General features: G+C 36.7%; 2 protein-coding genes and 1 pseudogene across 2 annotated transcripts; all 3 read left to right on the forward strand.

Moving 5' to 3' along the window:
• Nucleotides 1-16,556: 16,556 nt before the first annotated feature.
• Nucleotides 16,557-24,369, forward strand: LOC126717727 (uncharacterized). The gene is made up of 7 exons (XM_050419580.1): nucleotides 16,557-17,324; nucleotides 19,028-19,114; nucleotides 19,242-19,286; nucleotides 19,364-19,459; nucleotides 19,568-19,669; nucleotides 23,687-23,841; nucleotides 23,928-24,369. Exons 1-7 carry the CDS (start codon nucleotides 16,755-16,757, stop codon nucleotides 24,007-24,009), a joined length of 1,137 nt encoding a protein of 378 aa, XP_050275537.1. The 5' UTR covers nucleotides 16,557-16,754; the 3' UTR covers nucleotides 24,010-24,369.
• Nucleotides 24,370-28,567: 4,198 nt separating this feature from the next.
• LOC126719486 (probable RNA-dependent RNA polymerase 1) lies at nucleotides 28,568-33,715 on the forward strand. The gene is made up of 4 exons (XM_050422035.1): nucleotides 28,568-28,795; nucleotides 28,905-30,748; nucleotides 31,736-31,886; nucleotides 32,720-33,715. The coding sequence occupies exons 1-4, from the start codon at nucleotides 28,568-28,570 to the stop codon at nucleotides 33,512-33,514; spliced, it is 3,018 nt and encodes a 1,005-aa protein (XP_050277992.1). The 3' UTR covers nucleotides 33,515-33,715.
• A 10,323-nt stretch (nucleotides 33,716-44,038) lies between these two features.
• Nucleotides 44,039-51,534, forward strand: LOC126719487 (RNA-dependent RNA polymerase 1-like; annotated as a pseudogene).
• The last annotated feature ends 20,555 nt before the right edge of the window (nucleotides 51,535-72,089 follow it).

Below are 72,089 nucleotides of genomic sequence, written 5' to 3' on the forward strand. Positions count from 1 at the left end.
CAGTCATCAAAACCATCAGCAAAGGAACCCCCAAGCTCCTTCAAGAGGGTATTGGAGTTATGGTACTTTCGCACCGCTTCCTTCTTAGCCTGTTGGAGGTGACGCTACGCCTTCGAGGTCTCTGCCTCCTTTTCCATCAAGATCTTCTTTAGCACCTCTACCTACACATCCAACTCCTTCAAGAGCTGCTTGGTCAAATCAAGCTTATTAACTTGAACTTCCTTCCAAGCCTTCAGCTCCTTCAACTCTGCATCCCTCGCCTCAACTTTCTCCCTCAGACGGGTGATCATCTCATGGGATGTACATCGATCCATAAGACCTTTCATCATAACAACCCCCTACAAGATTCAAAAGCGGAAGTTAGAATGAGACAACGGTTGGATGAAACAAAGGTAAGGAGGACAGTTAGACATACTTGTACCAAACTAAAAAGACTCATCTCCCCCATGGCCTTGGTGGCATGGTTTCCTAAGTCTTCATAATCGTCGCCCTTGATGATGGATGACAATTGCTTGAGGGCATACCCCGAGTCTTCATGAAGGAGAACGGGGTGCTTTTTCGCGACGTGGTCAGCACCCTTTATTAGGCCTCTCCCAATTCCCGGGCCAAGCTTTGGGGGCAACTTGGCTAGAGCCTCAATGGAGTTAGGCACCGTCACCACCTTTGGCTTCTTTGGTGGACGGTAACCTTCTTTGACGACTTCCTTTTGGTTGACGGATGAGCCTGACCCGTTGCCTTAAGAGGTAGGCTCATCTTTTACTTTTTCTTGGCAGCTTACTGCTTGATGTAAACCCTTCTCCTGCTCTCTTCCATTTATGCACAAAGGTGGATGGATAAAAGGAGTTAGATAACTTGAAAAGCAAGAAAGGAAATTGAGGGGTTGGATAACGGACTTACATTGGTGAATTTGTGTATCGTAACCACGGGTAGCCGTAGTTGGTTTGGGACCGTCACAGTACCAATGAAGGGTGTCCAAGGTAACAAGCTTGGTCCACAACCTCTCGAATAGCTTGGTGGTTGTGAAAATATGCCCCCATTCCTCAAGTGTGACTTGTGGACGGTTTCGAGTTGCAATAGGAGACGGTTAGAATATAAAAAAAAATTAAAGTACGAACCTCATAAAGATGGATGCATACCGGATGGGGGCATAATGCCCCAGGTTTTGTCCACGGACATGTATTCTTGGTCACCAAGGTGACACATCCATTTGTCACCTTGGATAAAGAAATAGCGACTCTTCCAGTTCCTGTTGGAGTCGGGGGTGTTGCACACTAGCCTAAGCAATGAGCTCCTCGGCACAAAACTGTACATGCCTCTTGATTGTGTGATTACAGACGAACAGTAGCAATGGAAGAACTCTTCCACCATCATCCTACGTGCCCCATCAGTCATCACTCCGTATAGCACTTCTGCCCCCAAAAATATTCTCTAGGCGTTTAGAGAGATTTGGGTGATGGCTAGTTCGAGATACTGGAGAAGACAACGGTGAAGAGCACTTAAAGGGAACCTAAGCCCCAGTTTTAGCATTTGCTCATATACACTGACGTCTTTTACACCCTTGTAGTAACATTTTTCCCGTTTAAGGGGTAGACGCATTGGAATGTTGACAAGTATCTGGTACTTCTTCCTAAGTGTGTTGAAGTGATGTTGTTTGATGGACGAGTTGAAATCATTTATCGTGCACAACGGGAGCATAATGAACTCCTTGAATCCATCAAGGCCTATGGTGGACTGGACGGGGGGCTCATCGTTTCCTATGTCTTCATTTGAATCACTTTCTGATCCGTCTCCGTCCAAATCATCATCCTCCGTGGAAGGTGAGTTGGCGGACGGGACCCTTTCTTCAGAAGAGGTGCCGGGGTTGTCCTGACCTAATGGATATGCCTCATCGTAGCCCGCTCTCTCGTGGACACACAACTGCTCACTTGACACACTAGACATCAATCACCTACACGTGACGAACAAACTCTAAGACTCTGACGGTCTACATAAATGACGGGTTGGCGAAATTTAAATAAATGACAAAGGAAATTTAACCTAAAGTAAAGGATACTCACTGAGTGAGCAAAATGGAGAAGGCAATAGAAAAAGGTATGGATGACAAAACACCAAGTAGACGATAGTGCCAAGAAGACGATATGCCGGTTTGGTGAAGAGGACGGTAGCGCTCTGGTTGTAAATTTATTGCAAAAAGTGAAAATGAAAGATAAAGGAGCATGTATATATAGAGGTAATGGCATGAAAGATGAAGGGACGCTTCGATTTGAGCAATTAACCATTAAAAATGCATCGCGTGTACCTACGACATTTATAACTCTAGGCTAGCTTGTCAATCAAGATGCATCTCCTGAAGTTAAAATTAGATTGCCACTCCACGAATCTGTCCTAACATTATGGGATAGACTCGTAAAGTGAGGGGGTAACTGAAGAGGGTGAAATAGATGTAGACGGTCTCATTCTACTGAATCAGTCATGAGCGATGATACATTTAGCTTGTGATCAAGGTGATGGAAGAAGACAGGGAGCTTGTACAGAAAAGGACGGATGAGGAAGTGGACAGTAGCAAGGTCACATGACATCCACATGGTTTAAGTAGTTCTCAAGAAACTTCAAAAGGAAATATCTTGCGCCTCACGATTAACCCTAATCAACAAAATCGTTATATGGATAAGATCTCATAAAATAAGTGGTTTTATGAGGATCTTCCTTATAAGGAAAAGTTCCCCTTTCCCAAAGAAAGAAAAAAAATCGGTTTTACACTACTATAAAAACCCCAAAGCCCTTACAAATCAAGGTACGTATAATCTTCCCAGCTCTGGCACTCTAGAGTTGTGAACATTCTCTAACTTAACTTTTGGAGGGTCTTTAGCCGGTATCACATCGGTACTCTCTTAAGGTCTTTTTGTTCTGTGTTGTGCAGGTGTTGTCTTGAGTACGTAAGGACTGTGCGACTAATTGACGATTTTTGGCTTCATCAGATTCTAATTTTTTTGCATAAGAAATTGTTCCAAAATTGAGACAAGATCATAGTGCTCACATTGATTAGCTCTGGGACATCATTAAAGGAAAGTATGATCATGAGCTTTTTTACTATAAGGTATGGGATGCGAAACCAAAGACAGTTGTGAAGATATTTAGGGATTAGGAACAACCTTATCAAAAGTTGTGAAAGTTGTTGTTGGCATACTTGGATCAAGATCCGGGTACCTAGTACTTCTATCACATCATACCTAAGAGCGTACCTAGTACTACATCACTGCGTTATGTATTTTAGGCATTCACTCTATGCATTAATGGATTTAGATATTGCAAGCTAGTGATCAATATTGATGGGACCCATTTGTATGGTAAATATCGAGGGGTGTTGTTGATTACAATGGCAACTGATGCTAACAACAAGGTTTTTCCTCTCGCCTTTGTCGTTGTGAATAAGGAGTCAGGGCCTAGTTGGGGGTGGTTTTATAGTGCCTCAGGGTTTTGATAGGGCATGTGATACCTGATGAGGGCATTTGCATTATTTTTGATTGGCATGCTAGTATCAAAAGCGCCATTGCAATGTGGTGTAGAGGTGATGACGGAAGATTACGGGTATTTCATCGATATTGCATTCGGCATGTTGCTAGCAACTTTAATGCACAGTTTCAAGACTTGATTCTAAAGGCATTGGCCTTGAAAGCTGGAAATGCTACTCAAGAAGCTAAATTTGAGTCCATAATGCAAACCATTAAGAAAGTTGAGATTAATGCCCTTAGGAGGAATGCGATGATACAAACGAAGAAAGGCGATCCTGTACACTATATGCCTTGGGGATCTATGGCTCAAATATGCGCAAAGCTTCAGGACACTTTATGAGGGCATTTAATCATGAAGCTGGTATACACCAAGTAGTCACCCCATACAACAACTATAGTGGTGGAGGGGGAAACTACAGTCATGAAATAAACATAGTGGCTAGAACATGTGGTTGTGGAAAGTGGCAAAACATTAAGATCCCTTGTTCACATGCAATTAGATTTTTTTTTAGTATCTGCGAATTGATTCGACTAGCTATATTGACCCATGTTACAGTTTGGACAATGTCATTCACACATATTCACATTAATTTATGGTCCCAAAGTCAGAGTCATTGTGGAAGGAAGTTAACATCCTATGGTGGGTGCCTAACCCAAATCTGTTGCGGACTAAAGGTTGACTTGTGAAATCAAGAATAAGGAATGAAATGGATGGGGTATGGCGAGAACTGGGAAGATGGAGGGAAGAGTCAGATTTGAGGGAGATTCAACCAAGGCAGCGATGCAGATTGTGTCATGAAGCGGGGCATAACTGTAGAAGATGTCCCAATTCCTATGGGGCTTCAACAAGCGGTGATGTTACAAACTAGGTAAGTGTTGTTTCTATATAATATGCTCAGATTGTACAAAGTAGCTGAGATGTAAAGATTGGATTGTATAAAGTAGCTAACTTGCATAGAATGTCATCTGCTTTTTGTACTTCGCATTTGAGAACTAACGACCATAAATGTTTTTCAACGGAGACTCGATTTTGGAATGGCATTGTAGTTGGAAGTTTTGGTTATCTTCAGTATGGACAAGTGCACTTATCAAACTAGGCTATGTTGTATCAACACAATTATTATTTTGTTTATCGCTGAATGTATTTGTAATCGAACTATTCTCTACCCATTGTACTTGTTGGATTAGTTGCGTTGTGCATCTTTTTAATGCAACTGACTTCAAAACTTATATATATATATATATATATATATTGTGTGGGACTGCTGTGCTCTGTTTTCTCTGTTTCTATTGTTTACTTTTATTTCTGGTTGTTTGTTGTTTTTGTGTGTTTTTGGTTATATCTGGCTATTTGTTGCCTGTATGTGAAAAAAAAAAAAAAAAATTCCCGGCACAAATCTAGTCTTTAAAACTCGATTTATGGTTCCATTGAGGGTTTTTTTTTCTTGTTAAAGGTGTAACCGTCTACTTGGATACTTGATTTTCCTAAACTCGAGTACTAAATAGAACTCGAGTTTTATATACTCAAGTTCCATTGAATTTATTTTTTTCTAGTAAAACAAGGCATAGCTCCCTGTGTGAATTAAAAAAAAAAAAAAAATCCATTTCAACAAAAATCCATTCTATAAATTTTTGTAGAAGGATTTAATTGGATTCAAAGTTTCAATACGTTGTAGTGGATTTCATCCCATTCCAGTAAAAAAAAAAAAAAAAACCATCCTAGTCAAATTCTATTTTTTAATGTTTTTAAATAAAAAAAAATTATAAATGAAAACTATTTTGTTTTGATTTGATTCTTATTATTTAATTGATTATTAATACATATGAGAATTAAATATGTAACTGTGCTCATATATATATATATATATATATACACACATACATATATATATATATATATATATATATTAGCAGTGATCTCATAATGATACACTGGAATTGATGCATGTCGAAATATCCCATTTCAATAAGCAAATTAGAACAAACAAAAATAGAATTAACAACATTGTTCAAGTATACTGGACTTGTTTTGGTCGCATTATCATATTGATGGATCCAATGCAATATCACATTGGATTCAAACTTTGCCCTTAGTAGAATATCAAATTTAAGTGGCCAAGAGCCCTATAGTACCAATTGATTGGCTTGTCCTCTTGATGTTTCTAGAGGAGACATTGAAGGCTAAGGATATGTTTGGTAGATTGTAATAGGCACTGTAATTTAATAGTTATTTTTATGATTTAGTTTTTCAGTAGTTTGATTATATTTTTATTATAGGGAATAATTATTCTTTATGAATAGGTATTTTTTAAAAGATAAAGTTTAGCTATAAAATTGTTTGTAGTCTATGGCTAGAATCTTACTCAATAAAATAAGCATTACTACATATTTTGAAAATCTAGCCATTGAGTTACATGTTTTTACGCCCTTAATACACATGTCAAATTTTGTGTCAATCGGATATTGTTAACCTTATGATTTATAAGTTTATATTTTATACATAATTTTAAACTGCAAAAAATTATTATTTAAATCATTTATTGATGACATAACTATTCATCTTTAAATTTCTAGAAATTTTGCAAGCATGAAAGATATAAGAAGAAGATGTAATCCAATGGTGGATTTGTAAAAATCATCTCCAATAAAAAGATATTGAGTAAGGTTGTAGACTTAGAGTATAACCAATTTTGTAGTTAAACGTTGTCTTTCTTTAAAATAAGGAATAACTATTCCCCTCTAAAAGGGTTGTAATAGTTATTCCTTAGTAAGTATATTAATTTCTAAAATTAATATGTTTCTAAATAAACAAACTTTTCATATATACATAACAATTATGAAAATAAAAAGCCATAAAAAATAACTAATCATTCTTTCAAATTTAAAAAATTTTATTTTATAGGATATATAATTATATGAGTATGATATTTCCTAAAATATATCTTAAATTTTATTATAATGCTACGATTTAGACAATTTGATTTAAACATTCCATTATCTTCAATGTTCTATTCTTGTATTGTCACTACACAAATGAATAGTAATAAGTATTACATTGCAACATCTTGTATTCCTTATAGTATCTATTCCTATGTAATTATTATTACAGTTTACCGAACGTGCTCTAAGAGCCTTGTAACAACACCTCCTAGTATTTCAAAAATAGACATTTAAGATTTAAATCCTCTCTCGTGGTTACAATTATCATTTTTAAAAGTAAAAATAAAAGAAACATCTAAAGTTCAAGAAAAATATTTACATAGTCTTAGAGCTCTCACATAGGGGATAAGCCCTACGAGGGACCCATGTATTATCCAAATGTAAAATCTCTTATCTTTCCATTTTTATAATTAATATATATATATATATATATATCATATATTATATAATAAAAGTTGGGCTTAGATGCCGTGATTACGTCAAGTGGTTTCACCAAATTGTAGAATTTTTTTTTAGATTTTTGAATATATATATATATATAAATATATATATATATATATATAATTATAATTATAATTGTTGAGCCAAGTGATAGTACCAAACTACAATAAGTTTTTAGATAAAAACAAAAAGTTTTTGATCTTATCAACTTCTTTAGAGTTTGGATAAAGTAACAATAAGTGTTTGTATTAGCCTTTTTTTTTTTTTTTTTTTTTTTTTACTTTTTTTTTTAATTTTATAAAGTAACAATTTTACTCTTAGCTTACGTTAGTATTTTTTTTTTGGATAAACATTTATCCTACACCATCTATATTCTAATAGTAACAAATTTAAAAGTTTTAATTTTTCTTCTAATTTTTTTTTGGATAAAGTAACAAAAAAAAAAAGGTAATATGTATTAACTTTAACATAAACAAAAAAATTTTAAAAATCTAATAACAATCTAGCTAATAACGTTAACTAATCTTTTGGGATAAAGTAAAAAAAAAAAAAAATGTAATTAACATAAACTTCTTGATTAGGTAAACTCTTTTTTCTTTTTGTTTATATCAAGTTATCAACTTCTTCACAACTTAAAATTATCTAATATAAAAGTGGGGGTATATATACAATTTTGGTGTATTTTTCCCTTTTCCTACTATAAGGTTTGTTGATATTATTTCCTTCTCATACCTTACCAATGAAACTTGCATGTATGTATTTGCCTTCTTCTTTTTGTTTTTTCATAAAATTTTGTCCTTAATTTTCTTTTCATCAAATTGAGTATGTTTTGTGTGCGGGTTGCCTTTTGTTTAAGTTATTTTTGTTAAATTTCATCTACTTTATGTGCTTATTATATATGGTCTTCAGAATCAATGGTACATCTTCCATTCAATGGTATATCTTACATGAGAACTAACGAATTAATTTTAACAAAAATCTTATTCGCTTTTTGAAAAATCTGTGTTTATGTGAGTGTCTTTACTTTAACTGTAATTCTAGATTTTTTTATTTATTTTTATTTTATTTTTTTTGTGTAGTGTTTAGAAATTTATATTGTTTGTAATTATTGAAATCAGATTTCTTTGTGTATATTTTTATGTGTGTGTTGTAGTAAATTTTTCTTTCGATTTAAAAAAAAAAATTTTGGGTAGCTTTTAATTTGTAATATATGTGTATATATATATATATATATATATATATGAAATATTGACAAAGTAAGGTACTATTACTGATTTTTCCAATATGTACATCCACAGCTAGCCATGAGACTAAGATTTGAGCATCGAAAACCATGATAATGAACATCACTCCACAAAGAATGGAGAAAAAAAAATTGATTAAATATAAAAAGAGTGATATAAAAACAATGGATATTTAAGGTGATGTGAAAATCTACATGACTTCGCCTGCCTCCCCCTTCTGTCAAAGTTAATTCAACTTTCATGTGAGTGTCTTTACTTTAACTCTAATTCCAAATTTTTTATTTAAGTGTCTTTACTTTAACTCTAATTCCATATTTTTTTTAATGTTTAGAAATTTATATTATTTGTAATTAATGAATTCAGAGTTTCTTTGTGTATATATATTTATGTGTGTGTTGTAGTGAATTTTGCTTTCAATTTTTATTTATTTATAAATTTGGGTAGTTTTTAATTTGTAAATTTGAGATGATTTCTTGGGGTTAAAGTAAAAATATTAGGTCAATTTTAATCGTAATTCATGCAATAAAAGGGTGTTAGATGTTGATATTAATTTTTTACTTATTTACATTAATTAACATAAATATCCTAGCATGTTTAGTGTTGATATTAATTTGACACTTTGAGATGCAAGCAAGTCATTATAATTAAATATAAATGTTATTATGTTGGCATGTTATAATTATTATTTGTTATTCCTCACCTTACTTTGCCTTACTTGTTATTTGAACAAGAAAAAGTCATGTCTTAGTTCGACTGGATATAACATTTCTCTCCAATCATTAATTAATGTTCCTCAAATAAAATTATTACTAAGAGCTTTTAGAAATTTAAAACTTGCCATTATCTATAAAATATTTTTACTATTTTATTTGTTATTAAATTTAATTATATTATTAATGTTGTGGGGTCCAATAATTGATGGGCCAGGCCCACTTGCTGATGGAGAGTTCAAAGGCCTAAGCCGAAAAAAGTCATGGCCCGAGCTTAAGAATAATAAGGCCCAATTGGCCCGGAGAAGCAGTCGAGGACAGTGCAGTCCTCGGCTGACCCAAAGATCCATTAAGAAGAGGGGCAAAACGGTAAAGGGACATGCTTGAAGGGAAATCTAAAATATCTAGGAAAGGCTGCCTTTACCATCTTCCCCATGCATATCTCTGCGCCTAACAGAGCCTTATCCTTTAACTTTATTAACCACTCCCAACAACTTTGGGTTTGGATTGACAGGACAAGTATCAGTCTTGGAAATGTCGACCCTACACGTGGACGAAGGAAAGTGAATGCAGACTAGTATAAAAGAAAAAATAAGTAATCTAAAAGGGGGGCTGGGACGACTGGCCAAGAAAGGAGGGCTCCCAGTCTACCTCCAGAAGAAAGGCTCCAAGGGTGAAAGCGCTTGAATCACATATGAACACCACAAAAACCCATCGCTGGGTAACCGAGGCCTAGCCTTTCGAACCCACTCTCTACAAATGATATTGTATGGGCCCATTCATGCGCGAACCCAACCTTACCGCGGTTCGTTGCGGGACGTGACCCTACAATTGGCGCCGTCTGTGGGAATGGCTTGCGCGTTGGTTTAGACGGCGGTGGAGTTAAGCTTTTGTCGGGCTGAGGTCTATGAGGATGCCTTTATGACCGGCGACACAGTGTTGTTATTCCAACATCAGTTCTCACTAGGGGCTACGCCTCGCAGTGTCAGTGGCATGGACAAGTCTAGGGGCTCCAAACATTAGGCTAGCTTCCCCCACCTTGTTCGAGGAGCTAACTTTCGGAAAATAAATAAATCAAAGACAATACAAGTTTTGGACAGAACTAAGGCCTTGTATGGTCCTCGGACCCAAGCCTTTGGGGAAACCAACTACTTACAAAGAAAAATACAAGTTTTGGACAGAACCAAGGCCTTGTATGGTCCTCGGACCCAAGCCTCTGGGGAAACCAACTACTTACAAAGACAATACAAGTTTTGGACAGAACCAAGGCCTTGTATGGACCTCGGACCCAAGCCTCTGGGGAAACCAACTACTTACAAAGAAAAATACAAGTTTTGGACAGAACCAAGGCCTTGTATGGTCCTCGGACCCAAGCCTCTAGGGAAACCAACTACTTACAAAGACAATACAAGTTTTGGACAGAACCAAGGCCTTGTATGGTCCTTGGACCCAAGCCTCTGGGGAAACCAACTACTTATAAAGACAATACAAGTTTTGGACAGAACCAAGGCCTTGTATGGTCCTCGGACCCAAGCCTCTGGGGAAACCAACTACTTACAAAGACAATACAAGTTTTGGACAGAACCAAGGCCTTGTATGGTCCTTGGACCCAAGCCTCTGGGGAAACCAACTACTTACAAAGAAAAATACAAGTTTTGGACAGAACCAAGGCCTTGTATGGTCCTCGGACCCAAGCCTCTGGGGAAACCAACTACTTACAAAGAAAAATACAAGTTTTGGACAGAATCAAGGCCTTGTATGGTCCTCGGACCCAAGCCTCTGGGGAAACCAACTACTTACAAAGACAATACAAGTTTTGGACAGAACCAAGGCCTTGTATGGTCCTCGGACCCAAGCCTCTGGGGAAATCAACTACTTACAAAGAAAAATACAAGTTTTGGACAGAATCAAGGCCTTGTATGGTCCTCGGACCCAAGCCTCTGGGGAAACCAACTACTTACAAAGAAAAATAAAAGTTTTGGACAGAACCAAGGCCTTGTATGGTCCTCGGACCCAAGCCTCTGGGGAAACCAACTACTTACAAAGACAATACAAGTTTTGGACATAACTAAGGCCTTGTATGGTCCTCGGACCCAAGCCTCTGGGGAAACCAACTACTTACAAAGACAATACAAGTTTTGGACAGAACCAAGGCCTTGTATGGTCCTTGGACCCAAGCTTCTGGGGAAACCAACTACTTACAAAGACAATACAAGTTTTGGACAGAACCAAGGCCTTGTATGGTCCTCGGACCCAAGCCTCTGGGGAAACCAACTACTTACAAAGAAAAATACAAGTTTTGGATAGAGCCAATGGATTCTCTAGTTTGCCCTCGGACCCTCAACATTAACGGGACCAGTACCCAATGGAGTAACGTGTTTCCAAAAGCATAATCGAAGTCATGCAATGCTCAGTCACTCCCTCGGATGAATTATTTAGAATTTGTTGTTCTTAGACAGTATTCTCGCACTTATTACAGAATGTTCAACCGTTATCTCGGTTAGTTTCCTAAGTTTAACTTATTATGAGTTATTATTATTATGCCTGATAGTGTCAGTAAATGAGAATTAGTTGGATTGTGTTTCAAGAGTTCTTGGTTTAAATGCCGCCGAGGAGAAACACACACGTGGAGCACACCCATTCACAAAGTAGTGTTGTCAAAGGAACAGTATTCAAAACAAGTAAAGAAATTTCCATTTATTTTACTAAAACAAAGAAATAGTACAGCGTACAATGAAAAGCTGGAATCAGTTTGTGTCAAAACTCATTACATAACCAAAAAGAAAGGAAGATACAAGAGAATAAGATAAAGCCGAGGAAGTAGATCAGAGGAGAGGTTGGCTACAGCTCCAAGACCTTGTTCTTCCTCAATGCTTCCACATGCCCACAACTCAAACAGCGAAAGAGACCCAACTTGAGCCTGACACCGCTGAAGGAAGGGTGCAGGGAGTTGGAAGTTGAGGGGCTTTCTCTAAATATTCGCCCGCCACAAGGCAAAGGCGCTGACGGTGGAGAATCTTTCTTCTGACACACCAAAATTCTGGCATGAACAGAACCTGCTTCAGATTTTGACTAAAAGAGGGAGAGACACCTTTTCCCCTCGATCGAAATGGAGTATTCTTTTGAACTTATGCTTCCTGTGCCCATACCTCACTATTTTGAGTCTCATGAGGGCGCGGCGCTTCCGTGGCGGAGAGAGTTCCTTCTTCCCAACCCTCGCCTCAAACATGTTGTGCTAAGGGAGGACAGCACTGAGTATAGGAGCTGTGATTTGGGAGAAAACTAAAGAATTGGTGCGAAGGTGAAGTAACTTTCTCTCCTATTTATTTAAAGAGATTAGGTGGTGGCATTTAATTCACGCAGCGTCCCAAGGAATGCTACAGACAAGATGGCTTAGGCTCAATCTCCAATGCCACCTGCAACCAGGGGATTAAAGGAGTCTCTGGAAGGTGCACCTCGAACATTGGGACGCCAAAAAGTACTGCGTAACCAAAAACTACATAAATACCCTTTAAGTTGTGGGCCAAGTGAATTCGCGGCCCAGGCCTGTTCTGCATGGGGGCCCAGGGGCAATGGCCCACGCCGAGGAATAATCGTTGCCGAGGACAACTTCCTGCTCGGCACCTCGTGAAATACCTGAGGAAAGGGAGAAACTAAACTCAAAAAGTTTTGGACAGAACCTAGGGCTTGCATGGTCTTCGGACCCAAGCCTATGGGGAAACCAAGTACTTAGAAAAAACCTAAGTTTTAGACAGAACCCAGGCATTACGAAGTCCTCGGACTCAAGCCTTTTGGGAAACCGACTACTCGAATGGGGAAGGTTCTTGGCTCAAATACTGTAAAAGGTTAAAGCCAATGTGTTAAGAAGATGGCGAAACGACTTAACTTTCATTAACCTAAGGAAACTGTCCATTTGGCGAATGACATGTCCTCAGATAGTTACTTCCTACACCGTATTGAGCACTTAGTCCTCATCTTGGCTGATTTTAAGGTGAGTTTCGTTCCTCACTGGTCGGCTTTGCTATGTTAAATAATTTTATTAAAGTTATGGTGACACATTTTTATTAGCAAACATCTTAGCCTTAGTTATCATTGATTCAAATGCTATATTATGGTGCCGAGCAGCATTTGTAAACTTGTAAAAACATAAAAACATAACATGCGAAATAAGGTAACAACAACTTTTATTAATATGAAAAATTATTACAACATACAAAGAAGGGCTTAAACAAGCCTATACAAAAGATGAACTGCCAAAGCAATAATAGCATCCACAATACAGATAAGTAAACAGTCAGGTGTCTTTTAAACTCGCCTTCAAAGTCTCTCCAATCTCTGCCTCAGTACTGCTCATATCAGGAGAAGAGCCTTCTTTAGAAAAAGATGAAGGAGAAGGAAGAAGAATTGGAACACATGGAAGCACTTCAGCAAGCTCCTGTCATCAAGGAGCGCAAAGGAAGAAGAGGATGAAGGAGATGAATGAGGAAGATGGAGGACATGAGCAGAAGATGGAGGAGATGAATGAGGAAGATGGAGGACATGAGTAAAAGAAGGAGGAGAAGAAGAGGGAAGAGATGAAAAGAAAGAAAAAGGAGCAAAAGAGGGAAAAGGAAAAGTACCAGGATGGATCTGGTGGTGGAAAGAAGAAGAAAGAAAGGCAGAGGGAGGCGCCAGTGAACGAAGAGAGGAAGAAGCAGGGGCGCTTAGTCCCTGCCCCAGTCCTGACTCCTAACACACTGGTGCCATGTTAGATATGCTCATGACAGAGCGGAGGGTGGTGATAATGGATGTCTTTGACTCGGTCACACCGAAAATGAGATGTGACGAGTCCCTGCTTCGGATTTTGGCTAAAAGGAAGGGGAGACAAATCTTGAGTCTCCGCCATCCTTGCCCTGACCGAGCCATCTCGAGCTTTATTAGGACATGGTGTTTTTGGGAATGAAGTGGCTTATTCATGGCTGACTACTGTGGTGAACTTTCTATCGAATAAGGTATAACCAGAGAGAAGAAGTGGACTCTGGGAGGAATCTGAGGGACTCAGGTATGAGAAAGTAAGCTTTTGTCTTCTCTCTTTATATAGGGGACGAGGAAAAGAGTACATAATACGTTCAGATCTCCAAGGAAATCTGCAAACATGAATGCGTCCGTTTCATTCCCCCACGCCAATCAAAAACCGTTGAATCTGGGAGGCCTCGTAAAGGGAAGACATTAAAGACGCGCTTCAGATAACCAAACGGCATAAACGCATCGTGCGCAAGTTAAGGGGAACGTCTTGTAGGCCGGCACATTCCCTGGGCAGGTGAAGAGTCGCCAGCACCAGTTAAGGGATGAATTAAATGAGCCATAATAAAAGCTCGATATTACCAAAACCCCCCTCTCCAACCATGATGTCGGACAGCAGGGTTTTGAGGGGCTATTGTGGGGTCCAATAATTGATGGGCCAGGCCCACTTGCTGATGGAGAGTTCAAAGGCCTAAGTCGAAAAAAGTCATGGCCCGAGCTCAAGAATAATAAGGCCCAATTGGCCCGGAGAAGCAGCCGAGGACAGTGCAGTCCTCGGCTGACCCAAAGATCCACTAAGAAGAGGGGCAAAACGGTAAAGGGACATGCTTGAAGGGAAATCTAAAATATCTAGGAAAGGCTGCCTTTACCATCTTCCCCATGCATATCTCTGCGCCTAACAGAGCCTTATCCTTTAACTTTATTAACCACTCCCAACAACTTTGGGTTTGGATTGACAGGACAAGTATCAGTCTTGGAAATGTTGACCCTACACGTGGACGAAGGAAAGTGAATGCAGACTAGTATAAAAGAAAAAATAAGTAATCTAAAAGGGGGGCTGGGACGATTGGCCAAGAAAGGAGGGCTCCCAGTCTACCTCCAGAAGAAAGGCTCCAAGGGTGAAAGCGCTTAAATCACATATGAACACCACAAAAACCCATCGCTGGGTAACCGAGGCCTAGCCTTTCGAACTTACTCTCTACAAATGATATTGTATGGGCCCATTCATGCGCGAACCCAACCTTACCGCGGTTCGTTGCGGGACGTGACCCTACAAATGTATATATATATATTTTTTAAAATTTATATATAATTCTTTTACTAAGCCGTGCATCGCACGGATATAAAACAGTCTATATATATTATATATATATAACCGAAACTTTTGAAACTCTCACAATTTTCCACGTCAGCACAATATTTAAATAAAATTATCATTTTATGTAAATAAAATTATTTTTGTTTAGTCCAAACTTAACAACAAGTAAAACTCTATCTTTTTAACAAGTCCAATTTAAACTCAAACTCATCATTATCATTAATATTTAAATAAAATTATCGTTTTATCTATATAAAAAAGGCTACTATCTCTCCCCTCCTAAAAAGAGATTGTCTATCATTCAAATTTTAATACATCCAAGAAAGATAAATATTGAAAAAAAATAAAAAGAGGTTGTCTATCATTCAAAGTCTAATACATCCAAGAGATAACATATAAATACTACTAATTTTTTACTCTAGAAGAGCATAGCACACCCCACGTCCACAACACAACGGTTTTATGATAAATAATTAAATTGGACTCAATTAATTATTTGTTCAAAGCTGCAACCTGTAATTGGAGTCAACAGTTTTATGATAAATAATTAAATTGGACTCAATTAATTAATTGTAACCTATGATAGGTTTCAAAGCTGCAACCTATGTTTTCCGATAAATTTTTATTTGGTATGTTATATATAAATTTGTTGAATTTGGTTGGTTTTGAAGTAGAATTTGGGGATTCTATAAATTTTGAAGTTTTAGGTCTGGAGTTTTTGGTATTTGTGTTTCAGTAGGTTGATCTTAATTCTTCACCTTAAATGTTTTTTTATTTGTTGAATTTGGATGGTTTTGAAGTAGAATTTGGGGATTCTATAAATTTTGAAATTTTAGATATGGAGTTTTTGGTATTTGTGTTTCACTAGGTTGATCTTAATTCTTCACCTTAAATATTTTTTTATTTAGGTTCATGTGATTTTTGGTTGATTAATTATTTGTTTGGATTAATTTCAGTTAATTATTTGTTTGGATTCAACATAAAAGATAATGGAATTAGGTATTATAATTTTGATATTGTTAGATGTTTTGAATTTTTTATATTGTTATTACAACAAGAAAGTCATATTACTACTCAAATTTGAAACTTGATGTGTGTTCCTCATAACATGGTCTTTGTTTATATCTTTACAATTTATATTAGTTTTGAGTGTGTGTATATATATACATAACTATTGGGAGTTTTGCCTTATTAATTTAAGAATTGTAGATTTGGTAACTATGCACTTACAACTCAATGATGTTCTATATTAAACAACACTTCTAAACTATGGAAAAGTATTGAAGTTAAATATTTCTTCATTTTTTTAAAATACTAATTAGCGAAATGTCTAATTACTCATTGTTGGATTTTTTTCATAGTTAATAACTTTTCCGTGCATTGCACGGGTTAGAGACTTGTATATATATAAAATTGAAGTTTTAAGAGAAGTGTTAAACCCCAAGGGGTTGGAATTCATGATATATAGAAAATTCTGAAAAAAAAAAAAAAAAAAAAAAAAACAAACAAACAGCACATGGTATAAACAAAACAAACCAAACCAAACCAAACAACACATGGTATAAACAAAACAAACCAAACAGCACATGGTATAAGTCAGCGGGTACAGTTCTAAAACCCTTCTTTCAAGTTGTAAATCTTCGAAACCACACTCTCCTTTCCTGCCTACCACCAAACGCAGCCGCCTCACCTTTTTCTTCCCTCTCATTTCTCATTTGCTTAAACTCTCTCAAAATCAAAACAAAACTCTGCAAAACCCAAACCATTTCTCCCTCTACATTTCTACCTCTCACTCGTACAATCAAAAATGGCGGCCATAACCCAAAACTCATTCCTCTCCTCCAATCATCTCCAACTCTTCAAACCCAACTCCAAAACCAAGCCCATCATTGCTCCCACCTCCGTCCGCATGTCCCTTCAAGAAACAGCACCCTCCATAGCCGTAGTAGGTGTCACAGGCGCTGTAGGCCAAGAGTTCCTCTCTGTTCTCTCTGACCGTGACTTCCCTTATCGCTCCATCAAAATGCTCGCCTCTAAACGCTCTTCCGGTAAGCAATACACCTTCCAAGGCCACGACTACACCGTCGAAGAGCTCACCGAGGAAAGCTTCAATGGCGTTGATATAGCCCTCTTCAGTGCCGGAGGTTCCATCAGCAAACAGTTCGGACCCGTCGCTGTGAACAAAGGGACTATTGTGGTTGACAATAGCTCGGCTTTTCGGATGGATGAGAATGTGCCTTTGGTGATTCCTGAGGTGAATCCTGATGCTATGAAGGGGATCAAAGTTGGGACGGGAAAGGGTGCTCTCATTGCTAACCCGAATTGCTCTACCATCATTTGCTTGATGGCTGCCACGCCTCTTCATCGTCGAGCTAAGGTGTGTTGTGAGCGAGACCCAGATTTTCTTTGCCTGTTGTCTCATTTGGGTTTTGCTTGTTTTGCTTGCAATTTTTGAATCGAACCCATGTTTTTTATTTATTTATTGAGTTTTGTTGTAATGATTTAGCAAGTTTCTGTTTTTTAACAGTAAATCAACACACGCATTGTCAATTTGATTGGTTATGTGACTGGTTTTGATGTGAAAACATAACTAGTTCAACAATTTTTGAATCCAATAATCTTTTTCTCTCTATTGTCTCACTCGAGTTTTTTTTTGTTTTGTCTTCTTGATGCTTTGTAAGCAATATTTGAATCCAACCCTCGTTTTTTTTTTTTTTTTTTTTTTTTTTTTTTTTTTTTTTTTTTTTTTTTTTTCCTATTATTGAGTTTTGTTGTAATGATTTATCAAGTTTCTTTTGTTAGCATAAATCAGCGCATGCATTGTTAATTAGCTTGGTTATGTGACTGCCTTTGATATTAAAACATTACTAGTTCAACAATCTTTGAATCCAATCCACTTTCTGTTAGGAACCTAGAGGTTCCTAATGGAGATGGGTAAGAATTGTAGGGGGATTGATGGGAATTGTAGGGAAATTGACTTAATTTGAGGGAGTCACCCTCCATGGAGAAATAGAGAGATTAAGGGAGAGAGATGCACTAATGCACTAAGAAATTGGTTTGTTCTTCAGTTGATCTCTAATGTTGAATTACAATCATGTATTTATAGGAGACTAACTCTAATGTCATTGGCCCACATGGCTCAGGATAATTGGCTAGTTAATTCAACATGTGTTCTATGAATTAAGACGTGTTAAATGAGCTACATGTGCTCAAATCCTAATTAACTCATCCTAATCCTAATTAACTCATCCTAATCCTAATCTCAACTAACTAGCTAACTACCTAACTAAAGGGATTACACCAATTATTTCATATTCCTAACACATTTCTCTTTATTGTCTCTCTTGGGTTTTATTTGTTTAGATGTTTAGCTTTGTATGCAACTTTTGAATCCAAACCAAGGTTTTTATTTATTTATTTATTTTTAAAATTTAGTTGTACTGATTTATCAAGTTTCTGTCTTTAGCACAAAATTAACACTCGCAATTATAACTAGTTAGTAACTTGTGCGAAATGCATGGAAAAGTTCAACAAAATATAATATGCTCTCTTTTATTATTTTTCTTATATATAAAATTTGATAATTACGGTAGCTATTCATAGGCATTTATTGTGATTGTATTTGTATCTATTCTACCATTTTAAAAAATGAAGTGACAAAATTCTAATGGAGGGTGTAAATATGAGAGGTTTTATATGGAATCCTTTTATATTTAAACTTATTTAAAAGAAAATATATATTGGAATAATGACAAGAAAAATCATGGGCTTTCAAAAGCTTACATGGCAGCATTAGAAGCAGTCAGCAAATAGTCAAAGGTTTTCATTTTATATAGATTATAGGTTTAATAAAAGGTGGGGATTCATTGTTTGAATTTTGGTGTCTTATTGAGAATTTAGGTAATTCGGTTATTAGTGAACTTTTATGTATATGCCTCATTCATTTTTGGGTTTGTGTTTCTTTCACCATTTTGAGACTTCGATTGAATTCATCTAGCAAGTTACATGTTGGGGGTGTTCCTGTACCTTCCCATTGCATTTTTCTCTGAAGCACTGCTATGTTGGTTGTGAATGTTGCAGGTACTACGCATGGTTATTAGTACTTACCAGGCTGCTAGTGGTGCTGGCGCTGCTGCAATGGAAGAGCTTGAGCTTCAAACTCGTGAGGTTTCGTCTGATTATCCAATCTGATTTTCTTTTTGCAGTTTGATTTTTATATCCATTCAATAGATGATACGTCCATCCCTTTGTACTTTATTCTAAACTGAGTGTCGTTTTCACTTTTGTTTATAAGGTCTTGGACGGTAAACCGCCAACTTGTCAAATCTTCAAGCAACAGGTCTGTCTATTTGTTAGTGGATATTAGATTCCATCTTGTTTCAAAGAATCATCTCTTAAAACCATCTCTCCTTGCAGTATGCTTTTAATTTGTTCTCGCACAATGCACCTGTTCTGGAAAATGGGTACAATGAAGAGGAAATGAAATTAATAAAAGAGACAAGGAAAATATGGGTAAGTATTGAAACTTCATTGAAATACGTTTGGTGGATGGGAGAACAAGTCTGTTGGTCTTACAGAAAATGATTATTCATCTTCTTCTTCTTTTTTTTTTTTTTTCAGAATGACATGAATGTTAAAGTGACTGCCACATGTATACGGGTGCCTGTCATGCGTGCACATGCTGAAAGTATAAATCTTCAATTTGAGAACTCGCTTGATGAGGTAATAATGTCATACTCTAAACTATGAAATTGCTTCTGAGAAATATTCTGGTTGATTTTGCTCTATAGTGGTATCTGTTGATGGGAACATCGTTTCATATGTTTGTGTAACCTTCAAAATACTGATTAATCATATGGTTGAAATTCTGATGTTAGAAATGCTTGTATTAGTAATGCATTTTCTTGCCTTTGATTTGATTTGAGCATTTGGTTAAAGTATTAATCTGATTTGCTTGTTTGGTGTCTATATGTACTCTTTCTCTCTCTCTTTAATATCTTCTTTTCCTTTTTAATTGGGATTTTTTTCTTTTTTCTTGTTTCTTTTAGAAAAGGTAAACAATTGATATTATCAAAGGTGTTGTTAGTATCTACTATCTAATGCTATAGTTGTTGCCCTTAGATTGTTTCCCATTTATATGGGACTTCTAAGCATTTTATTATCTACAAGATGTTAAACTTTGAACAGCCTCTTTTACTTTAAACTGCAGCCTTTTTTTCTTTTTCTTTTTTGGGGGGGGGGGGGGGGGGGGACCTTTTATAACCTCTTAGCATGGGGACACTATCATTTTGGTCTCTCTACTATCATCATTCTAACATTTAAATTCGGGATTTGGAACTGGTTATAGCGGATGAACTACCAGTTTTTCTCATTTTTGAATGTGGATTGGATTGGCATGGGTCCCAAGTTCACAGTTAAATCAGTCTAATTGGCTGCAATTTCTAGTGTCTTTAGTCCTTGAAATTCATATTATGCAGTTAGTAGATACAATGTAGAGTGTTAAAATTCTTTTAGTTCTTGCAAAATAAGATTCAAAATTAGGAAAGTCCTTTAAAGATAGGGGTGATCTCTATGGATGAAAATATTAGGGAGACTCACTTGTAATGGTTTGGTCATGTGCAAAGGGGTGCGATTAGTGAACCCCTGAGAAAGAGTAAGTTGATTCAAGTTCTGATAAGTAAATAAGCTTCATTGATAGAAAAAGGACAGTACATAACTAAAAGCCAAAGCACACAGGACATGTAATAAGGTAATCAGGAGAACAAACAGAACTAAAAAGTATAAAACTACATCTATTTAGCAGATCAGTCAATGAAGTAAAAAAGGAAACACCCAATGCATTTATCCACCCAAGCAAAGACTGGAAGAAAGACATCTTTAACTCTTGAGTCACTCTTTCGGTTCCTTCAAAAATCCGGGCATTCCTCTCCGTCCAAACACCCCACATCAAACAGTGAGGGACCATGATCCAAATCACCCCATTTCTATGCATTCTGAACTTGCCTGGCCAAGCTAGCTGGAAGCTACTACATCGTTAGGCATAACCCAAGATACCCAAAAAAGTGTAAACACCATACTACACAACTCTCTCACTATTGGACAATGCAAGAGTAGATGATTTATAGTCTCCCCTGCTCTTTTACACATACAATACCAATAAATAACAATAAGCCGACGCTTCCTCAAATTGTCATTAGTCAAAATTCTACCCAACACTGCTGTCCATACAAAGAAATTAACTTTTGAAGGCACTTTGGGACTTCACATGGTCTTCCAAGGAAAAGACAATTGGGAAGGGGATTGTAAATCTTTATAGTAAGATCTAACATAAAAAAATTCCCTGAGAAGCAGGTTTCCACCACAACTCATCCATAGTAAGTTGATTCAAGTTGAAGGAACAAAATTAGTAGTAGTAAAAAATGACATGTCAATGAAGTACGTAATAGAGAGTATGAATAGAATGACAATACATGTGGTTGACCTTGACTAGTTTGTTGAGAATCAGTTTCTAGCCCTTAGATTTTTTGGGACTAAGGCTTGGTTATTGTAGTTTTTGCAAGAGCAAAACATTGGGACAAAAATCGGCACATTATAGATGTCCTTTCCTTTTTTTTTTTTTCTTTGATACGTGATGTCCTATCCTATATATGGATAGATTGAGACTTGAGGATTTAGGAACTTACTTTTTTTTTTTTTTAATTTTTAATTTTTTTTTTATAAGTAAAAACAACGCATACATTTAAGGACAAGGAACTTACTATTTTCTTACACAGTGCTTGTGTTATAAACATGAAAGAAATAATATATACAGGTTATTAACATTAGTTTCCCTTTGATTTGATCTTTCATTCACAAGATCTAATATTTCATTCTCTTTGCTTCTATTTCAGAAGATGTAAAACACATCCCTCTGAATGTTTGCATCTTTGATTTTTCATATTTAATTCACTGTTTTACTTTCCAAGCTTTGTAGGGTTTTTTTTTTTTTTTTTTTGTGGGGGTGGGGGGGGGGTTAGTATATCAGAATATTGTGTGGGAAGTAATTATGTTAGGTTTGTTCAAAGGTTGGGAAAATGCATTCTGTTTGGATGTCCAGAAAACGTTGGAAAATCCTGGTATGGGATGTGAATGTGAACGGCAGAATATTAAAGAGCAAAACAAAACCGTAGGCTTCACCACTGTATGGTGTTTGGCTTCACCACCAAACGTAGAATGTAAATCAGAAATATTCTTTATTCGCCAAAATGCACTATCCCAAAATGTCTAGGGAGCCTGTTTGAGGGTGGCTCCCCAAACATTTTGGGATAGTGTATTTTGGAGAATAAAGAATATTTCTAATTTATGTTTTATGTTTGGTGGTGAAGCATTTGGTTTTGTTTGTACTTTAATATTATGTTGTTCACCTTCATGTCCTACACTAAATCCATTCCATTTGAATTGTGTGTGTTTGTCCATGATTTAGTGGTGCATTTGTGCCACTCTGGTAGTGCTCAAATAAATCTGGATCAAATTGCTATAGGTCGTCTCTGGTAATCCAAGTTCAGTCTAACTTTGGTCGTCCTTGCTAGAGAACCAAGAAGCTGTGAATCGCTCAATCCCTATTGAAAACAACTTGCTTATCCATAATAGCATTAATGGATTCTTTATGTGCTTGTGGTATTTGTAGTGGGACAGGATCAGGTGTAGGGCTGGTGGTAGGGCTAGTGGGGGTTCAACAAATGGGTCCTTAGGAATGGTTGTTGGACCTTTGCAGGGACGTAAAAGTTAGTGTGGACGCCAGAGCATGAATGCTAGTATATATGTTCTCATAGTTTCCATATGGGGATGTCATTCATTGCCCCTTTATTGTTTCGGATTTTTTCTCATTTTACCAGTTGAATTTTGTTTTTTATATTTGCTTTTATTGCAATTGAGGAATTTATAATGTATTAATTGATTGATTGTAATCTTTGGAGCTCCTTAAACATTTGAGGCAATGCATTTTGAATAAAGAAAATTTCTGATTAGAGTGATTCCTTGCTTTGTGCTGATTCCAAACACCCTTAGGTAGTTAGGTGGTGAAACCTAGGGTTTTCTTTTTCCTTTCTTATTTCCCACAGCACATCCGACACCAATTTGGTATGAGAGTATCTGATGCACTCCACCCACTTCAAAATAGTCAACAAAAAATCAAAGCCCCCACACCTAGACAACACTAAAAAAAAAAAAACCAAAAACATATCTTACAAAACCATGCAAAGCTCCTTTCAACTGTTGATGCCCAAGGAGAGTTGTGCTGCTGCCAAAGTTGCCGCTGCAGCTGCTTAATCTGCCACTGCTCCCAAACCTATCAAGAATACCACCACAAAACCCCAACCGTTCCTGAGTCCCACAATCCTTCCCCGCTTTGAAACCTAGAGTCCTACCCTTTCAAAACAAGAAACCCAACTTTTAAAGCCAAAACTCAACCCACAAAAATTTCCTGCATCACTGCTCTGGTGCCCACACCAGAACACCTCTGCATCGATGCTGCTGTTCTGTGACGGCTGAACAATAGTGGGGCTTTCCTCTTTTTATTTCTGTTCTTTTTTTCCTAGGTTGAAAATCATCTTTGGCACAAAATTTCAAGGCAATTTCCATTATACAATGTCTCATTTTGTTTGTAATCCCATCTAAAATCTGTGAAGGCGGATTGAACAATTAAAAGCAACTCCTAATTGAAGGTTCAACCCTTAGTTCATTTCTTTCCTTGTTGTCTAGGACACGGCCAGGGATATTCTAAAGAATGCTCCAGGTGTTGTGGTTATTGATGATCGGGTATCCAATCACTTCCCTACTCCATTGGAGGTGTCAAACAAAGATGATGTTGCGGTTGGTAGGATCCGCTGTGACGTGTCCCAGGAGGGCAACAATGGGTCAGACTATTTTTTATTTTTTTTTTCTTTAATCGTTGCTTTTCCACTCTGACAAATCTTAAAACTAACAGAAAACTTTCATGCAGGTTGGACATCTTTGTCTGTGGTGATCAAATACGCAAGGGAGCTGCGCTTAATGCTGTTCAGATTGCTGAGATGTTGCTATAGTCAGTTGGTTTCGGAAATATGATTTGGTTTTATGGATTTATCAGTATGGTGAGATATGGCGCTTTTAAGTTATTTACTATCATGTAACCTTCATATGCGGCTGTTGCCATTGTATTGAGTCTTTTAAAAATTGAGCAGTTTTTGAGGCTTAGTATGAACTACTAAGCCTCAGCCTCAGTACGTCACTGAATGATTACAGCTTATAGTATTTGCGGTAAATCCTTCACCGGAAGATTTTGTTATAATAACATGTAGCTTAGAACTGAAGCTATCTGGAAGCTTTTACTGCTGCTTCAGATAAGTAGGTGACGAGTGTCAGTTTCCAACAATCTATCAATTCTAGTTCTCCATTTCTCTGAATTATATTCTTCCATTTTCTATGAACTATTCAACATGAGGTGTCCAACTCTAGTTACCCAAATATTTTGTATCGCCCAGGGTTGACATGCAACATGACATGCCCCCATGTTGCATGTCAGGATATAAGAATGATAAGGAAATAAAAGGACAGAACTTGTGAAGGTAGAGATTTAAAATGGTTATTCAAGAATGAGTAGTCCTAATTACTAGATGAGGGACTTTTCAGTCCTAATTGTTTTTCTTTTAAGAAAATAAATAATTTTGTTTGACAATGCATGATATCCTGATAAAACACAAATGATTATTTTAGTATTGTATTTGTTAGTGTTAGAATATTATTTTAGGAGTTTAAGTTAATTTACCGTTCATATTAATCTTCTTATTGTTTATTTGTAGAAAGTCACATAAAAGTGGTAGTGTGATGGAAAGTACACGGGAAATTATTGTATTTATAAATTTAAGGATTTAAAAAAAAAAATTGTCTTATAAGAATCATAAGAATCAACCGAACAATGGGGATTTCAAATTATTAAGAATTTTATCAGATTTCTACTTTCTAATTAAACCAAACGTGATAATTTTTACATTCTTGAGCATCTAGGTTCTTAAGCTGCATTGTTGGGAGCATGGTTGTCAAAATCCTAATTTGGATTCTACGATTTTACGACCCTATTTGTCCAAAACGATCCGGATCTTTTAAGGATCTTAGCGATCATTCAGGATTGGTAGGATCTATGATTCTAATTATTTCAAACGATCTTAATTTCTTGTAATCTTCTTTAACTTGATAGAAAGCTCAATTGGACCTAAATGAAAAATAAAATCCTAATAGACCAAGTTTTTCCACTCTATTGTAGAGAGAGTGTCAGTTGGACCCACTAAAAAATATCCCAATAGAGTGTTACATTTTGAGGTCTTTGGTCACTTTAAATGATGCTTACAAATGGATATAGTGATATATGGTAATTATATTAATGAATGTATAATTTATGTGATTATTTAACATATCAATGTGTATTTTTTGTTTTTTCCTCAAATAATGTAGGATCTTACAATCTACGATCTAATCCTACGATTTATGATCTTACCTATCTCTCACGATCCTAATAGGATCCCGATTTTGACAACCTTGGTTGAGAGGATGTTTGGATTAGATTAGATGCATGTTTGGCAAGCTGGAAAAAACAGAGTATGTTTTCAAAGTTTTTTAAGCTTATTTTGATGAGTTCTACACAGCAAATACTTTCCCCATCATTTTGTATCATACTTCCAACAATTAAAAAAGGTATTACTTCACCAAAAGCTTTAATAAACTTATTAACTAAAGCAGTTTTTTTTTTTCCTTGTATATTCTAATTTTATGCAAATTCAAATAAGGTTAATACTTATTGAATACAAGCTATTACACAGTTTTATACATGCTCATTTTTAACTGAAACTATGACTTGGAGTTTAAGATTTTCAAGTTCAAACGATTTTCAAGTCACGATTTCAATTAAAAAATGGAGTGAGGGTAAAGTCGTGGAACCGTTTGTGTAATAAATACAACCCAAAAAATAATACGCATGACTATCGTCTTTTACTGAAAAAAATGATACTCCTGAGATGAGATAATGGTTCTCGATGCTTCAGATATATGGGCATTTGCATTAAGTTTTGAAAATAGTTCCCGTGACAATTGGTATCAGAATGATCTATCTGTTCAATCCTACTTTCCAACACAACCAAAACAACGTGTTGAATAAGTATTTGAAACTAGAATTTGATGTAGTAGTTTCACTTTCACATTGAAAGAAATTTGATTGGTTATTTGAGGTAGTCTCTCGGCTAATCCATTTACGTAAGTCTTAAAAAGATGCTCCATTCCAACGCGTTAACAAGGTTCATAGAGTGTAAGTACAAAGTATTTATTATAAAGTGGAATAAAGATCAATTCACTCTCATCACCCTTTCGGTTCGATTAATTCTTGCATCGCAAGGAGGGATATCCCATGGGGCACAAAAGCTACTCCCTCTCTCTTGTTAGTTTCAGATTAGGGAAATCTTGAGACTGATTGGTCTCACATCATTAAAGTTTTTGGCCTAACTAAAAAAAAGAGAGAGTTAATTGAAATGGTTTTAGAAATTAGAATTAGACTATCATGCCCTTTTGAGATCGAATTAGTTACTTAAAAAATAACCATATGAACTAATATGATTGAGCATTGTGATTCAGTTGATATTTTTTGATATTTTCAAATGAGACATTTAGGATTTTTTTTTTTTTATGAAAAAGGTCCATAGTATTTACATTTTTTTTTCCTTTTTAGAACAAAGATGTTGCAGATAGAATCGCGAATATGTACCTAGTTAATTGTGATTTGGCCAAAAAGCCATTGGCAAGTTTGCTTTATAGAAATAGGAATATATATATATATATATATAGAGAGAGAGAGAGAGAGAGAGAGAGAGAGAGAGAGAGAGATACAGTGGTAGAGCTAGAATTCAACTCTAGAGAGGCAAATTTTTTATAAACATATATGCACATGCACGAGTGCACACACACATAATACTTGATACAAAAAGCAATCCAAGTGTATGCTTAAGTGATTTCTAAGGTTCTATTAGTTTTTTTATATTAGCTTTCAAAGATAATAGTAATGATAATGTTATTTTTTCCCATTTTGTTTAAATCTTATCGTCATTATAGAAAAACTAATATATCAATAAAAAAAAAAAAAAATACATTAGAGAAATTCACCCAAAAATAAGAACAGAAAACAAATTATAATTGGAGAGAAGGGGCAAAGCTATTATTATTATTATTGTTTTGGATAAAATGTAAAAAGTTATATTTCAATCTATATGTGTAATAAAGTACAAGCAGCCAAGTTATATCATGAGGGCTCCTACTTAAAAGGTTTTAAGACAAGGCCACGTTATGCTTAGAATAGGTGCAACGTTATAACATATACTTAAGTTTCAAATTGTTTGGGTTGATGTTATGACTCAGTTGCCCTTTTTTCGATATTATCAAATATGACATGTAAATCTCTCACTTATTGTAGTTGAAAAAAAATGTCCATAGGATATATATATGTCTGGTTTGTACTGCTTTTGGACAATCTAACAGTAGAAGTAGAAGTAGAAAACAAAAATGTGTACGGATGTGGTGATGGGTTCCACTCACCATCCAGCTAGTAGGCTCTTCACACTTAGCTGATTTCTGAGCCTGGGCTTTAGCTGGGTCAACAGACAGTCCCCTAAGAGTCCACATGTTGGTCCTACCCTCCAACTTCATCTTACATGAACTCCACAATACTTTACTCTTATTTATTTATTTATTTTCTTTTGCAATTTTTCATTTTTTAGATTTCTTTTACGTTTTCCTTTTTTTTTGGGCACCTTAATGTGTAAAAAATCTTAAATACTAGATACTAAATTTTATACCCTAAATTCTAATTGAAAATAGTCAAAAATCCTGTGATACAATTGACACTTTTTAATATTTTTAATGAAGACGTTTAAGGTTCAAATAATTCCTTATAATTTGGATGTACTTAGAAACATATATGACAAAGAATGAATGACTTCAAAGCCAAGGAATTGTATTCGTTTTAATATACTTGCAGTAATCAAATAGTCTAGATCCTTCTTCCTTTCTATATAATCCCTTATATTTTAATAACACAAAGGAAAGAAGTAGAGCTTGTTTTTTAAGAATCTTCTATGCACATAAAAAAGTGTTGGCCAATGTTGAAAATGCTCAAAGCCAAAGAAGCAAACAATATTCTCCTTCTTCCCAAAGTTTGCACATTACAGAAGAAAATAATAAGTTATTAGAAAAGGGTTTGCAACAAAAGAATAAAAGTAATTTTGAGGAATCTGATATATTAACGTTGTGATTCAGATTTTCTCTAACCTTGGTCTCTACGCTTCACAACAAAAGAATAAAAGTTAAAACAAAAAAAAAAAACCTTTGACGATGTTCCACGGAAAGAAATCATATGCCGCCATGTGTCAATTACCTCAGATAATGTCTACGTCAGCTTCATATATCACGACAGTTCACTGCTCTCTACTCTGTCTATATATAGTTTGATCATTAGCCTTACTTCTTTCACCGCAACATATTTTCTCTACTTCTCTCTTTGCTTTGCTTTGCTTTTTCAGTCTTCTCAATAATCAATACCAGTTTCTGTGCTCTTGATAATATACCATGTATAATATAGCATTGCACTTTGGTTATCAGACTTCAAGGGAAAGTTTTTCTGTGCTCTGGAAACAGGAAAATGTTTTTGTCGAATTTGACTCGAAGAAGAGAAATTTGTACTTCCATTTCTCTTATCTTTCTGAAAAGTACAAGCTTGAAATCTCTTACGAGAACATTTGGCAGATTCAGCACCATCAACCACGTGGTCAAGCTGAAAAGTTTCTTCTCATTCAGGTTAGATAGTTTAAACATTAATTATAATTTTTCACAATTTTCTGCTCATGCACCATGCTTTTTGTAGTTAGTTAACATTCTAACAAATTATTTTTCATTGCAATGTTAGTTATTTGGAGCTCCTCGGATTTATGTGAAAGATCATACTCGTCATTGGGTCCGAGAAGTTGATTTCACTCCGTCGTGCTGCATTGGCCAATCTTCTGCTCTATGTTTGGAGGTTCCACAGAAGGAACAGATTCCAAAATTTCATGGAGACTTTGTGTCTTATAAGAAAAATGAAGGCCCTTTTGTTTTGAAGCGAGGTTCTACTCTCTCTTGCAGCTCCGGACTAGTCCCTATTGTGAGTCCTCCAGAAGGCTTTGACTTGCCTTATAAAATCTTGTTTAAGATCAACTCTTTAATTCAGCAAGGTTGTCTTCCTGGCCAAGAAATTGATGCCAATTTTTATCGGTTGGTCGATCCTAAGAGAATATCAATTGTTGAGTACATAGAAAGTGCCTTGGACAAACTGTCTAATGTGAAAGAATGCTGCTTTGAACCTGCAAGCTGGGTGGAGGATCAGTATAAGAAATATGCCAATTCGAAGCGACTTCCCAAACCTACTGCTAAGCCTTTATATGATGGGTTTGTATATGTACACAAGGTTTTAATAACTCCATCTAAAGTATATTTCTGTGGTCCAGAGGTGAATCTCTCCAATCGTGTGTTACGCAATTATCATGAGTATATTGATGACTTTCTTCGTGTTTCGTTTGTTGATGAGGACTGGGATATATTGCACGCAACAGTTTTATCATCGTGTGCATCTTCGGCAAAAGGGGAGAGGCGAACTGGCATTTATGACAGGATACTGTCCATTTTACGAAATGGCATAGTTATTGGTGCTAAGAAGTTTGAGTTTCTTGCCTATTCAAACAGTCAATTACGAGAAAATTCTGTTTGGATGTTTGCTTCAAGAACTGGCCTGACTGCAGCAGATATCAGAGAGTGGATGGGTGATTTTCGCGAGATTAGGAATGTGGCAAAATATGCTGCCAGATTGGGTCAATCTTTCAGCTCTTCAAGAGAAACAGTGAGCATTAGTAGGCAGGAAGTTGAAAATATTCCTGATGTAGAAGTTGTAAGGAATGGAATCCCATACTGTTTCTCTGATGGTATAGGCAAGATATCTGCAGAATTGGCTAGAGAGGTGGCTACAAAATGTGCCCTAGAAAATTATGTTCCATCCGCATTTCAAATTCGATATGGTGGGTACAAAGGTGTTGTGGCAGTTGATCCAACTTCTTCAAAGAAGTTGTCATTGAGAAAGAGCATGTGTAAGTACAAATCAGAAAACAGAAAACTAGATGTCTTGGAATGGAGTAGGTATCGACCTTGTTTTCTTAATCGTCAGATAATCACTCTTTTGTCTACCCTCGGGGTTAAGGATCGAGTTTTTGAAAAGAAGCAAAAGGAGGCTATAGATCAACTAGATGCCATGTTAACAAATCTGTTGAGCTCACAGGAAGCATTGGAATTGATTTTCCCAGGAGAGAGGACAAAGGTTCTAAAGGAAATGCTTTCGTGTGGTTATCAGCCTGATACAGAACCATTTCTTTCAATGATGCTACAAACACTTCGTGCATCTAAGTTGCTAGAATTACGGCTCAAAAGTAGGATATTTATCCCAAATGGGAGATGTATGATAGGATGTCTAGATGAGACCAGGACATTGGAATATGGTGAAGTATTTGTCCAAATTTCTCGCTCTAGTAGGCAGCTCTCTAATGGTTTCTCCGATATGTTTCGCACTAGCAACTCAAACCCGAACAATTTAATTTTTGAGGGTAAGGTAGTTGTTGCTAAAAACCCATGTCTGCATCCGGGAGATGTGCGTGTTCTAAAGGCTGTTGATGTGCCGGCTTTGCACCACCTGGCAGATTGTGTTGTTTTTCCCCAGAAGGGCAAAAGGTAATAATGTGATATCCCAGAGTAGATAGGGTTTGACTTTCCTCAAGTATTTTTTAAAAGAAATCTCTTTTTATTTTAATGAAAAATTGTCATCTACTAACTAAATAAACGATGAGGATTAAAACCCATTACTACTTGTCATTGTATATTTAGAGTTTATACATAATCCTATGCTAGCATCAGTTTGTACACATTTATGTATACCTTTACCTACTTACAGATACATGGATATGTAAGATATATAATGATCCAGTTGTACTTGTATGTTGCATGCATAGATATAATATGTATCTTATTTAAAAGATTTGCAACATATTCTCCTCCAGTAGGTTAATTACCATGATCGTAGGTTGTCTAGTTGTATGTCCATATATAATACTAGCCTTTGAGCACGTGCTCACACGCCTGTTCTGAGACTCTTCTATTTTTTTGAGTAAATGTTAATAATTTGTATCTATTATAATTTAGAAATATATACATATATTTTTTATATTTAAAACAAATAAAAAGGTTAAACTTTAGAGATAAGTAGTAACTGTAATTTCTTTTTTAAATGAGAAGGGGAAAAAAATCCTAAATTTTAGGAATTCTCTTTTTGAATTCAAAATGAAATTTGTTATTTAATATTTATGACCCTGTTTCGAAATGAAGTTACCCTTCATTAATGAAAGTATTTTTGAATCACAAAAAAGTCCAATTGAAAGAGGAGAATCCTCTTATATATAGTATAGATATAGATGTTGCTATCTTAACTTACTTAATTTTAAGTTTGTAGACATAAAATGTCCTTTTCACCACTTTTGGAATGGAAAAAATCAAACTTTTTTGGCATGCTCATCAAATAATTTTATATTGCACTTGCATACTGGGTTGTTGTGTTATTTGTCTTTATTTGTTCTCTTGCCTTGGCAAGACAACACCTAATTAAATAAAAAAATTCTTTGGGAATACTCTATTCACTAACATTAGTTTGAACAATTGTATTAGACCTCATCCAAATGAATGCTCTGGGAGTGACTTGGATGGAGATCTATACTTCGTCTGTTGGGACCCTGATCTTATTCCTCCTCGACAAATTCAACCAATGGAGTATATAGGAGCAAAAACTATGCCACTTGATCATGATGTTACAATAGAGGTAATCTCAATTTATATGTAGTAACAAGCCATGCATATTTTGAGCACATCACATTTTAATTTGATTCTGCAATTAATATATGCATAAATCTGCACTATAAAAGTAGGGTGTAATAGCTCTTTCTGAACAAATGTCTATTCATTTGCTTATACCACTTGATGAGAAGCCGTGTTTCCATCATCTAGCCTTTGTGATCTTGGGTTTTCTATATGTTAAAGACAATTAAAGCATTTAGTTTATATGTGGCTGTGTATATTCTTGTGCATCTAATGAGCAGTCATTTACGAAACTGTTTCTGAACTTTTTTTATGTTAAGAGGGAAAAGTATTGTTTCCATACTCATAAACAATTATCTTTTCTGTTCATGTTATATTATTCGCCAATGCACTGTGTTCTTTATAATATTAATATGGGTATGGAAACACATATGTACATATCACATATGCTTGATTGAAACACTCTTTTTTGGATATTTAGGATCATTGAGAAAAGTCTGCAATAAATATGTTTGATTTTGTTAAAGGCTCTGTCTTGCTATTCTGGAATTAGTTTGGAATCTGGAAATTCTAAGCAGAATTGCCTTATCATGCAAATCTAGAAATCCCAGGCCTTGTGGTCATTCCATTTGTTCTTCTTGACAATTTAAGTGATAAAGAACTCTAGGCTGGAGTGAGATACTTTATGGTATTAATTCTCTCTACTAGGTAGTAATGCACCACACGTTCCACACTAATGCATTTAAAGATTGCATTGATTCCTCATATTTTCCATCCCATTTTTAATAACATCCTTCTATACCTTACATAACAAAGCATGTCACCCTTGTGCTACAGGAAGTTCAAGAGTATTTCGTCGACTACATACTCAATGACCGTCTGGGAATCATCGACAATGCCCACATTGTCTTTGCAGATAGTGAGCCCCGTGGGGCAATGAGTCCTGAATGTATTGAGCTTGCACAACTACACTCAATTGCTGTTGACTCCCCAAAAAGTGGTGTTGTTGCCGAAATACCCCATTATCTGCGTGTTATGAAATATCCAGATTTCATGGAAAAGTCTGATAAACGCACCTATAAATCAGAACGTGTGATCGGAAAGCTTTTTCGAGAGGTGAAAGACCTTGCATCGCTCAAGAGCCCTATGACACCCTTCACCTCAGAAGTAGCGAAGCAATGTTATGATCCTGACATGGAAGTAGACGGCTTCAAGGACTACATCAGTGATGCTTTCTATTACAAAAGGGAGTATGATCGCAAGCTGATGAGTTTGATGGATTATTATGGGATCGAAACTGAAGCTGAAATACTCAGTGGGCACATATTGACAATGTCAAAATCTTTTGAAAAGAGGAGGGATATGGAACAGATTAATTATTCTGTAATGGCACTAAGAAAGGAAGCTAAGAGCTGGTTCAACGAGGGAAGTGAGTCAGATTCTGACACTGATATTGTCAATGCAAAAGCGAAAGCAAAAGCATCGGCTTGGTACCACGTTACATATCACCCCAGCTATTGGGGTCGCTGCAATGTGGGAATGGATGGAGCTCATTTCCTCAGTTTTCCATGGTGTGTCTTTGACAAGCTTATCCAGATCAAGAAGGATAAAGTGAGTAACATAATAGCTTGAGACATGTTGGAATCGGGGCATTAGTTAAGTCAGGAATTGCGCTCGGATTGAGAAGTTTAGTATAAGATCCTAAGTATGTATTTAAGAAAATTGCTTGTGTGACTACTAGTTATCTTTGCTTATTGTTATTGGTATATGCTTGTTGATAAACTACATGTAAATGCTCCAGGCAGATGATTGGGGCTATAAATTATGTTTCAATTCCTGTGGGAAAATATATGTATGGTTTCTTATCATATTTTCTCATTCTTTAACATTGTTAGTTCTCCGTTTTATTTTCTCATTTGAGGTCGAACATAGACAAGAGATAGCTATCCCTCGCCTAAGATAGCATTATTTCAAATTGGAAAAAAAAATTGTAGTAAGTAAATAATTTCTAATCTCTTTCTCTCTGTTTTTTTGGTCAGTATAATCCTAGCATGTTTCATCTTTCGTTTCCTTTTTATTCTTTTTGATGAATGTATTGATCAATTCCAATTTTTCTTTTCTTATTGATTCTTTTCCGATTGAGATGCATCGCTCTATGAGTCTATATGTCTATATCATGGGCAGAGCCAGGGGGTGTAGTTCTTATAGTAGCTCTGCTAGTGTTCGTTGTAACACACCTACAGATAAAAGTGAACATGCAGCCCATATCTTGTTCATCATACCCGGATGGTTGGTGACAAGGTGGTATGGAAAATGGATAGAGCCATAGAGGAGGCCCTACCGTATGCTTTTGGCAAGCGAAAAATTCATTTCTAAAATTTTTTTAAACTTAATTTTGTGAATGACCAAGTACAATTATGGTAATGATTTAGACCACAAATTTTAAATTACAACTTAATCAATATTAGGCTAATCTATCACTTAACACTAATTTTAAGTGATTAACCAATTGATATAAGCATGATGACAACATATACATGGATAAACAAATTTGAGCATATAAAATGGATAACCATAGGAAGTTAAAGACATAATACCACAAAGATAACATCAGATGTGTTATTGAAGAGGAAAACCCGAGAACCAAGTGTAAAACCTTTCTACGGCACTATTGAAAACATTTCACTAGAGTAAATAGATGCAATATATAATACATATAAAGCCCTCTAAGTCTAATTCATGTACTCAAGCCCTCTAAGTACAATTGAATACCAATTGCATCTTCAAGCCTCCATGGCTAATTTGTGGTAGTTCCAATGATTCCCAAAAACTTCAATTAGCCCTCATAACACAATGGTAATGATGAGTGGGAAGGATTTAATCTCCTATCAAAGTATTTGCTTGATAATTACAAGATAATTTTGACAAAGGATATGCCAACACAAAATAAAGCCTAACAACTTTGATAGGTCCTACACAACATATACTTTCCCCCTCCTTTTGTATTGCACATTCTACAAATAAACAATCAGTAAAGTGTATCTAAATGCAATTTATCGTCTAAATGCACTTTGTCGAACCAAACACTACAATTTAGGCAAAAAATCTAGTTTTGAAAAAGGCCAGATCTCTTAAATATTTTAAGATAGTACCTTTGAATAAAAAAAAAAAAAAGAAGGTATTACTTCATGAAAATCCTAAATAAAATTATAAAATAAAGAAATTTTTTTGGTATATTTTATTCTATGCACATCTATATCTATATAATATCTAAAAGTCGAAGTGTAACATTTAATGTTGTTTCGCTCCTATTAAGCCAAATCATCAGCCATATCACAAATTTTTTTAATTGATTTGTTCCTCTAATTTTTTTTGATAATAGTAATTATATTAATCGATTGACTTTGCAGATTTATCTTGGATGGTTTTTTTCTCTACTTATATCTTGGACTGTTTAACTTTACATATACTTTGCCTTCAGGCATTCATCTTACTTTAATTTATAAAGAACTCCTTCCAAACTTTTTTTTTTCCTTCATTACTCTTAGGGTTCGTTTGGATACAATTGAAAATTGAAAACTGAAAAACACTGTAGCAAAATAATTTTTAAATGTGTGAATAGTACCGTGAGACCCATTTTTAATGAAAAAGTTATTGAAAAGTGAAATTTGTGGGTCCGTGAATAGTGCACGATGTGCACTGATTGGCTAAAAAAGAGTGAGAAAAGTCAAACTTTGCGGCTATTGTTCATGAACAGTGCATGAACAGTAGCCCTAAGTCTCACAAACGCGTGGAAAAAAAAATAAAAAAAAGAAAGAAAGAAAAATGCCGACGCAGACTCTGGGTTTTTCAGCTCATTCCAAACGTAACCTTACTCAATTAATTGCTTCTCCCTTTCACATTGTTATATGGCCATGACAACCAAATAAGAGAAAATATATATATATATATATATATATATATATTTGGGTAATTATTGGGTACTCTAGGAGTACTATAAATGCGTACTCCCTCCTTTCACATAACTGTGGGTCCCACTAATTAAATTTATGGTGGGATTTACAATTCATGTGAGAAGAGGGAGTACGCATTTATATTACTCTCGGAGTATTCAATAATTTTCCTATATATATATATAGGCTATAAATGGTTATTTGGGCTACATGGGTGCTCGAAATACGCTGATATATGAACCCTCACAACTCCAGTTTACCAGAGTTTATGACTTGGCCATGAAGCTACTGACATAATACCAGTAAAACAATTTTGCATTCAAGGTAAAGCTTCAAAGGAGAAATATTTTTAGTACTTTCAATGCCTTGTAATGATTACTAAAAAAAAGAAAAGAAAAATTACATATTAGACTCTTTTATATATATATATATATATATATATATTATGACGTTTTATTTTCAATCGTTTTTATAATATTTCAATAAATTTCTATCACTTCTAAAAAAAAAGTATGTACACATGTAAATTTGCCTGTAATTAAATTAATGTATAGGATTGTTATTGATGCATGCCTTCAAATTTGGTACACTTTGGTCCATTCAGTCTACTTCGGTCTTGGTTACAATTCGGTTCATTTCAGTCCACGTCATTCCATTTGAATCACTTTAGTCCATTCGGTCCACTTTGGTCCAAGATGACAAAAAGTAATATTATTATTTTGATTCAATAATTTGTGGTATTATCTTTCTTTACGTTCTCTCCCCCCCCCCCCCCCCCCCCCACCCCCAATTCCTAACTAATGTTTGTATTTTAGTTTTTGAGTGAATTACACAATTTTAGTGTTTTGATATGATATAATTTTAATTTGAAGACCAATCGAGGATATATTTTTATAAAGGGATAAGATATTTGAAGATTTATGATATTAAGTTCAGTATTATAATCTACAATCTTGCAATGTATAAGTTATTCAAGTTCAACATACCATGATAGAAATTCATTTATTAATAAATTTATTGTCCTCTTCATTCTCTAATAAGAATTAATGATCATATACATTTTTATACTAGCACTCAAAATAGTTTATGCAATAAGACAAGGCCTCACGAAATAAGCTCTTTATGTTTATGGATTATGTTGTGTGGTTGGAAGAAGAACCAAACTTTTTGCTGAACTATATTGACACTAAAAATTGTAATTGTATCACGCATTGTGTGGACTTGCGACTGGTAAAAATAATTCGCATGACTATCATCTTTTACTAAAAAAGCTCTTTATGTGGCATCATTTTATTAGATAAACTAAGCATGTGTGACAAGTTTACGTGGCACTAAACGGAAAATATGGATGAAGGGACTATTAATGCATGCGGAATAAAATTTTAAGAGATAAAATCTAAATTCTAAAATTTCAAGGATTAAAATCCAAACACTTTCAAACACATGACCATCGTCTTTTACTAAAAAAAAAATGATGCTAATGAGATGAAACAATGGTTCTCGATGCTTCATATATATATGGACATTTGCATTAAGTTTTGAAAATAGTTCCTATGACAATTGGTAACGGATTGAATCTGTACAACTCTACTTTCCAACGCAACCAAAACAACGTGTTGAATAAGTATTTGAAACTAGAATTTGATGTAGTAATTTCACATTGAAAGAAATGTGATTGGTTCTCTGAGGTAGTCTTGGCCAGTCAATTTACTTAAGTCTTGAAAAGATGCTCCATTCCAACGCAACCAAAACAAGTTTCCTGAGTGTAAGTACGAAGTATTTAGTACACAGAGGAATAATTAAGGTCAATTCAATCTCATCACCCTTTTGGTTCAATTAATTCTTGCATAACAAGGAGGAATTTCCCATGGGAACAAAAGGTTGTCCCTCTCTCTTGTTAGTTTCAGAGTAGGGAAGCCTTGTGACTGATTGGTCCACATCATTAAGGTTTGTACGAATGTGGTGATGGGTTCCACTCACCTTCCAGTTTGTAAGCTCTTCGAACTTATATGGAAGAAATTAAAGTTGATATCTCAAGCTGTGGCTTTAGCTGGTTCAAAACTCAAAAGGCAGTCCCCTAAAGAGTCCACATATTGGTCCTACCCTCCAACTTCATCCCACCTAAACTCAACAACACTTCACTCTTATTTATTTTATCCTCGTAAATTTTCCTTTTTGGGCACCTAATGCGTAAAAAAAGTGTTAGTTTATCTAACACTTTTTATTAACTTGATGTGCTTAGAATTGTATTCTTTTTACTATACCTGCAGTAATCATATAGTCTAGATCCTTCTTTTTCTTTTCTATTTAGGGTCTATTTGTGTAGAGCGGTTGCATTTGCGTTTGTTTTCCTTGCGTTTTTTTGGCTGGTCTATGGCACTGTTCATAGACTAGCCAAGTGATAAAAACGGGTGAATAGTAATTTGTAGCAATAAAAAATATTTTGTTACAGTGTTTTCAGTAAAAATATTTTCAGTTTTCAACAAAATAAGCAGTATGAGCAACCACATTAGTGGTTGCAAAAATTTGCAAAATACAAAAAGTGCTTAATTTTGCACATTTTAACTTAAAAAACACCCACATCAATACTTGTAAAAATGTGCAAATATACAAAACTGCTTTGCAAATGAACAGTAGTCGTGCATATGTGCATAGTTACTATTCATGGGTAAATGATTTTTTTATTCTTTTTTTCTCTCTCCCCGTCATGTTGCTCTCTCATCTGTCTTCTTCTCACAACAAAGAGAGAAAAAGGTGGGTGGGGCCATGTGGGTAGTAGTTTGTCTGATATAATAAAAAATTAAAGAAATATTATTATCTAAATAAAATAAATGACAGAATAGATAAATTGATGTTGGTATTTTGTAAAAGTGAGTATGTAAAATAGAAAAAAGTATGTTTTTTCTTGTAAAATAGACAAGAATTTTGCAGGGACAGATGCGGTTACTCTAATATGTTACCCTAATATATTTTAATGACACCAAGGAAAGAAGTAGAGCGTGTTTTTCTAGAATCTAATGCACATAAAGAAGTGTTGGCCAAAGAATCAAACAAAGTTCTCCCCCATATTACTATAAGTCTCCGTGTCCTTGTTCCCAAAGTTTCCACTTTTCTCTATCACTTAAGAGGTCAACAAAAATTCAATTCCATCACTGTTTTTAGTGTTGTACTATCAATTTTTTTTTTTTTTTTTTGTTAATTCCTTGCAGGTCAAGAAGGAAATCAGTGTGGGACTTTACATTCTGCTTGGCCCACAATAGAAAAAAAATATACAAGTTAAAAATTAGAATTAGATGATTCCCACTTCCACGTGAGACAGGCTTTGCAACCTTTTCTATTAAGCTCGGCATAAATCAATGTATAAAATAATAATAATAATAATAATAAAAAATTTGTGATTAATTATGTATTAAATTTTACAGCTATTTCATTTTCAATGTACAAAATCAAAATCAAAGAGTTTGTTAGAAAATTATCTTCTATTTTTTTATTGCGAAACTTAATTTTGATAATATTCATAGTTAAAAATACTCATTCCATAGTTGCATTAGAAGTGGTAAGAACAAGTAATAAGTGCAACAACTATATAAAAAAGTTAATAAGGAAATGATTTTTTGGTCCTTACTAATACTGGCCATTAGCACAATTATGCCGAAATACATAATGCTCATAGTAGTGTGTTAAGAATAAGCAATGCTACCAATCATTTACTGCCACCTCATAATGCTACAAAGTGGTACGTGTACTTAACTTTGCTGACATGTTCTCAAATCTTTGGCTTGGAGGTGTGTGAAGTTTCTGTAACTCTCACACTAGATCCTTCCTCGTCAACGGCTTAGAGACCAAGTGACTGGGATTCTTTGAGGAATCTGATGATGAAATTTGTGACAAGAAAAAAAAAGACGGACATCATAGCTTTTGACCATGTTCCTTGGAAAAGCAATCGAACGCCGCCACATGTCAATTACCTCAGAAAATGTCTACGTCAGCTTCACATATCAGCAGAAGTAATTCATATACAATAATCCCTGCGAAGCAGGGAATCATGACAGTTATCTTGGCGCCACACTGCACTCTACTCTGTCTATATATAGTTCGATCATGAGCCTTACTTCTTTCACTGCGACACATTTTCTCTACTTCTCTCTTTGCTTAGCTTTTAAGGTGAGACTCTCTTGCGTACTTTCAATCATTCACTTCCATTTCTCTTAATCACACTTTCATATATATGGTTGAAGAATGTCAAGAAAAACAAGAATTTGAAGCCTATGATCATCCTGGTTGAAGAATTAGTATTTCTTCGAGATTTAATTTCTTTGAAGTACATTAATATGCATTGAATATTTGCCTAGTACATGTGTTGAAATTTTGAAAATGGTTTCGATGATTTGATTGCATCAATGTTGCAACCTTTGCGTTTTTGAGCATGACAGTCAGCTAAATTTGATATTTGATTTTCACTCTCAAATGCACATGAAAGAAGAGTTTTGTTTTTTTGTTTTTGTTTTTTTTTTTTTTTTTTAAGTAGTTTTCAAATTTCCTGTTTATTTTTTTTGGGCTCCATTTATTATTATTATTCTTTTTTGGTTTTGAAAGATATCTACGTAGTCTCTTTGATTTAGTTTTGTAGGTTCTCTTTTATTAGTAAATGATAATAAATCATGTGTAAGGTGCAGTGATATGTAAAACTTGAACCAATATTACTTGGCTAGGCTGTTAATATTTATGCAGTTTCATTTTAGGTTGATAGGCTTTACAGATATAGTTTTAAATTTTTGTTTTAGTTCTTTCCCTACCTGGTTAATGGTCTTACTGGTTGAAACCTGTTAGAAATACTGAATGATTGTATTGTATTTCTCAAGTAATAGAATATACATAAGTGCCTTTATATAGGAGGCAGAGTGTGCAGTACAAGTAAGTGTGCTATACAAGTAAACAAGGAGGGCCTAAAGCCCACATACCCTAAATACACGTTAACAGCCCTCCTTAAACTCAAGGTGGATGTGAGACCAACTTGAGGTTGTCAACCAAAGTGCGAAGATGTCCTTTAGGATGTGACTTGGTAAAGATATCTGCAAGTTGATCTTTAGAAGAAACTGAGATCAGCTTGAGAGCACCATGGACAAGATGATAACGGATAAAATGACAATCGATCTCGATGTGTTTAGTCCGTTCATGGAAGACATCATTGTGAGCAATATGAATGACACTGTGGTTGTCACAATAAAGAGGAGTAGCAAAGGATGTGGATACACCTAAGTCTTTGAGAAGCCATCGTAGCCAAAGGAGCTCAGATGTGGTATCAGCAAGGGCACGATATTCTGCTTCAGTACTGGAGCGGGCCACATGAGTTTGTTTCTTACTTCGCCAAGAAATCAGAGAAGAACTAAGAAGAAAGCAATAACCAGTGGTGGACTTGCGATCAGTGGGATTTCCTGCCCAATCAGCATCAGAAAATGCACGGAGAACAAGAGGAGATTGAGCAGAGTAGAAAATACCATGGAAGAGAGTGCCCTTTAGGTATCGAAGAATGCGCAGAACAGCAGCATAGTGAGTCGATCGTGGAGCAGACAGATACTGACTCACCTGGTGAACATCATAGGAAATGTCTGGACGAGTGACAGTGAGATAAACTAGGCTGCCAACCAAGCGTCTGTAAAGAGAGGGATTAGACAACGGTTTCCCCCCTGACGGAGTCAGATGTGCATTAAGCTCAACTAGAGTGTCAACAGTCTTGCTATCAGTGAGTCCAGCTCGAGACAAGAGTTCAGAGGCATACTTGGCTTGAGTAATATAAAGTCCATCTGTAGAATGAGTGATTTCAAGACCCAAGAAGTAGCTGAGATATCCAAGATCTTTCATCTCAAACTGCTGACTGAGAAAACCCTTGAGTTCTTGAATGCCACTAAGGTCATCACCAGTTATGATCATATCATCCACATACAGGAGAAGTAAAATAGTGTCTTTGTCAGTGCGACGAAGAAATAAGGCAGAATCATAATGACTGGCCATGTAACCTAAGCGAGAGATGGTAGAGCTGAATTTGGCAAATCAAGCTCGTGGAGCTTGTTTAAGACCATAAAGAGCACGTCGAAAGTAACAAACCTTATTTGATTCAACAGAGAGACCAGGAGGAGGTTGCATATAAACTTCTTCACTTAAATCCTCATTAAGGAATGCATTTTTGACATCCATCTGAAAAAGGTCCCATTTTCTGGCAGCAGCAACAGCTAAGAGAGCTCGAACAGATGAGATACGAGCAACCGGAGCAAAGGTCTCTTCATAATCAATCCCATACTCCTGTGTAAAACCTTTTGCAACAAGACGAGCTTTGTAGCGCTCAATGGACCCATTAGAGCGAGTCTTAATCTTGTAAATCCATTTACAACCAACCACAGATTTCCCAGGGGGGAGAGTCACCAAATCCCAAGTATAGTTTTTAGATAATGCATTAAGTTCCTCTTTCATTGCAATCTGCCACAAATGGTCAGTGGAAGCCTCACGATAGGTGTGAGGCTCATGCAGTGTAGCAAGGGCAGTGTAACAATGATAATCAAGTAAATGTGTAGGAATGGATCTTACCCGAGTTGAGTGACGAGGTGGAATGTCTTGTGCAAGATCTTCAGATGGAGCAGGAGCTGGGGACCCAAGCTTAGGGTTGGGTAGCTCGTCTTCAACCTGTGCATCTTCCACTTGTTCATTAAAAGGTGAACTAGGAAAGGGATCAAAGGTATCTGGTGGTTGGACAGAGAAGTCTATAGGAGGATCAGAAGCAACTACAGAAGGATCAGGAGTAGTTACAGAAGGAATATGTGCCTCATCTGGAAAAAGATCTAAAATAGAGGAGAAAGATAGGGAGGCACGGAAGTGAGAGAGCTCGACAAAGGAGCAATGTTCCCAAAAGACAACATTGCGGGAGATACGAAGACGATGAGAGACAGGATCATAACATCGATACCCCTTTTGAGTTTCACCGTAGCCAAGAAAACAACAAAGCCTTGACCGAGGCTCAAGTTTGTTATGCTCATGTGGCTGAAGAAGAACGAAACAAGCAGAACCGAAGGAGCGAAGGTGGTGATAGTCTGGAGGTGACCCAAAAAGGCGCTCATATGGAGTTTGATTTTGAATAACAGGACTTGGAATGCGATTAATAGCATGAATGACAGCTTCACCCCAAAAAGGAGCAAGAACTTTGGCAGAGAGAAGAAGAGCATGAACAGTGTCAAGAATATGACAAAGTTTTCGTTCGGCTCTACCATTTTGTTGAGAGGTACCTGGACAAGTTAGTTGATGAACAGTGCAATAGGAATGTAAAATAGCTTGGAAAGCATATTGAGTGTACTTAAGAGCATTATCAGATCAAAAAATTTTGATACGTTTGGAAAATTGAGTTTTAACCATTTTTGCAAAATTAGAATATACTTGCAATAACTCAGAACGATATTTCATATTAAAAATCCAGCTATAGCGAGAGTAATCATCAACAAAGACAACAAAATATTAAGACCCACCAATACTAGAGACAGAGGAAGGCCCCCAAACATCAGAATGAATAAGGTCAAAGATATCAATGGATATTGATTCACTAGTATTGAAAGGCAATGCTGGTTGTTTTCCTAACTGACATGAGACACAATCAAAATTTTCTGTAGACACTGAACCTAACAAACCTCTAGAAGCTAATTGTTGTACTCGAGAGGAAGATGCGTCACCAAGTCGAGCATGTCAAAGTGCAAGGGAAGGAGTAGAAGAAACAGCAGCAGCTACAACAACAGAAACATGAGCAACATGTGGAAGACGAAAGTTGTCCACGAGAAACATACGCCCAATCCTGGGACCGGTCCCAAGCTCCTGTCCCGTCCTTGGATCCTGCACAAAACACCCAGAATAATCAAAGATAATGCGATAACCTAACTCAGCTAATTGTCCCACAGAAAATAAATTGTAAGAAAGGTCAGGAACATTAAAGACACCAGGAACCGAGAGATTGGAGGTCGAAATGGAACCTATATTATGACCAGACATAGTGGAACCATTTGCTGTGTGAATATTAAGAGGGTGTGGTGCAGGTTTAAGTTCAGAAAATAAGGACGAGTGAGGAGTCATGTGATTGCAACAAGCAGAATCCATAAGCCAAGAGGAAGGAGACATACCAGATAAAGCTGAGAGAGAAGAGGAATAAGATGCATTACCAACCATACGAATGACATTGGCGATGATATTTTTAAGGTCATCTGTGGACATGGTGAAAGTGCGTCCTGAAGACTTAGACTGTGCAGAGATGGGAGCCATTGGTTGGACACTCTCAGTGTTAGCAACAGTAGCAGCAGAAATTGACACAGCTGATTTGTTGCGATGATAGCAAGTCTCAATATTGTGGCTAAAACGTTTGCAAAAATTGCAAAAACGTTTGATGGATTGTCGGCGACGATTATTGTAACAAGAAGAATACCTGTCCTTATTTTTCATTTAGAAGCAAAATATATAGAAATGGATTGCAAAAATGAAATCTACGTGAAAAATTGGGTAAGGAGCACCTGGATTGCAAAAAGTCAACTCTGAGAAAAAGTCAACGGTCAAAGTCAAAGTCAACGGTCAATGGTCAACCACTATGATGACGTCAGCAGGATGACGTAAGCTAAAGACCTCAGCTAGGGCTGACGTGGATGATGATGTCAGCGATGACGTTAGCAGGCGCACAGTGGCGTGTGGAGTGCGTGAGTCAATCCTCGTCGGAACTTTGGTTGGCGCGTGAGGGCGCGTGGTGAGTCCGATGAGGCCGATTTTTCTCCGGTTATGTAGATCGGAGAAAGACAATTACGTTGAAGGCGGCGGTGAGTTTATCGGAGCAATACTGATGGTGCGTGAGGCGCGTGAACAAGCGGCGGAATCTTTGACCGGCGCGTGGAAGCGCGTGAATGGTCAGCTGATGATGATTCCGGCGGATTTGTGTAGATCAGTTTAAGATCTACCCGGTGATAGGTCTTATGTCTTAATCGGAGATCTGGTGTGGAAGATCCGACGGAAGCAGTGATCTTGGTGGCGGTGATCGAGCTTCTGGCGGTGAAGATTCAACCTTTGCACCTCTGACGGCGGTGGAACAGTCAGGAGAGGGCACGGAAAAGTTTTACTGACCGATGAAGTCGAGGCAGCGGAAAATACCAACGAAGACAGGACTGCAAGATACAAGAAAATTAGAGCAATGGCTCTGATACCATGTTAGAAATACTGAATGATTGTATTGCATTTCTCAAGTAATAGAATATACATAAGTGCCTTTATATAGGAGGCAGAGTGTGCAGTACAAGTAAGTGTGCTATACAAGTAAACAAGGTGGGCCTAAAGCCCACATACCCTAATACACGTTAACAAAACCAATCCATGGAATGACTAAATGCATCTAAGTATTTGGAACTACTGTAAACCATTCCTAGACAGTGATATAACCGGTGAGGACATATATATATTTAAAGACTCGGAAAAAAATGGAATGGGGATATTTGAACCCCTTTCAATTTTCCTTTTATTTGTTTTTGTTCAAATTATTTACATTGTAAGGCTGTCTAATTTTTTACTATGATTAATAGTTTTTGAACTTTTTTCATTGAATACCTTAATTAAAAATGTGGTTCTAATGATAGTCAATTTGTAGAATTTCAGAAATCATAGTCTTCGTGGATAATCAACACCTGTTGCTGTGCTCTAGATAATATACCATAGATAATAGCATTGCACTTTGGATATCAGACTTCAAGGGAAGCTTTTTCTGTGCTCTGGAAACAGGAAAATGTTTTTGTCAGATTTGACTCGAAAATGAGAAATTTGTACTTCTATTTCTCCGATCTTTCTGAAGATTACAAGCTTGAATTCTCTTATGAGAACATTTGGAAGATTGAGCTCCATCATCCACGTGGTCAAGCTAAAAAGTTTCTTCTCATTCAGGTTAGCTGGTTAAAACTGTAAGGTTGAATTTAATCAACCATTTTGTTGGCTTTATTCCGTGCCAAATTTGCTTGTATTTCAGCATTTAGTAATCTTGTATTTAGGTGGGTTTGTTGTAAGGGTAGTGAGTGAGATAGAGTGTTGAATGCTCAAGAGTGTGCAAGAAAACAAAGTCTCACGGCTGGATCTTGCGGGTGACTCACGACTTCAAGCCGCCAGATGCAGCACACGTGCCAAGCATGCCAGAAGGTGAACAGTCATGCTAGCTGGAGCACTACAGGACAAAATAGGACAACTGGCCATACGGTTATCTAGCGATTGGATCTCGCGACTCAGTCAAGTCGCGAGGCCAAGCCGCGAGCCACCCCTGTTTTGAAAAACCTGACGTTTCACATTCTCTTCTCACCCCAGTATAAATACCCCTCATACCCACAAATGAAAGAGAGCTTCCAGAGAGAATTTTGAGAGAGAAACCTTAGAGTAAAACAAGATTGATTCATCTACAATCTTTACATAAGAGTCTCTTTAAATTCCTCAACTCTCTTCCTCTCCATTGTCAAACCCTTGAGAGGCATTTTACCAAAACCTTGTTCTCACCATCTTCATTACTGTAAGAGGGCTGTTTGGTGTTCTGGGAAGCAGTTAGGAAGGAACCAATCTACATTTATTGATGCTATGGTCAAGTAGCGGAATCCGGGAAGCTAGAAAAGAAATAGGTTCAGCGCAATCTCATTGGAGCAAGAAGCTTGGAGGGCGGCGGAGAGGTTTTACGCCGAGGGCTTCGATTTCCTCTTCGATAACACATCGCGTGCTGTCTTTGTGTTTGCATTTTCCTTCCCTTTTATCTATGCCTTTTATTATCTGCTGTGGGTTGTGATTTTAATTTGGCTTAGATTGTTTACCAATTCTGTTTTATAGCTTTTGTTTATTTTCTGCACACTAGTTGTTTGACATAAAGCTTGAATTGGTTAATTTGTAAATTGGGGGTCTAAACGTTCAAGGGTGTTTTTACACTATTCGAACTTTCAAAAACATTAATTATAAATTTTCATAATTTGCTGCTCTCCATGCTTTTTTTAGTTAACATTCAAACAAATAATTCTTCTTGTTGTTATTTCCTTTGCAAAGCTATGAGGAATAAATTGACATGGGTGATAGTTCTAATTTGGAAAATTTTAATAAAGTAGGAAATGGCTTAGCACATCGCAATGTGTGGGTGTGTTCATAGTTTTGCAGACACGCATAGAGTTAGTAATCATATTTATCCCTTAATTATGGTTGTTGCTTGTAATAGTGAGTTGTGTGTGTGTTAACATGTATTGAGTCTACTAATCATATTTTAGCATATGGCACCTTTAACTTGTAACTACAGTTCGTAATTACTTTCTGAAGTGTTCCATCTGGATTTAAGGAATAAGGCAAACTACTAGCTATATAAAATGGGAAAGAACTCCTTATATTATTCAACCTATCTCTTGTTGATCAAGAATGTGGTAGTAAATGGTGTAGAGCCACTAGTGAATACTGAAATTTGGTCTTCCTTGGAAACAAGTGTTGTATATCCTTACAATGGGAGTTAAAAGGACCTAATTTAGGCTTCTTAGCATGTGTAAGCATTCATGCTCAGCTATTCATGTCTTACTTTAAGGTTTTTCGCAATTAGTCGTACTTATCATCCTATTGATGGGTTGGAGAAGAATGGTTGGTGAAAGTTTCAATTTTCAACAAAATTTTGGTTATGAAAGCATTATTGGCTCCCTTTTCAGATGTCGGAACTCCATATTGTTATGTGTTAGTAATATAAATATTTCTTGAGAAGTAGAATTAGGGAAACTAAGATTAAGGTTCCAGTGTGATTACTTTTTACATAATAGACTAATAGAGAACTACATTTTACACCTTTTGAATGCACTTTGTAAGGGGGAAACAAAAGCTTTTTATGATTGCCTTCTAGTTGGATAGTTCAATCCCACTCTAGAGCATGGTGTGTTTGTGATTTACCTATTACACAACCTGTCCAAGGGTTTCTTGTTATTCCTCTTTGATTTGCTATAATTTTCGTGTAGTCTTAAGGTCTAGTGGTTGTGCTACTTTAAGAAAATGATTTCCACAAGGCAAGTGGGCTCTTATTTTCACCTTGGTTTTATTATTATTATTATTATTATTATTATTTCACATTACAACATTGACTAAGAAGATTAGAGGAAAAGCTAATGCTTGCTGTGTCTCCATATCTTGAAATGGACTTCTTGAGAACTCTTCCATGAATTTTAAGATAAAACCAAAAGGATATTCATTTTATTTGTTTGACATCTCTCTTCCCTTTTGCCTAAATACAAAGATCCCATCCCAGCTATATATGTCTCACATTCCACAGCTTAATATTGGTTGGTTGGACACCCTACCCCGTGGCTCTAGTGTTAGCTGACTTCATAAAGTGGAGGTCACCACATCACAACATCAAAGGGCATCCACGACACAAATCTGACTACCAACCCTTCTCTTTTGATTTATATACCATGGGCTCATGATCCTTTCTCTACCCACTCAAGATATGAAGATATATATAACTCACCCCTGTTCTTTCCCCCATAAAGTAGAATCTAGTATCACTTAGTGATCAGAGATAACCGCTAGCTTTTTTTTTTTTTTTTTTTTTTTAAGCTAATACCAAAAGATGAAATAAATTGTACTATACCTCAAAAGGTATAGTCAGGTAATAGTTGAGACCTCATAGTTGTTTATAAAGCTTAGGTTGACCTAGTATATACTCGATGTAGACTTAGACCCAATCAGCACACACTCAACGAATTCAATTCAATATCCAATCAATCCAGGGTATCGCAAAAATATACTTATTTACATTTTCAAGTCAAGAATTCTTAACTTCATTACTTTTGAAATAATGCCTGTCAATGTTATTGGTAGAGCCCCTTATCTTCTTTTATATAGGTTGAACCTGCATATATAGATTTATGTGATATTGGAAATTGAATTCTTTTTTCTTGTCTTAATGAATTTTTCTTTGCATTGTTAGTTACTTGGAGCTCCTCGGATTTATTTGCAAGACCATACTCGTCATTGGGTCCGAGAAGTTGATTTCACTCCGTTGTCCTGCATTGGCCAATCTTCTACTCTATGTTTGGAGCTCCCACAGGAGGGCCAGCCACCAAAATTTCATGGAGATTTTGTCTCATATAAGGAAAATGAGGGCCCTTTTGTTCTGAAGTAAGGTATTGCTCTCTCTTGCAGTTTAGGACTAGTCCCTACTTTGAATCCACCCGAAGGCTTTGACTTGCCTTAAAAAATCTTGTTTAAGATCAACTCTTTAATTCAACATGGTTATCTTCCTGGGCAAGCAATTGATGATAATTTTTATCGGTTGGTCGATCCTAAGAGAATAACAATTGAGTATATAGAAAGTGCCTTGGACAAACTGTCTCATTGGAAAGAATGTTGCTACGAACCCGTAAGCTGGATTAAGGAGCAGTACAGAAAATATGCCACATCGAGGCGACTTCTTAAAACTGTTGCTATATCTTTTGTTAAAATAACATTATTAGCAACGTGATGTGTTATACTATGTTGTGAATGCTAGTATGGATGCGGAAGAGGAAGCATAGAATAGGAACACTGAGAACATGAGAGTTACGTAGTTCAACCTTGACGGCCAACATCCACGGAGGAATCCCTTAAGGGTTACATCTTTATTGTATAAGAGTGTAGTACAATAACCTGTATTACAATGAACCCTAACATGAGTATATATAGGCGACTAAACCCTAAACTACTAGTACAAGCAGGACTGGGCTTAGACCTATTATATTGGGCTAATATGTCTAATATATATCTCTAACATCTTTAAATGATGGGTTGGTATATGTAAACAGGGTTCAAGTAACTCCATCTAACGTGTATGTCTGTGGTCCTGAGGTGAACCTCTCCAATCGTGTGTTACGCAACTATCCTGAGGATATTGATAACTTTCTTCGTGTTTCGTTTGTTGAGGACAACTTGGATAAACTACACGCAACAGTTTTATCATCGTGTGCATCTTCGGCAAATGGGGAGAGGCAAATTGGCATTTATGATAGGATACTGTCCATTTTACGAAATGTTATAGTTATTGGTGGTAAGAAGTTCGAGTTTCTTGCCTATTCAAACAATCAATTACGAGAAAATTCTGTTTGGATGTTTGCTTCAAGAACTGGCCTGACTGCAGCAGATATCAGAGAGTGGATGGGTGATTTTTGTGAGATTAGGAATGTGGCAAAATATGCTGCCAGATTGAGTCAATCTTTCAGCTCTTCAAGAGAAACAGTGAGCATTAGTAGGCATGAAGTTGAAAATATTCCTGATGTAGAAGTTGAAGAGAAACCACGGGTGTTTTATTAAATATTCATTTATTCTTTTCTTCGCCAAATAAAATACTCAATTATTCACCGCTAAGAAAAACATTCAAGTTGTTAAAGATAAGCTCAAAACAGGAAGGGCCGAAACCTACATCGAAAGTAACAAAAACATTATTCACAAATGACCACTTAATGAGCACAAAAGAATAAGCTAGGCACATATCACAAATGCTTGATCGAAACACTTTTTTGGATATTAAGGATCATTGAGAAAAGTCTGCAACAAATATGTTTAATTTTGTTAAAGGCTCTGTCTTGCTATCCGGGAATTAGTTTGGAATCTGGAAATTCTAAGCATGAATTTCCTTATCTTGATCAAATCTAGAAATCCCAGGCCTTTTGGTCATTCCATTTGTTCTTCCTGACATTTTGAGTGATAGAGAAATCTAGGCTGGAGTGAGTCATACTTAATGGTATTAATTCTCTCTTCTAGGTAGTAATGCAGCACACATTCGACACTAACGCATTTAAAGATTGCATTGATTCCTCATATTTTCCATTCCATTTGAACAACATCCTTCTAGACCTTACAAAGCATGCCACCTTTGTGCTACAGGAAGTTCAAGAGTATTTCGCTGACTACATACTCAACGACCGTCTAGGAATCATCGATAATGCCCACATTGTCTTTGCAGATAGTGAGCCCCGTAGGGCAATGAGTTCTAAATGTATTAAGCTTGCAAAACTACACTCAATTGCGGTTGACTTCCCAAAGAGTGGCATTGTTGCCGAAATACCCTATTATCTGCGTGTTAAGGTATATCCAGATTTCATGGAAAAGTTTGATAAACGCACCTACAAATCAGAACGTGTGATAGGAAAGCTTTTTCGAGAGGTGAAAGACCTTGCATCGCACATGAGCCCTGTGACACCCTTTACCTTAGAAGTAGCAAAGCAGTGTTATGATCCTGACATGGAAGTAGACGGCTTCAAGGACTACATCAGTGATGCTTTCTATTACAGAAGGGAGTATGATCACAAGCTGGGGAGTTTGATGGATTACTATGGGATTGAAACTGAAGCTGAAATACTTAGTGGAAACATATTGGCAATTTCAAAATCTTTTGATAAGAGGAGGGATCTGGAACAAATTAATTATTCTGTAATGGCACTAAGAAAGGAAGCTGGGAGCTGGTTCCTCAAGGGAAGTGGATCAGATTCTGAAACTGATATTGTCAACGCAAAAGCAAAAGCATCGGCTTGGTACCAAGTGACATATCACTATAGCTATTGGGGTTGCTGCAATGAGGGAGTGAATAGAGCTCATTTCCTCAGTTTTCCATGGTGTGTCTTTGACAAGCTTATCCAGATCAAGAAGGATCAACTGAGTAACATAATAGCTTGAGACATGTTGGGATTGGAGCGTTAGTTGAGTCATGAATTGATCTTGGATTGAGAAAGAAATTTGCTTGTTTAATTACTATTTATCCTTGCTTATTGTTATTGGTATATGGTTGTTGATAAACTACATGTAAATGCTCCAGGCAGATTTTTGGGGCTATAAATTATGATTCAATTCCTGTTGGAAAATTATATATGTATGTTTCTTGTCATATTTTCTTATTCTTCAACATCTAGTGGTGCATTCAGATCCATTTCTCCTTGTCAATCAAGCTTGATACTATTTGAGCATATGCTTGACAATATCTTGGCACATTATATCAGACGACTCATATGTCAAGATTCATGCCCGGATGGTTGATAAACGAGGTGGTACGAAGGGAGGGGCCCTGGTCCTACGTGTATTGCTGCTATTGTGCTGTGCAAATGTAAAATTTCATAGAATGCCCAAACTTTTGCTATTAAGCCTAAACTAAAAGTCAAGTACTGATCACTTAGTCCAAACTTTTGGTTTGGTGGTGCGTTGCTCCTAATTGTAAGTAATAAAATTTGGAAGTAATTATATAATAAATTTATAAATTGATCAAGTTAAACTATAAAATTATAGACCACAAAATGATTACTACTTGGTTTAAAAATGTTATAATTTAATTATTTTATAAGTTCAACAAAAATTTAAATAAGTTATAGGCTTATCTAATTTCTAAAATTATTTTAAGAGGATTAAATAATTTCCACTCTAGTTTAAAAAAAAAAAAAAAATTCCACTCTAAAAAAATTACAACACAACTCATTTAGATTAAATAAAATCTAACAAATTGATACAATTTAATCGTTATGATATCTTTTTTTATGGGTAATCAAACATTAAATTATCACTTAATATTCACGTAAGTGGTATTTTATTATACAAATTTGTATTAAGTATTTTATATATAATGCATGTGTGTCGTGTTCTTCCATAATGTGTACAGAATTACATAGGCGTGCAAATGTATAAATGATAAGGTAAGGTGAAGGATAACGAATGCATATCTAAGGCTCTCAAGCAAAGAGGGTATCTCTTGCATTCAATTAATATATGCATCTTACCTTTTATGATATACAGGTGGAGGAAGTTGGAAATATACTTATTACGTGTATTTTTCTTTTATAGGAGATTAAAACCATTTAGCATACAAACATACAGCCAAAAGATTATAAGGGTCAAGATCAATTGGAGCATGGTTTTTGAAATATTAAATAAGTCAAAAGTGTATGAGAATAAAAAGGGGAAGAAAGAAATTCATTTAAGCCAAAATTGGAAAAATCCTGATATGGAAACATTCTGCACTATTTCAGTATTTTTGTCATAACTTCTTACAAAGATTTTTGATTGACCTGATTCTTGCGGTCAAGGAAAGAAGACTCGAATATCTACAACTTTGTAGTTTACTACAAGTTCCATAAAAATATTTTTGAAGGTCAAAAGTGGGCTGGAAGCTGAAAGTAAATAAAATTCTGAAAATCAAGGGATTCCCAACCTAAATTTGAGGGATTTTCTTTTTCTTTTGATGGGGACTGAGGTTATAGGAGGGAAAAATCTTAGATTGTTTTTCATCTTTTATTTTATTTGTGTTTAGATGTTTAGCATTGTTGTTTTTTATTTTTTATTTCTTTTGCATAACTATGTATGGCTAAACTAAATCTCTAGATAGGGTTAAAGGTGAAACCTAATATTTTTATCATGTGTTTTTGGGATTTTCTATGTGCTTTCTATGGATTGATGATTGAATTTTGAGATTGATTTACTATTTGGAGTAATTGCATGTTGACAAGTTTTTTTAGATATAATATGATTTTTGTCTATATCGAATGTTTGAACTCCTTGATTAGTTATGATTTGAGAATATATTGAATGCTTAATCTCCCCAGTAACATGACAATTGAATGATTTGCTCAATCACTCATATTCAATCTATTTTATACCTTGTTTGAGTACTTTATATTGTTTTATCTTCTGATTAGGCGAGTTGGCTTTCTACCCTAATTGAGTTAAAAATAATCCAAGTTCATATGGTAAAATATTAGGTGGATCCTTGAATCCCTAGTGTCTTCTCTCCATTAATTCCTCTTAGATTTATTTTGCTATTTTCAATTTAGTTTCAATATTATCTTGCTCCATCTATGGGTGGAAAAAAAGAAAAAAGAAAAAGAAAAAAGCACAACTATTTTTATTTACTACTTAACAATAGAGGTTTTTACATTAGTGTTAATCATTCCTTGTGGATCAACCTCGAACTCACTGAGATATTATAACTTGTGAAAAGTTTGCACTTGGGTTTGCATTATTTTAAGTGCAACGAGAAATCTGAAATGGATTTAATTTTGTGGGTTTTTTTAGTCTGAAATGGAGATGTGGGTTTACATTGATTTTAGATTGCAATTCCGTTTCGCCTTTGCAAGTTGTCTCTACGATGGATGGTGGCCATGGTGAGTTGTTTGAGGTCGACATTGATGGTTAGCTTTGTGGGTTCTGCGGGTGCAATGATTTCCTCCCTAGGAAAGGGGAGTACGCCTCGACTGAGTGGACTGGAATGGAGAAAAGATGGAGTCACCACCTAGATTAGGTTTAGGAACCATAAATATAGCACTCTTACGTTGAAGGACTAATCTTACTACCAGAGTATGGGTTTGGAGTTTAGGTATGGGGATGGGAAAGTCTTAGACACTTAAACCCACTTGACCCGTGGGTTGGCTTCCAGTCATTGTGTTTTACGACTTAATCTCATTATAGGCCCATTCAAAATTGTTATCTATACTCTCACACACACTAGCATATATCTAGCAATCAACATGGCATCAATCATCCTAAAACCCCAACATACATCTATCATGGCAACTCATATCAAACCTAGCATACATCTATCATGCATATCATATCATTTCATCCAAGGCAACCAACAAATAAGATATCACAAGGGCAAAAACATAGACATGGAAGTAAGGTATTAAAATCAAATATAACTCAAATGTCTAAACATACTATCCAAACATCAAACAGACATATTCATTGTGTTCATCATCCAAAATGCATGTTCATGTGAATGCATGACTTACCTCACCTACCTTACTACATCACAGCACTTATGCATCAATAGATGGACATGTGAATGCATGTTTATGGCAAAACAAAGAAAACATTAAAGGCAAATCTAACAAATGAAGAACAAATAACAAGTAAATAGAGAGACACAGACTCAAAAACATAAGAAAGGTTCAAAATAGAGGCATATTACATGAAAGAAATAAAGAAACAGAAGCAGAAAACTCAGATTAAGGTTTCTAGGCAAGAGTATGTGTGCGCATACATAAGCTTGTGTGCGTAGGCTAGTTGTATGCGTACACATGCTTTGAGTATGTGTACACATGCAGAAGCATGCGCACGCATACACGCCTCAAACCTTAACCCATAAACTAAAATGCAAACAAACAGAGTGGAAACTTAAAACAAAGAAACTAACAACCTAAACAAGCTTCTAATATAAAAATAAACAACCTAAACTAAAAACAAAAATATCCAAAACAAAATCTATTCCTAAACATGCATTGGATCTAGCAACAAACAAGAACAACACTTAACACAACAAAACATGTTCATCAATATATCCAATCATTCAACTCTTCAATCAAAACATGATGAGACACAATAAAACAAAGCAAAACACATTTCTAGGAATATATAACATATCAATCAATTAAGAACAACAAGAACACAAGTTATAAAAAAACCTAATCAAGGAAAATCCATGAAGAGCGACTCACCTTACTTATGGAATACAACTTGGTTGATATTTAACCAGCCCCTCAGTGGCTACACAACAAGATTCAATGAGATATCAAAGCAAATAGAAGATTTCAATATTTTATAGATAATCACAACTCAAAAACAAGATTAGTTTTGAAAAAGTTTTGAGAAATCCAAATGAAAACAAGTTTTTGCTTTAAAACTAATTAAAGAGAGGTTTTTTATTTATTTATTTTTTATGATTAAAAAACGTGCTTGGCGACTATGTACAAAAGATGCAGAGAAAAGAAAGAGTTTTTTGGAAGAGATTAGGTCAAAAATCCACTCGCTTTAGCTAGGGTTTTGATTTGGAGGCACAAGGTTGTATTTATATGTTTAAACTAGGGTTTTCAGACTCATTTAGAGGGTTTTTGACGTTTCAAAGGGTCTAGGGGCCAGCCCACATCAAAGAATAATGTTTTAGGCCCCTAAAACTAAATTTCTAGGCTTTTGGAAAATGTCCTGCATGTGCAGGTTTGGGGATGCACATGCATGCATGCGTCCTTAGAAACCCTAATTTTGACTGTTTTGATGGCCGACCATAACTCTCTTAATATAAATCCAAATTAGGTAAAATTTATGTTCCAATTGAAGTCCAAGATATCCAATTTCCAATACAATAAACTTCATTCAAATACTCTTTGTGGATCAAAAGTTATAGTAAAAAGAGTGAGTAAAAGTCATTTTTCAGTATCGTTTTTAAAGCGATTTGAGCACTTTTGAGTTATGATTATTTCCAAACTGTTAAAATAACTTCAATTATCTTTTGTAGACATGTCAAGCTCATCATTGAAACCGGAGACTAAAATTTATTAACAGGTACAAAATGCGGTGTCTACAGGTTCGTCGCTCTTAGTTGTTTGGGTTGCTAATTATGGTGGCCAATGGGATGGTATTACAATGGGTTAGTGTATGATGATGATTGTGGTGGCTGGGTTTGTAATGGTCGGTGGTGGCTATCTTTGCAATGGTTAGTGGTGGCTAGGTATGTGGTGGTTGGTGGCGGCTGGTTTATGATGGGATTAGAGTGGGTATGTGGATGACAATGACTGTGGTGGCTGGGTTCGTAGTGGTTGGTGGTGGCTAGCTTTGTAATGGTTGGTGGTGACTGGGTATGTGGTGGTTGGTGGTGGTTGGTGGTGGTTGGTTTATGTTTGCATCTCAAATGTTTAGGCCACAACAAACACTTGCCAAACACTTAAAAATGAAAATATTTTACAGTAAATTATTTACATGTAAAAATATTTTACATTTGAAAATATTTTACTTTGAGACAAATGGAACGTAAATAAAATTTTTAAATACATTGAAAAATCTAATCTAGATTTTTTTTTTTCACCACATTTCTATATATATATATATATATATTTTTTTTAAAAGAAGCCACTATTGTCCTAAATTTTATTTTTTGAAAAAGAAAACTACCAACCCATCCCTTAATCAAACGCAAATTCATATCTCAAACCTAACTTCCTAGTTCCCACTAAGTCGATCATCCCACGTTTTTACTTATTATTTTTTTTCTTTATTATCTTTTCCTTTATCAAGTTTTACCTGCTTCTTTTTACTCTTTTTTTTTCTTTTCGGATTCCTTAGCAATAACCAGTTTTTTTTTTTTTTTTTTAAATGTTATGTACATTTTTTTTTCTTGAACATGTCTACTTGTATGTTTCCACTAATTTTATACTCTCAATAATGAGCATTTTTTTCATTCCACGTTTCTTTCTATCTTTATCATCTTTTCCTTTCTTCCACAAATTCTAGAAAACAAATCTAATCCTATACATCTATTCACACATTCCCACTAATTTTTTTTTTTTTTTTTTTGAAACCGAACAATTCATTCATTCATTAATATGTAAAAAATCTTGATACAAAGCATCCACAATAGGTGGTGGAGAGTCTTCCATCCAATACATTTCATCACTAATTGTCCTAGCATGTCGAGCTAAAGAGTGTGCAACCATATTACCACCCCTTTTACACTAATTTCAAAAGAAGACAATCACTCAAAATTCAATTAAGAAGTTATGAACATACCATTTGTTTGTAATAAATTTCATTATACTGCTTTCTCTTTACCTTTGTTTTTCTCTGTCTCTATTTCTTAAATTGCTCCACTGCATCCATAAAAGTAGGCACTGCATGAAGCGCATGTGATGAGACTAGTTAATATTATGATGTAAGAAAGTTTTATTTTTTGAAAGGGACAATAATGCCCCCAATTTAGTACCCTTTAATTATATAAAATTTTCTAATAACGTTCTTTTGTTTTTTTGAGCTTATTTTGATGGATCCTTCACAACAAATACCATTCCTCTCATCTTATACCGCACTGACACTTTCAAATTTCAACAAATAAGCAATCCACAAAGTGTATCTTTTTTTCCTTTTTTATTTTATTTTATTTTTATTTTTTTGAGAACAATCCACAAAATGTACTCTCTTAACTCTTTTTTTTTTAGATACTCTCTCAAACCAAACACTACGTTTTTTTTTAGATACTCTCTTAAAAATGAGGTGATGCTTCACATGGGCATTGCATATGGTTCTAGTAATGAAATCTTCAACACTAAGCCCAAGGTGATGCCACCTTTCCAACGCAACCAAAACAAAGTTTTGGGTAAGTTTTGAAACTAGAATAAGATCTTCCTTTTTTTTTTTATTATAGAAAGAATAAGACCTAGTTTATTCAAAAGAAATGTGAGCCAATCAATTTACATTAGTCCTAAAAAAAAAGATGCTCCATTCCTACGCATCCAAAACACTGTTTCAGAGTGTAACAAGATGCCCCGTTTAAGGTACTAAGTATTTAGTACGCAGAGGAATAAAGGTCAATTCAATCTCATCGCCCTTTTCGTTCAATTCTTGCACAGCAAGGAGGAATTTCCCTGTCACTCATGGGGAACAAAAGTTACTCCGTCTCTCTTTGTTAGTTTCAGTGTAGCGAAGCCTTATGACTGATTGGTCCACCTCTATCTATAAGGTGTTTTGTCCAGCCTAACTGAAAAAAGATTAAAAAAAAAAAAAAAAAAAAACAAACAAACAAAACAAAACTAAAGAGCCAAGAATGGTTTTAGAAATTAGAAATTTTAGAATCTAGAAATTTAGAATTAGACCAACATGCCCATTCTATTTGAGATCGAGTTAGCTAATAAGAGCATTCACCGGTGAGATTGTATGTATGAACTAGTAGGGCCCAAGGATTCGCCTTTAAAAAAATTAGCTGATATTCCGAGCAATGCTTTTTTGAAAAATTTATAAGAAATTATTTTATAACTCATTGGGTTTATCAATACTATTATTCTTAGTCACTATAGTCTCGGGTCAACGAAGTTTGTTAGTAAAACTAAATTCAAACTAAACCATAGTCTCTAGTCATATTTTCAATTCCAAGACTAGGTATCCTTTGTTATATAGTGTAAGAAGGGGATGGAGACAAATACATTTACAATGTTTGAGAAATTAATTATAGACATCAACATAAAAGAAAAGAAGTACCACTGTCCATGTTGTTTATTAATTACAAAGAATATATATTTATTCATTACAATCCAACCCATTACCCACATGTTTACAATGAATAAATAAATACATCAAATCTCCTCTTTTTTCATTTTTTTGCACAATTACATTTAGTTAAATTGAAAATGTAAGATGTATACAAATTGAAGGGATAAAACACAATTACAAAATAAAAATTGTAAAACATGAAATAAAGAATATGCCTAGCAATTGAAAATTTGAAATTGGTAGAGATTTATAAATCCCAAACACCCTTTCTCATCACTGGGAAACCAAATCCTAACCAACCCACCAAAAATATATTAGTCACAAACCATTAACATTGACATGGAATAGTTGAAGAATAACATAAAAATGAAAGATATAAAAAGGAAAAATTGGCATCAAAGGAAATTTTGATTATGCTGATACATTGGTGATTGTTACAAAGGAGAGAGAAAAATTGGATATGCTTGGATTCCTTGCCATTGCCCTTGTCATTGCTTGTGATTAATCATGCAAAGCTAGAAATCGTATTGACAAATTAAAAATTTTAGAAAGGAAAAAAAAAAAACCTTAAAAAGGAGAAACTTAAAAAGAAAAAATAAGTGATAGTAAGAGGGCATACTATAACTGTGATTTAATCATTTTATTTTATAATTTGAGAAAGAAGACAAACATTCATTACATTAAAGAAAAGAGAGATTTACAGATGGCCATTGGACCGAACTTCCACAATATTAGCAATACAATCAGACACATCCTTAAACTAAATGGAAGGACTATCTAGAAACATTGCAGCCTTGATAGCTATCCGTTGTGCAGCCTTGTTAACTTGAGCTTGACGTGCTCAGACTTCCATGCTCGTAAATTTGATACAACAAGCTTTGCATCCTCTTTGAGATCGATAATCCTTTGATGTATTTTCTACTTGACTGCTGAAAGAATTTATAACTAATAAAGAGTCACTTCCAGCATTGTGAGCATTTATAATAGTAATTTATTCTAGGCTGGAAGTATGCTAAGATATAGTTGTGTAAAGAAGAAAAGAGAAGGAAATCAAAAAGGGCGGGTAATTGAAGGGTTTGAAATTCTGGATAGCCAATTGAATTGATGGGGGAAGTGGAAGAGTTGAGAGAGAGAGAGAGAGAAGAGTAGTGTCAAACGATAAGATGTAACTATAAAAATAAAAAAATAAAAAAGGATGGCTAAGTTATCAAAGTAGGGCGCCACTTCATAGAACCTCATGCTCTCTTACATGAGGTCTTTACTTTTATATATATATATATATATATATATATTTATATATATATTTGATATGATGAAGATTATTGGGAAATTTAGACCCCAATTTCATAGAATTAACCAATTTTAAAGCCAATTTGTTAATTAGATATATTATCAATAGTTTTTGGTTAAAACAAACAAACATCAATATCATGCACAACGAAATAGTAAATAACATAAGATATGATGACTTAGGAAAACTAATGAAACAAACTAATTTCACAATAAAAAACTAGGGGAAAACCTTCCAAAATAATCAATCCACTATAGTAAAAGAAGTTTAATATCGAGTACAAAACCTTTGTCCCTAGACTCTATAATCCAAGTAGATGAACTTAAAATAATAACCTTCTACCACCTTAGAACCTCTAAACTCTTCAATATATGAATGCCTTGATAGATGACGTGCCGGCAATCATAACAGGTACCTCCGAATGACTCCAAGGACTTCTTGAAAGTTTTCTTTATAGTAACGAGTCTATGGTGGTTGTTATGGCTTCAGTTTCTTCATCAAATGAACTTCAAATTTTCTTTGAAACTTTTTGGTATGATTAATTTGAGAGAACTTGGTTACAAAAACCATAACAAATGACGTGTTTCTCTCTGTCTAAATTTTTTTTCTAATAGATGACTTATAACGTCCTTTAAATGCTTATTCAAAGAGATCTCACTTTGAGCTTCAAAAAGACAAGTTATGGGCTTTTTCGCGTTACCAATTTTTATTGAAATGCGAAGCTCGATAAATCGATAGATATTGGGCTCGCTATAGAGGAGGCAAAAGGTAATCTCGATAGATCGAGAAGTATTAAGGAGGTATCAGGATAACTAACGAGAGGTATTGAGCTAGCTATTTGGTACATGTTGAAAATGCACTTTTCATGAGCTAATCTTCAATTTCAACTTTAAAAAACATCAAAACTCAATAAAAGAACATAATTTGTCATGGTTTGACAATACCAAAACACATAAACCTAACAATCTCCCCCTTTGTCAATCCATGACAAAATCTCAATACAATAATAAACAAATTACAAGGAATGAACCCATATTCAAATACACTAGCCTAATCTTAAAAAAAAAAAAAAAAACAGTCCCAAGAAATCATAGCATAAACTAGAATTGATTGTCTTGATTGGCTCCATACTTGTCTTCCTGAAAGCACTTAACAAACACATTATGTGCACTATGTGGAAAGCAATGACAAATAATAAACAAGTAAAGCTCAAGATTATGTATACAATATACCATTAAAAAATGGGTAGATAACCCCAAAGTACATATTGCTCTCCTCCTAAGAAAATAAAACACATTTCCTACTTAAACAAATATGTATTACTCCCCTTAATATGTAGAATCTCTAAAAACCACATTTTCTCCCCCTTTTTGTCATGATTGACATGGGGCACAAAAAACTATAAAGTTTCACAAGGAAAACATAAAGATGATCAAAGGGGCATAAAGAATCCATAAACAAACATGAATAGAATGACAACAAGATACTATGGAAACTAAGGGGACAACACATACATGGAATGCAAACAAATAAACCCCCCCCCCCCCCCATAAAGAGCAATGATTGTAAAAACAACTTTTTCCCATTTTAAAATGATAAAACAACTGTTGGAGAAAAACATTTTGAGGATATATATATATATATATATATATATTAAACACAAAAACAAATGACTTAGGAAAACCAATGAATCAAACTAGTTTCATAGTAAAAAAAAAAAAAAAACTTAGGGGAAAATCTTCCTAAAAGGCAATCCACTATAATAAAGAAAAGTTTAAGATTTGGTACCAAAAAAAAAAAAAAAAGTTTGTCCTTAAACTCTACAAATTCAAGTAGATGAACTTACAGTAGAAACCTTCTATTGCATTAGAACCTTTAAACTCTTCAATATATGAACGCCTTGATAGATGACGCACCTGCAATCACAACAAGGACCTTCAAATGGCTCCAAGAACTTCTTGAAGGTTTTCTTCACAACAACAAGTCTTTAGGCTTCAGCTTCTTCATCAAACGAACTTCATATTTACTTTGAAACTCTTTGGTATGTTGAATTTGAGTGAACTTGGGTAGAAAAACTCTAGCCGCACAAATAGAGTGTTTCTCTCTCTCTCTCTCTCTCTCTCTATAAAAGCCTTCTAATAGATGGCTTATGATGATGCCGAAAAATCGTCAATAAGTCACACAGTCCTTACGTGCTTGAGACAACACCTGTGAAACAAAGAAGAAGGAGAAGACCTTAAAAGAGTACCAGTGTGGTACCAGCCAAATAGCCTCAGAAAATCAAGTTAGAGAACTTTCACAACTCTAGAGTGCCAGAGCTAGGAGAAATTATGTGTACCTTGGTTTGTGAGGGTTTTGGGGTTTTTATAGTAGGTAGGGTTGACATTCATTCCTTGGCATAGAAGGCTTTTCCTTGTAGGGAAGATCCTTATTACTATGCATATTTTGTGGGATCTTCTTATCTTGTCTATGCATTCTGGTCATCTTATTCAAGTGTCGTTGATCTCAAGGCACACCCATCAGCCTTGGGGTGGAATCGTCAGCTTTATGGTGTCATCATTTATAAAGACACAAGCAAGGTCGTTAGGTTCGTTAGGACCATCAGCTTTGCTTTATGTGAACGAGTTTAACAAACTTTCAGAGTTACCCTTATTAACTGTCCCCTACTTCATAGCCTCGTCGGCTTTTGCTGACGAGTTATGGAGTATGATTTGTAGCTTTTTTACTATTATTTTATATATATATTTTTTTGTTTATTTAGGAAAAAAGAAATGGGTATTTATGGATGATCCCTCGAGCAGCCATTATTAAATGTTAGGACATGTGGCACCTCGTTTCTGAACAAGGGCGTCCCTTCGTCTTCCGTGCACTTTTTGGCCTAAATATATCTCACCTCCTCCCCTTATTCCTCTTATTTCATCCTTGTTGATCTTAAGAGAGAGCTCTCATTACTTTGCCTACTTGCTTTCGTTAACTTGCTAATCCCGTTGCCTTTGCTGCCGTCATCTTGCTGAGGTCATCACTTCTTAAGGAGCCGTCTACTAACTTAGTAAGTCTTTTCTTTTATTTCATTCTATCTTTTATTTTTGTTTTTCTAGTTGGTAGTTAATTCTTTAGAGAGGCCGTCAACTTAGGTTCTTAGAATACCTCTGTCGCTTGTAGGTGAATAGATGTCTAGAGAAGTGACGAGTGAGCAGTCGTTAGTCCGTGAGGGAGCGGGCTACGACAAAGTCTTCCAGTCAGGTTATAAGCTTGATGAGGGCTTTTCCTGGTCGTCAGAGAGGGAAATGTCTGCCCATTCTCCTGACGAGGAAGTGGAAAGTTGTGATGGAGAGGAAGAAGAGGTAAAGGGTGAGGACAAAGGTGATGAGGGAAGAGAGGAGGGAGACAATGATGGGGACGAGGGTGAAGTTGGTGGGAGAACCTCTGAAGGAGGAAGTTTAGGAAGCCCCAAGGATGGCTACACTCATCCATTTATTCTCCCCTAAATGTGGGCTGTTAATGATTTAAGCCAACGATGACGGCCAAAATCTTTAAGAATTTAAGGGACCATTACCAAATTCCTAATCATATCCCAATCTGTCTTTCTAGGAAGTTTGAGAAGTGCTACTCGAGGAAAACCGCGGATGTTGGCATGTACGATGCCATGTTCGCGGCAGGATTAAGGTTACCACTGACGACCTTGCACCGTCAGTTGGCCAATTCTCTTGGGCTATCCATCAACCAAGTTACTTCCAATACTTGGAGGATATTCATTGGAGCTGAGATTCTATGGGGTCGTCTAAGTGGTAGGAACCATCAGCTTTCATTGGATGAGTTTTTTTGTGCTATAAACCCCAGCACATCGTCTCGTCTTAGGGGATATACCACTTTGTTGCGCAGAAGAAAAATCTTAGGCTAGTGTCAGATATGCTTGATTCTAATTGGAACTGGAAGGGTAGATACTTCTTTATTCAGGGGACTAATTGGGTATGCCATCCAGAAGAGTGGGTTACAATGCCTCATGGCTTCGACAATTACTTGGGGTATTATCAAAGACTCAGGTTTAGCACCTTCAGCTTTTCTTTTACTTCTTTCCCTGCTTATTTGTTAAGTATTTAATGTTGTCATTCCTTTTTTTAGCCAGTGCTCACCCCGCGCATAACTGATGAGCAAGAGGCTTTTATACGGAGCGGAAGTGTAGAGACCTGATTACTTTCAACACACTACACGCTTTCTGTGGGGGTCCAGAACTGACGCCTATAGCATGTAGGTTAAACGAATACTCCCATCGTCATAAGTTTTCCCTTCCTTATTTCTTTATGTTTCCTCTTTGTCGTCCTTGTGTTTAACTTCCCGTCCTTTGTCCTTAACAGAAATGGATGCAGCCAGGCAGAGAGCGTTGGTAAGAGCGTCAGCTATGGCGCGTAAGAAGGAGGAGGAAAGGAAGGAGAAAGAGCATCCTCGTCAGCCCCCAACGTCATCAGGAAAGGGGCGCCTAAAAGGAAAACTGATGGGAAGGACGACCGTCCTCCTAAGAAGCCATCAGTCACCCTTGGGGAGAAGCAGCCTAAGAAGCCGTCGCCTTCCAAGCCGAGCCATGGAACTGGCAAAGGCTTGATGAAGTCGTCGGGCCCCGTCACCCAGGGAACTTGTCGCCTTCTTAGCATAAAGGATATGTCGTCGATATGATTGAATTAATCATCAAGGAGACGGATGTGGATCCTTGTGCCGAGCAGGAGACAGAGGACCTGGGGGTGTCGGGTCTTTTTGATCTCTCCAAGGTAAGTTTTTTTCCTAATCAATTTTACTTTATTGTTTATTCGTCAACTGACGGCTGTGTTCCATTTTCAGGCACTAGTGAGCATGAAGGCGCTCTAAGACAAGTGCGTTGCTGAGAAGGGGGTAATTAGTTGTCTCAGGAAGTGAAATAAAACGTTAACCAGTGAACAGGATCAATACAAGGACGCCCTTCGCACCCTCAACAAAGAGGTGACGGAGTTAAATGAGAAGTTGAAGGAGGAGACTCATTAACGGGAGAAGGAGCAAGAGGCGAATGCGACCTTGGAAAAGGAACTGATGGCTTTCCTTGGGCAGGTAGAGATGGCCAGGGCTGATGCCGTGACAGTGTTTAAGGCTTCACAACCTTTCATCGACTCTTGTGCTGTCTACTATGGTGACGGGTTTAAGGACTGCCTTAAGTAGGTTAAGTCCGTCTAACCCCACTTGGATTTATCCAAGGTCTCCGTGGACGACCCTATGCGGTCGACTTTAGCTAGCGACACCATTTTTTAGGAGACTGACGACTCCACCCAATCAATGCAGGATCCAAAAAATAATGGTGTTGTTCTTGCTCAGCCTATCGTGGAGAAGCCCATCACTCAATTGATCCAGTCTACTGAAGCTCTAGATGTTGAAAACCCCCCAACTCAGGACGTCCAGGACCCTTCTTCCAAAGATGACGGGAACCCTCCAACTCAAGTCTTCTAGGACCCCTTAGTTCAGTAGTTTTATTTTCATTGATAATTTGTAATGTATTTCGTCCAGTTCCCAGACAATGTTAAGTTCCCTTTTGTTTTTTGGGCCTTTTTTGTAAAGATTTTACTTTATTTATATATTTCTTATTTTATATCCATTGCTTTTAACATGTGTGTTCTTCATTAGTTGATATACGTATGTCCGTCTAGTATCATGTGCGAATCCGTCTACTTTGGTGGACTTGTCCTTTTTTAGGCATAATAATGAACTCATCCTATCTGAGGACCAAATAATAAACTCGTTTCCTTATGGACCTTATACTTGTGGTCTAGGTAATTTTAAGGATAAACTCGTCCAATGGTGGACTGTGTAACAAATTCATCCACTCGTGGACTTAACAATTTTAAGGCTTCCTAATGGGAGGAACTCGTCAACTTGTGGATTTATAATAAACCCATCCATTTGTGGACTTCATAATTTTAAGGCACCCTAATGGGGTGAATTCATCTATTTTTGGGCTTAATAATGAGCCTGTCTACTTGTGGACTTAGTATTTTCAAGGTTGAACTCGTCTACTTGTGGACTTTGTAATAAACCCGTCCACTTGTAGACCTAGTATTTTCAAGGTTGAACTTGTCCACTTGTGGACTTAATAATGAACTCATCCACTTGTTGACTTAGTATTTTCAAGGTTGAACTCGTCCACTTGGGGACTTAAATAATCTCATTTCGTCTACTTTGTGGACTTTGTAATAAACTTGTCCACTTGTGGACTTAATAATGAACTCATCCACTTGTGGATTTTATAATTTCGAGGTATCCTCATAGGATGAACTCATTCACTTTGTGGACTTACAAAAGTAATTTTGTAGAGGCAAATATATATGCAAGTCATATCTGAATAACTCCTCTTATTATGATAAATGCGTGCATAAGTAAAAAATTGTTCTAAAAGAATAAAAAAGCCTACCCTTTGGGGCTTAGAAAATACTGTAGGAAAAATTTAACAAAAAGAAATAAACTGGAAATGAGCAGTGTCGCTCCTCCTGTTATCATCTACTGGTAGTATTTCCTGAGATGCTTGATGTTCCATGGATGGTGCAACTTTTGTCCGTCTAGCTTTTCCAGGTGGTAGGTGTCTTTCCTCTACCATAAAGTGATTCGGTAGGGTCCCTCCCAGTTAGGACCAAACTTTCCTTGGGTGGGATCTCTAGTGGCGCTCGTTACCATCCTCAAGATGAGGATTCCAACCTTGAAGTTTTTGTGTCTAACTCTGGAGTTGTAGTGCTTGGCCATGAGGTCCTAGTATTACACGAGCCTCTGTTCAGCTGTCGCCTTGACTTCGTCCACTAGGTTAAGCTGTAGATGCATGGCCTTGTCATTCCTCATTTCATCATGATTATCCACCCTGTAGCTTGTGAGTCCGACCTCAGTTGGGATAATTTCCTTGCTCCCGTATGCTAGTCGAAATGGTGTCTCCCCCGTGGGTGTTCTAGCTGTCGTTCGATATGCTCATAGTACACTTGGCAGCTCCTCTGGCCATATACCCTTTGCCCATTTGAGCCAAGTCTTGATGATTTTAAGCAAGGATCAATTTATGACCTTAACTTGCCATTGGCTTAAGGGTGGGTGGGAGAGGAGTAATGGTTTTTGATTCCTAATTGTGAGCAAAAATCCCTGAAGGAGTCTTTGTCAGACTATTTCTCGTTAACTGAGACTAAGATCCTAGGGATCCCATACCTGTAGACGATGTTCCTCTAAACAAAGCTTCTCATGTTCTTCTCTGTGATGGTGGCCAAGGCTTCAGCTTTTACCCATTTGGTGAAATAGTCTATGCTAACTATAAGGAACTTCAGCTGTCGTATTGCTATTGGGAATGGGCTTATGATGTCCAGTCCCCATTGAGCAAAAGGCCATGGGGCCGTCATTAGGGCGAGCTCTTCTGTTGGCTATCTGATGATGTTGCTGAACCTTTGACATCTGTCGCAGGCTTTGACATATGCCTAGACATCTTTTTGCATAGTAGGTTAGTAGTATCATGCTTGAATCAGTTTGTGTACTAATGACAGTGATCTTGAGTGGTTCTTGTAAATCCCTTCATGGACTTCTCTCATGATATAGTTCGCTTATCCGGGGCTTAAGCATCTTAGGAACGGGCGGGAGAAGCCTCTTTGTATAAGATGTCCTTTATTAGGACGAATCGTCCCGCTTGAACTTTCAGCTTTCTTACAACCTTTTTACTAGCAGGTAGTGTGCTATTTTTCAAGTAGGAGACTAAAGATGTGGTCTAGTTGCTTTCAGAACCTATCTCTTGCACATTGATGAGATTTATCAATGGTGAAAGCTGAATAAAGGAAAGTACCTTGTCGGGGATGATCATGTGTTTTGCTGATGTGGCCTTGGCAAGACGGTTGACTTGCTCGTTTTCTCCTCTTGGGATTTAAACAATCTTGGCTTGTAGGTCGTCCATCCTTTTCTTTACTTGCTCCAGGTACTTTTTCATCCTCTCACCCTTACATTCATAATCACTGTTCACTTAGTTTGTGACGACCTAGGAGTCGCAACGAATAACCACACTCGTGGTCCCTGCTGCTTTAGCGAGATCTAGTCTTGCTACTAGAGCTTCATACTCCGCTTTATTGTTGGTTGTAGGGAAGTTGAGATGAACCATGCATTCAATCTCGTCCCCTTCTGGAGAATGATGTACAATACCCGCTCCACCAGCCTGCTTGTTGGACGATTTGTTCGTGTGTATACTCCACTGAGGATACTCTTTTGCCCCTTAGCCTTCCATGTTAGTGCACTTTGCAATGAAGTCAGTGACCACCTACCCCTTAATAGTAGTACACAGGTGGTACTGTATGTCAAACTCGCTCAACTCTATTGCCCATAGTGCCATTTGTCGGATGGCTTCAAGATTGCTTATTACTTGTCATAGGGGCTTGTTAGTTAGGACGATCACCGTGAAGGCTTGAAAGTACGGCTTAAGATTGCGGGCCACTGTAACTAAAGCGAAGGCGAGCTTCTCCATCGGTGGGTACCTTTCTTCTAGACCATGGAGTGCCTGGCTGGTGTAGTACACGAGTTTTTGCACCTTGTCTTCTCTGACCAAGGCCGCATTAACAGCAGCTAGGGATATGACTAGGTAAAGGAACAGTTCTTCCTTTGGTTTAGAGGGACTTAACAACAGTGGGAAAGAGAGGTAGGCCTTCAGATCCTCGAAGGCTTGTTGACACTTGGCCGTCCACTCAAAAGACTACTTCAGTGTGCGGAAGAAAGGTAGGCACTTGCCCGACGCCCTTGACACGAACCTATTAAACGTGGCTACCTTGCCATTAAGGCTTTGGACTTCTTCACATTCTTTTGTGGTGCCATCTTTATTATGGCCTGGATCTTATTTGGGTTGACTTTGATATTTCTCTAAGACACCATGAACCCTAGGAACTTTTCGGTCATCACCCCAAACGCACACTTGCACGAATTAAGCTTCATGTTGTATGATCGGAGGGTGTCGAAGGTTTCCTTAAGATCGTCCAAATGGTCATCCTCCCTTCGGCATTTTACTAGCATGTCATTAATGTAGACCTGGACATTTCTTCCAATCTAATATGCAAACATCTTATTCATGAGCCTCTGGTACATTGCGCCCGCGTTCTTGAGGCCGAACGACATTACTTTGTAGTAGAAGAGGCCTTGGCTAGTGACGAACGAAGTTTTTTCTTGGTCAGCTTCGTCCAGTTTTATCTGGCTGTAACTAGAAAAAGCATCCATGAAACTCAGCAACTGGCGTTGGGCTATAGAGTCCACTAAGATGTCAACCTGCGAGAGAGAGTAGCTATCCTTGGGGCATTCCTTATTCAGGTCTGTGAAGTCTACGCACATTCTCCACTTCTCGTTGGCTTTCTTGACCATCATTATGTTGGCTAGCTAGTCGGGGTAGTAAACTTCTCTAATGAGGTCTGCCTCTTGCAACTTGCGGACTTCTTCCACTATAGCTCGGTCTCATTCTTGGGCAAACACTTGCTTCTTCTGATGGATAGGTGGAAAAGTGGATGACACATTCAACTTATGGACCATGACTGAAGGATCGATCCCGGGCATGTCTTTGTGGCTCCAGGCAAAGATGTCCTGGTTCTCTTTGAGAAAAGTCGTGAGTGCTTAGCGGATCAACAAACTGGCCAGGGTGCCGATCCTAGTCATTTAATATGGTTTGGAGTTTTTGAGAAGTATCTCTTCAAGTCCTTCAACGGATTCTGCCACCATTCACTGCTCTTCTATGTTCATCGTTTATAGATGATCGTCCATCTCCAACATTGCTATATGGCACTTGCGCGCAGCCACTTGATCTTCACGTACTTCTCCTACTCCGTACTCGGAGGGGAATTCGATCATCAGGTGGTAAGGTTAAGTTACAACCTTCCACGAGTTGAGGGTAGGTCGTCCTAGGATGGCATTGTATGCGGACGAGCAATCGACAACAAGGAATGTAACATCCTTAGTGATTTACTAAGGATAACCACCAACTGTTACGGGCAACGTGACTGTATCGTGGGGGTATACTTTTGTCCCTCCGAACCTAACGAGTAGGGCATTGGTAGGGACTAGCCGTTCTTTGTCAATCCTCATTTGTTGGAACACCGGGTAGTAGAGGATGTCAGCAGAGCTTCCGTTGTTAACCAGGACTCGATGTGTGTTATAGTCTCCTACTCATATGTTGATGACGAATGCATCATCATGCGGGTGGTAGAGACGTCGACCATCTTCCTCTGAGAATTCAATGATGGGGTTGTCGATCCGCACCATCTTTGGTACGAAGCCCATCAGCTGGAAGTTTTGGACCATCCTGAGGTAAGTTTTACGGGACTTTTTTGACGAGCTAGAGGCCGCTATGCCTCCCACAATCATCCTTATGTCTCCTATGGTGACCTAGAACGCTCGTTTTCTCATTGGGGAACTTGCTCTTGTGGTGGGTTTGCTCTTTCCTTACTGACGAACCTCTGTAACTTTCCTTGCCTGATGAGAGCTTCTATTTGTTGCTTCAAATTGTAGCAGTCGGATATGTCATGACCGTGGTCACGATGAAAGCGGCAGTACTTGTCTTTGGACCTCTTATTGGGGTCTCCCTTTAGCTTGCCAGGAAATGTCAGGGCTCTTTCGTCCTTAATTTGCATCAGGACTTGGTCGATTGTGGTAGTCAGCAGGGTGAAGCTTGTGAAACTCCCTATGGAGGGGCTTGGAGCGCTTATCCTCTCGCCATTCTCCAATCCTAGCCATTTTCCGCCCTTTATCTTACTGTATGTACTCTTGTCTTTCCCTTTTCTTGGACTTCTCTTCTCGGGCCAATAATGCGTTTTTCGCGTTCATGTATTTGGTAGCCTTGTAAAACACATTCGACATGGTTTTTGGGTCATTCTTATATAGAGAAAATAGAAACTTATCCTTTCGTAGCCCATTCCTGAATGCAGCCATGAGTATCTTGTTGTCAACTTCATCGATTGAGAGGGCCTCTTTGTTAAAGCGGGTTATGTAAGACCTCAGCATCTCATCCTCTCGTTGCTTAATATTCATCAGGCATGTAGTGGACTTTTCATACCTGTATCCCCCGATAAAGTATGAAGCAAACTGAGTGCTTAACTCCTTAAAGGTACTAATAGAGTTAGGCATTAGCCTGCTGAACCAAATTCATGTAGGGCCCCTCAGCGTAGTGCGGAAGGCCTTGCACATGATCTCGTTTACCACTCCTTGCAAGCATCAAGGTCTTGAAAGACTCCAGGTGATCTAGGGGATCCTTAGCTCCGTCGTAGGTCTTCACCTGCGACATACGGAACTTCAGTGGAAGGGGGAATGAAGTGACGGATGCAGTGAATGGTGAATCAATTCGATGGACCAAGTCATCAAGGTCGCTAGACACCCATCCTCTGAGGGCATTCATCATGAAGTCCATCTGTTCCTTCATCATCTGCATCTCTGTGACCATGTGAGGTGGAGGTATATCTGCAGTAGATGGACGGCTCTTGCCCTATCGTTTGGGTCTGCTTGGGGCGTTGCTACTTTTCGGCCCCTTTTGGTCCCTTCTCTCAACGTTGGTGCCTTTTTGGTCCTCCTCTTAAGTGTTAATCCCCATGTTCTTTTGGTGTAGCTGCTCTTCTAGACCATGGTTTTGCTTGGTGAAGCGTTCTACGACAGTGGTGAGAGTTTGAACCTGTCTCTCGAGGGTAGTGGTGCATGGTTCGTCTCCTTGGACATTGTTGGTGGTCGCCATTGAGTGAGTAAGCACCATGTAACTCTTTGTCTGGGAAGCGATAGTATGGCTTACAAGTCAAAATGTTTCCCATAGACGGCTCCAACTGATGATATTGAAAATTGTCAATAAGTCACACAGTCCTCACATGCTCGAGACAATACCTGCGAAACAAAGAAGAAGGAGAAGACCTTAAGAGAGTACCGGTGTGGTACCAGCCAAATACCTCCA

This window comes from Quercus robur, chromosome 3, assembly GCF_932294415.1.
Source record: "Quercus robur chromosome 3, dhQueRobu3.1, whole genome shotgun sequence".
Classification (NCBI taxonomy): domain Eukaryota; kingdom Viridiplantae; phylum Streptophyta; class Magnoliopsida; order Fagales; family Fagaceae; genus Quercus; species Quercus robur.

Bases quoted from the DNA above. Each gene is read 5' to 3' on its own strand.
- LOC126717727 (XM_050419580.1), top strand. From the start codon at position 16,755: ATGGCGGCCATAACCCAAAACTCATTCCTCTCCTCCAATCATCTCCAA. The intron at 19,460-19,567 runs GTAAGTATTGAA...TTTTTTTTTCAG, and splicing joins AAGAGACAAGGAAAATATGG to AATGACATGAATGTTAAAGT. The intron at 23,842-23,927 runs GTCAGACTATTT...ACTTTCATGCAG, and splicing joins TCCCAGGAGGGCAACAATGG to GTTGGACATCTTTGTCTGTG.
- LOC126719486 (XM_050422035.1), top strand. From the start codon at position 28,568: ATGTATAATATAGCATTGCACTTTGGTTATCAGACTTCAAGGGAAAGT. The intron at 30,749-31,735 runs GTAATAATGTGA...CAATTGTATTAG, and splicing joins TTTCCCCAGAAGGGCAAAAG to ACCTCATCCAAATGAATGCT. The intron at 31,887-32,719 runs GTAATCTCAATT...CTTGTGCTACAG, and splicing joins ATCATGATGTTACAATAGAG to GAAGTTCAAGAGTATTTCGT.